At 36.3% G+C, this 60,948-nt stretch overlaps 1 protein-coding gene and 1 long non-coding RNA gene across 2 annotated transcripts; one reads left to right on the top strand and one right to left on the bottom strand.

Annotated features, from left to right (window-relative positions):
* Positions 1-3,752: 3,752 nt before the first annotated feature.
* LOC149828023 (uncharacterized) lies at positions 3,753-4,935 on the top strand. The gene is made up of 3 exons (XR_016434595.1): positions 3,753-4,069; positions 4,306-4,392; positions 4,548-4,935. It is a non-coding gene; the product is annotated as an uncharacterized LOC149828023 (long non-coding RNA).
* A 2,901-nt stretch (positions 4,936-7,836) lies between these two features.
* LOC149828022 (zinc finger (C2H2 type, AN1-like) family protein) lies at positions 7,837-35,627 on the bottom strand. Its single transcript, XM_090019811.1, has 2 exons — positions 35,318-35,627; positions 7,837-8,843 (listed from the first exon to the last, which is right to left on the bottom strand). Exons 1-2 carry the CDS (start codon positions 35,414-35,416, stop codon positions 8,040-8,042), a joined length of 903 nt encoding a protein of 300 aa, XP_089875937.1. The 5' UTR covers positions 35,417-35,627; the 3' UTR covers positions 7,837-8,039.
* Positions 35,628-60,948: the final 25,321 nt, after the last annotated feature.

Here is a 60,948-nt window from a genome sequence, read left to right as displayed (position 1 = left end):
TCTTGAAAACATGGCGTGTTTCTCTTGAGTCAATCCACCATTCTTGTAGGTCGTCATCTATGATTAGTAACTTAGATACAGTACGAACTATTTCACACTTATTTGTTGCTTGTTTTCCCAGATTTTTCTTATTGAATCTATTTGGACAGTCCCTCGTGAAGTGTCTAAGTTTTTCATAAGAGAAGTAAGAACATTTAGCAATTGCTCAAGGATTTTTGTTCTGCACAGGTCAACCCTTAAAGTTCTTAAAGTTCTTCAATGTTGGGCCCTTGGGCTTAAGTCCATGTGAAGGTTCAGGGAAGGATTGTTCTGTGTTCATAAATTCTCCTCATCCTTTTTCATATACTCTTGTTCAAGAGTCAATTGCAAGGGGAACTCAATTAGGGTAAGGCTTTTCTAGTTTAGCCTCATGGCTATCAATATTTTATTTCATGATGGAGGGAGACTATTCAGTATGGTAGAGATTTGCATCCATTCTGGATTTTTTTTCTAGTTATGGCTAAGTCCTTAGCTATCACCAACATACAATTCATATGGTCGACTACATTGTCAAACACTTTCATTTTACATGAATTATATTGTTCTAGGAGAAATTAAATGTGAGTTTCTAAAGTTATGTCCTACTTCTACTTAATTACCTCCATCATTTTCTTGTTGGTGTCAAAGTCTTCGAATACCCGAATAACGTCATATTGCATGAATGTGAGGAGAGTGGTTCGAGCAAGTTGATAATCTTTTACAAACTTATTACACGCCTTATGTTCTTCTTCACTAGATGTTTGAACTAGTGAAAGTTAGATTTTGCTTAACACGTGTAATGTCTTATCATGCGTCAATAGATATTTAATTTTCTTCCTCCACATTCTAGAATTAGTTCTATTTAGTTTTCCAATTTTGAAAAGTTCTGCCATGATGATACAATTTGCCATATGCCTAAACAATTGAGATGTACTAAGATTAAAATTAAACATATTTTCAACTAGCAATTCTATGATATCAGTTCACAAGTATCCAACAATGTTTTTTAGTTTAGGCATGCAATAAAATTTGCAATGTAGTTAAGTAAATAACATAAACTCAATCAATTAAGACTTTAGAGGGTATTCTGAAGGCTAGAGACCCCTTTCTGCAATTTTCATAAAGCAAAAATATAGTTCTGCAAAATGAAAATTAAGCATAAACATAGAACCCAATTTATGCAATTTTTTGAGTTAAAAGAAAAGATTAAACCACCTTTCTATAATTTCAGAAAATACAAACCTTTTTTGGAAATCCGTTAGACAGTAACACTGGTTTTGAAATTTTCAGAATCAGAACCTCTGGCAAGAAATACTAAGAGACTGAACCTTGATTCTGAAAAGTAGGGAGGTCTCTAGAAGGAAAAAATAGAGATATTAAAATATACTTGAAAAGAAAAAATGGAAGGGGAGGGAGGGTGTTGTGTGTTCTCCCCCAAAGACAAATTCGCGTGTTCCAGTGTGTACGGAGGAATATCTTGGGACCCACGATAATTTATATGCCAATGTTACCCATGATGATTTTATGAAAAAATAACATATAAAAAAGGTAGATATGTGTTTGATGAAAATGTCCTCCCATAAAATAGATATCCGTTTGACAGAAATGTGCTCTCGTAAATAGCTTTGCACATTCTCGCGACTCTTATCATTGTCTGAGTTGGAGCCCATCGGCTCCTTCAAGGGAACAATGCTTGAGCTAAAGTTTGTGAAGCATATTCTCAAGAGTGCACCATTGCTAGAGTCTCTAAGAATCAGCCTCAGTCCGAGGAAAATGGTGCAGTGGACTGCCATTACTAATGAACTTGTTTGCTTGGAGAGGATGTATCCTCAGTTGCACATAGAATCGCTTTGCAGCAAGAAATAAACTCGACGATGAACGATATGAATATTTTGGTAATCTCTTCTGTAAAAATGAGAGTGTTTAAAAGATATGCGTTTGACGAAAATGTCCTCCCATAAATAACTTTCCGCGTTCCCGCAAGTTCACATTCCTGCGAGCCTACGTTCTGGACCACCCTTTGACAACGCACTCTCTGATATGATTTTTAATGTAAATCGCTACTCTCTAATCTGATTTCTACTATAAATCGCTACTCTTTGATCTGATTTCAACCGTAAATCGCTACTCTCTGATCTGATATCTGTTGTAAATCGTTACTCTCTGATCTGATTTCTACTGTAAATCGCTACTCTCTGATCTGATTTTTACTGTAAATGGCTACTCTCTGATATGATTTCTACTATAAATCACTACTCTTTGATCTGATTTCTACTGTAAATCGCTACTCTCTGATCTGATTTCTACTGTAAATCGTTACTCGCTGATCTGATTTTTACTATAAATCGCTACTCTTTGATTTGATTTCTACTGTAAATCGCTACTATTTGATTTGATTTCTACTGTAAATCGCTACTCTCTGATCTGATTTCTACTATAAATCGCTACTCTTTGATTTGATTTCTACTGTAAATCGCTACTATTTGATTTGATTTCTACTGTAAATCGCTACTCTTTGATTTGATTTCTACTGTAAATCGCTACTATTTGATTTGATTTCTACTGTAAATCGCTACTCTTTGATCTGATTTCAACCGTAAATCGCTACTCTCTGATCTGATATCTGTTGTAAATCGTTACTCTCTGATCTGATTTCTACTGTAAATCGCTACTCTCTGATCTGATTTTTACTGTAAATGGCTACTCTCTGATATGATTTCTACTATAAATCGCTACTCTCTGATCTGATATCTGTTGTAAATCGTTACTCTCTGATCTGATTTCTACTGTAAATCGCTACTCTCTGATCTGATTTTTACTGTAAATGGCTACTCTCTGATATGATTTCTACTATAAATCACTACTCTTTGATCTGATTTCTACTGTAAATCGCTACTCTCTGATCTGATTTCTACTATAAATTGCTACTCTCTTATCTGATTTTTACTGTAAATTGTTACTCTCTGATCTGATTTCTACTATAAATTGTTACTCTCTGATGTGATTTCTACTATAAATCGTTATTCTTTAATCTAATTTATACTATAAATCGCTTTTCTCTGATTTGATTTCTACTGTAAATCGCTACTCTCTGATCTAATTTCTACTGTTAATCACTACTCTTTGATCTGATCTCTGTTGTAAATCGCTGCTATTTGTCTACTCAGTTTGACGTTGTCACAATTATCTTTTTTGTAAATCGTTATTCTTTGTCTACTCAGTTTGATGCTTGCACTTTGGTATCATGATTAACAATAGACAGAATGTCGATTCTTTTGATAGTTCAACTATTTCTCACGATCAGACGATGATAAATGATGCTCCGACGGTAATAGACGACGATAATGAATACTTCGACGGTAGCAGACGATGACAAATGGTGCTCCGATGATAGCAGATGATGATAAAAAGTGCATCGTCAAAGAGAGCTCCTATTATAAAAGATGATGCATTGTTAAAGGATGATCCAGAATGTTTAAAGCGAAATATTACAAGGAGCTCCTGTTACAGTAAAGGAGTTTACTGGCCAAAACAGGACGTTTGAACTTTAAAGAGTTAAGATTAAAAATATTCTTGAAGAATATTTTTGTCCTTTAAAATTATCGTTTCATTACTAAAATGGCAAAAAAAGATATTTAAGTCTTTGCAACAGCACTGGACTCGCGAGCCCCAACTTGATTACCTGACGCTCATTCTAACCCCCGAAGAAGCACCCGCGTGTATGGGCATATAACCTGCTTCGCTATTCTCGACCCTTCTTCTCAAAACGTAAACCCCTTTCTACCGTCCATCTCTCTTCTCTCTGGTCCATCGCCCCTCTCCGGCGATCCGGCTTCACCGTCGGAATTTCCTTCCGGCCAGAAGCTCTATTACGGAGATTCCTTTTATGACGGCGGCATTTTTTCGGGCTATTTGTGGTTTTCACCTTCCAAGGAAAACACTAAAGCTCACCCTCCGGATTTTTGGCCAGACGACGAGTGCGGTCGTTGGGGTATGATCACCCTCGACACGCCAACGATAACGGCGTGTCCACCGGCGACGTTTAACGCCTGTACCCTCGTCTGCCTTGTTTTCCTCTTTTCTATTTTTTTTGTTAACCTCTGAGATGATAGGTTTTTCACACCGAATCCAGTGGTGTTGGTGTTCCCTTGCTTGATGTTATGCATGTCATAACCCTTCTCCGGTGTTCGACGATCTCTGGCGATTCAAGGAACGATTCTCCTGTTTTTAATCTCACCCCTTTTTCTGATTTCTCTTTGTTTGTTTGTTTGTTTTTTTGTTTCACAGAAATTGGACACGACCGATTTGCCTGACATGGCTACAACGGTTTTCAGTGACAAATTCAAGTGAATGCCGGTCATCAGAAAAACCCAGGTACGTAGAGTTTTTTTGTACCCCAAAAAATAAATCGGGATTCCACAAACAAGAATCCCTAGTTCACAGTTTGCCAAAACAGAAATATATTGTCACTGACCTGTTTTAGCTAAATCCCCTTTTTTCTATTTTGTTTTTGGATTTTGATTTTCCAGTGATGAACAAGACTCCAACTGGGAGCTCACAGTCACTGACAGGAATGGATCTACTGTGCTCTGATACCAGTGTAAGTTCAAAAACGATGCAGAGACGCAAACCCCAGGTTTTGGGCGTACGCAGTAACGCTGTAAATCGCCACGGACAATAGGCTTTAAATCACCTCTCAACCTTTCAGATTTTTGTAAGTTTAGATTTCTTTCCTGTACATCTCTATATCTAAATCCGACCTCAAAAGGCCACCTTATCCACACTGAAAGGGGGCTGGATTAGGGTCATGTCCAATGGAGAAATGTCCTTTTACCCCAAGGATTGCATCCCTTGAACAAAACATGTAAATGCGTCTTTCATGTATTTTGATTATCTTAATTTATATTTAATTAACCGTTATGTTGGTTACTGTTACATACCTGCTGGCCAATAACATGAGAGCACACAACCGTTGGAATCCCATTCCAACGGTTGTCTTATAGCCATATTTCCTTACAAAAAGAGCATTCATTTTTCAAAACCACCCAAAGAACTCCCTGATCCACCTGATGTTGCGTTGCAACCATGTTAAGTGAGCAAATGCTCTACTCGGTAGTGGTGGCCGTGATGCTTCTTTCGCCTTGGTATCAAGGGAATGGAGATTTCTTAAAAATCAATACCAATTTTTTTTTTTAAATCAAGATATTTTCAAAATACCACCTTTTTTAGAATGCTGCTATTACTGCAAGTATTGTTTCTTGACCAAACATGGAACATGATAACACACTCAAATTTCTATTTCTACTACCATTAGTACCGTAGAAATATTACAGATCATACATTTCGTCATGCTTCACGTGATACCATCCCAACCCATGCATTGAACGTCTTCAAATGAGTACTTATACTGACCCCATATTGGCAGACCTTCGGTGTTGGTAAAACTCTTGAGGTCCCCTGCCCATCACGAGGGTGGCAAGGGACACCCTCATGGGTTATGGCTTTGTTTTCATTGTTTAGATGTCATTCACTGAAATTATTTTCATTCAAGAAAAGTATACAACCACCATGCAGCAAATCATCGCCTACCCGAAGAAGACATGGTAGTGTGATCATTCTTCTTTGAGTAATTTAGAAGAAGCCCCCTAATTTATCAGATACTTTCAAAAAGCCGCCTAGTCTTTCAATGAATGCATACCTTTGTTTGGTCCAGACAAGTGACCAAATGTCTCAGTTGATTTCTAAAGAAGAATCAAAATGTTATTTTGCACCTTATACAGGTATCTGACAAGCATTCTGTAAACATAGAATGGAATAACCAGATTTTGGACAGCTTTCTACAGATGCGAAGCAGGTTATATGCCCGCCCCCCCCCCCCCCGGCCGTTAGCTACATCTCGTGTTCGGGGGTCTCAATGAGTGTCATGTATGTAAGCATGTGCGGCTCGTATTCTCATGTTTGTCAGCATCAGTTAGCGTCGGAGTCCGGTGCGGTTGCAAAGACTTAAGTACTTCAAAGATGATTATTTAAGACTCAGTCATTGCACTGCAGGATTATCTGAGAAAGGAATCCCTTCCTGAAGAAGGCCATGAACATCAACCCTCTCTTTCTCTCCTTTCTCTTTTTGCCTATGTGTACATCCAGCAGACGATCCTACACTGCTCCATCAAGCACTGACTGACTTGCGCACTGACTGTAGCATGGTTCAACTTGATGAGTTGTGGAGCTTGATTTAGAGTTTTTGCCCTTACAGGAGGAGGGGGGGTCCGGGGGCTCTCCCGACGCGGGTTAGGGGGGCGCCCCTCAGAACGAATTATTTGTTTGGGCTTTGTATAAATTCTTTCTTTTCCTCTTATAACTGTCGAAAAAGATCAATAAAGTGTTTTGTTTGATCATGATGTTCATATGTTTCCTTCGGTTGTTTCTTACTCGAGGTTTTTGTAACACTTTTTTCTGCGATTTTTTTTTTGCTACGCGATTCTCGTAAATCGCTACTCGATTTAGCGATTTGCCATTTTTTTCGCTACGCGATTTTTGTAAATCGCTATTCGATATAGCGATTTACGAAAATTGCATAGCGATTTGCCATTTATTTATTTATTTTCGCTATGCGATTTTCATAAATCGCTACTCAATTTTGCGATTTGCCATTTTTTTTGCGCTACGCGATGTTCATAAATCGCGATGCCGAACACCGCCCCCTTGAGCACGATCTTCGTCATGATCAAGTTGTAGTTGTCAACCGTCTCGATGGCAGTCTTGAGGTCCGTGATGGGGAAGCTGGAGAGGAACGTGTCATTTTCGACGCCCGTGTTAAGCAACGTCAGGGTGGCCTAGAAGGCATAGTCCTGATCGAAAGTATTGCTGACGTAAGGGGTAGACGGATTATACTTTGAAAGACTCCGTTGTAGGTGTACCAAAAGAAGATTTTGTTGTAGCTGTCCCTCGAAGGCGGAGAAGGGGCCGCCGCAGTCGGTTGCCCGCTGGACGAAAGCAACATTTTGGCCACTGCTAGCATAAAAAGGATGATGATTACCATCGGATTGTCGGCTCTTTGCCTCTCTTAATTTCTTCTTCTCGAGAGAGAGAGGGTTTTATAGTGTTTTACGGAGAAGGAAGAAGAAGAAGATGACAAAAAGTTCAAACAGAAAAGAAAGAGAGAGCGCTTCAGGTTCGTTTCGCTGTTTAGACTTTGAAGAGTCAACATCATTCTTGACTTTCTGGATGGAAGACATTTTTATCTTTTTTTTGAATCATTGTTTCCCTTTTTTTGAATGGACATTTTTGTTATTTTCTTGAATCGTTGTTTCATAACAAGAATAGCAAGAAAGGATACTTAAGTCTTTGCAACCGCACCGGACTCCGATGCTAAGTGATGCCGATACACACGGGAATACGAGCCTCATGTGCTTACATACGTAGCACTCATTCGGACCCTCCTGAACACGCATTGTGACATTCAGTGCGTCTACGGGAGAGAACACACACCACCCTCTCTTACATATGACTGATAAGTTAGGCAGCTTTTTGTACATTTCTTCTTTTTTCTTTAACTGTGACACCAACAAGGACTGATTACTGCATGCTGCTGCATATGGCAATGCACCAAACGCAGAATCAGATCAGGCTGTGCAGATGCTGGAGAAAGTTTTCTACAGAGCCAGCCATTTATGGACATTGCATATCCAATGGAAATTTGAGGTCTCAAAGATCAGTATGGATGTTATAGATCCACTGTGTAGACAGGGACTTCCTACAGAGGCATAGATGCCTCTGAAATAGTTAAGTGATATCAGAAAAAAAATTCAAACACCCATATTTTTCTTTCCCTTTTTCATAGATAAAAACATTGATAATGCAAGTATGATACTGTCTCATGGTAATGATTTTCTTCCTATTCAAAGCTCAAGAAAAAAATGAGGATGAACCACTGGGGAAGGCCAAAAAGAATGAGTAGCAGCCTTTAATTAGAGAAAATGAATAAAACATGCCTTGTGGATGTGGATGTTCAAATAAAGAAGCTAACTAGTTGAACTTCCTCTGTGGTCCTTCTCCACATGCTGGACCAAAGAAACTGGATCCTGAAATTCCTTGTTGCACTTGGGACACACGTCCAAGATCTCTCCAACCGCAACTCGCCCGCCACCATGTTCATGAACCTTTTCTACATGCTGTATCAACTCTGTTACGGTTGAGAATCTTGCCCGGCACTGAAGGCACTCCTCCATTAATGCATGGTTGCCACTCCCACTACTGCTGCTGCTGCTTTGCCCTCTTGCTTCCCAGGAAGCAAGAGCACCACTTCTTGCCTTCTGCAAAACTTGGCCAGTTGCACTGCTCAATTTTGAAATACCTGCTTCCGCTGAGGCACGCATGCTCGAAGCAGCACTTAAGAAGCCTGTTGCCCATGCAGATTGTGATTCTGCTTTCCCTGTTGCCCGTGTAGATTGTGGGTCTGCTTTCTGACTCTTCATCAAAAACCCCACAAATGAAGCTTGTTTCTTGGGGCCTGGACACTTATGGTCAGGCCCAAACCGGTGCTTCAGGCAGTGCTCGCGGTCGCAGTCCCTGCATCTGATCCTATTTGAAAATGTTAGTATTTCTTTGCAGTTTGGGACTGGACAACGAGGCTTCTTTGTGGCTTTCTGATAATTTGAAGGGTCACAGTCGGTGTTGACATGTGAGTCCCATGTAACATTAGGGTCTTCGCCTGGAACCAGGCGAACCCCCTTAGCACAAAGTGGGCACACCAGGACAGTCACATCCTGAAGATTCGCTTTGGGGCAGTTGTGCTTGCTGTAACTCCTGTGCTCCAAACAGAGTACCTGTCCAAAATGTCAGCATCGGTGGCTCCAATCATCATGGTGTCTTCCAAAAATAAATATCAGAAATTCAGGGGAATTTGCAGGACAATTTCATCACGGATGACAAATCTTGACAAAAAGAGAATAGCTTCCCCAATCAAATATAAAGGCTTTTAAAAAATAACTGATATCTGCATACAACAGAAACAGTCAAAGAACGTAACATATGATGATGAAATTTGAAGCTATGGATCACCAGTCATACCAACGCATGATGGCAAGTGACAAACTTTCTACTCAACCATGGAAAATATTAGTAACATTGTTCAAAATAAAAGGTTCATCTGTCATATGCACAAGAATTTCAAACAGGCAGTCCTAGAAGTGCATGTCTCTTTACCACAACTTTGATACTATGATGTTTTCACAACTAAGAACCATGGTTAACGATATTTTAAAGGTTCCATCACCACAAGTATATGAGGTTTCTGAGCTTTATATCCATATATAACCCAAAGTTTTCCTCCGTATGAAAGTTTGATAACTAAAGGATCAAGGGCATGCTTGCAACAAAAGGTATCCAACTCATCAGCCCTTTTCTATTTTCATAACGCTATATTGAAGACAAGATTTAAATAAATAAATATCATTTACCCCCTTACTCAACTACATCTTTTCTTTAGAAACGCTTGGTTCTGAAAGACGGGAGCAAGTTTTGTGGTGATTTTAGATTCAGAAGTGTAAGCACAATGACTGATTTGTTAAGATGTATGCATTGCATAGTTGGCAAACCTGTGACTCGGGATCGGATCACCCGACCCCTGACTCGCAGGTCAACTAGGTAACTCAGACGGGTTAGGACCTATTTTTTTGTGTTATTTTAAATAATATTTTAAATATTGAATATAACACTATTTTTTCTACATTGTGAATGCAAACAATCAAACTCCAAGCAGCAAATTCATTAAATCAAACAAAAACTACAAAATATCGGAATAAAAAATAAATAAGCTTCACAACTGCACACAGCCACATACATAAGAATAATAATGAAAATTGTGAAATGATTATTAATAATTAAGCTACACGTAGAAATAAAGCGAGTAAAAAATGAACAAGTAAACTAGTAATCATCACCTTTCTAAGTTCTAATAATTTCTAACAGCATTATGCATTAAAAATTGAAAAGCATAAAATGCAATTAATGCATAGTGCATAATGCATAATTATTAAGCATGAGCTGCAACTTGCATAGTGCATACTCAATAATTATAGAGAAAAGAAAGGCAAAAAAACCCTAAATGTGGGGTTTATTACTTTATTTGTTGTCCACAATCCCACACTGCACACTCAAACATGGTGAAAAACACCCAAAGTGTGCATCGTGCACACTGCGATATAGGGAAACCCCCAACAGTATGAATCATGCATTGCCTCTCAAAGGCTCGCCTGGCAGAGAGAGAGAGAGGACCTGGCTGTCAACGGTGCTAGTGGTTTTCAGTGGTCTTCGACAGAGAGAGGGTCGCCGAAAAATGGAGGAAAGGGAAAGAAGGTTCGTCTCCGAAAAATGGGGGAGGGGAAGATTCGACTCAATCGGCCCCTTTTTATATATTAAAATTGGCCAGTCTCGAAACGAACCGGTATGAATACCAGTTCAACCCGGTGAATCGGGTTAGAGACGGTTGGTCATGTATCAGTCCTGAATCGTCTGATTCAGGACTGACTTAGTGAGTTGTAGAGTCGGGCGATTCCTAGCCGATTCACGCCTGAACCTGGCTAAAAAAGGTTTGGGTTGGATTGGTGGCCGCGATCCGATCCAACTAGGACAATTCCTGAGTCGGATCGTCGGGTTCGCCAACTATGATGCATTGCATAGGTTGTACATACCTAGGTGTACTAAAGTGTACTTATAGATAGGTACTTCTTTTGTATTTCGTCTATTTTATTTATCTTTGTATTCCAGGTAAACCAAAGGTATATTTTTTTGTGTACTTATTCTTTAATTTAGGTATATTCTGTGTACCTTTTTAGGATTTAGGTTAAGTATATTTGATGAATACTTTGGTTAGATTGGGTTTTTTTATTTTTTTGGTCATTATTGAAATTTATTTTTGTATTTTTTTTATTTTCTATTTTTGGTCATTTTTTGATGACCAACTAGCTGTTTGGATTTGTCCTAGTTAGGTTTTGCTTTAATGGCTGAGCTTGAATAGTCAAACTAGCCGATGGAACTAACTCTAATGGTTATTTTGACTAGACAAACTTGCTGTTAGGTGTCTTCCTCTGTATATTGCTCATTCTTTTTGTTGTATAGTTGAGAGAGGATGGACGTAAATAGGGATGTGTGTGTGTGTGAGCGATTGAAGTGAGGATGCCTTGTAAATTATATGAATATTGTGATTAATAAAAAGTATTTATTTTTTTATTTCTTGTTCTTGGCTATGTAGTGTTTGTTGTCTTTAGCCAAATGTATTGTGATAATGCATTCGGATTCCATTTGTTTCAAGTGAGATCAGTATCTTTTTTATTTTCCGTGTCACATCATGACATGGTATTAGAGCCAAAGGATGATCTCTTTGTTGTTCGGATTTTGGTGGATTTGGGACCCTTTGTTTGAGTGGGTGCTTTGTGAGAAGGCATTAATTGAAGAGTGGCTTGAATTAAAAAAGAATCTTGATCCAGTATGTATCTTGAAGCTTTATATATGTTTTCTTTACACCGATGGGGAATCTTTGAAATGTAGCAAGAGGTTAATAATCATCCAAGATTACCTCAAAGAGCTGAAAAGAATTACTGATCTGGTTACTGAAATTTACAAACTCATGTCTAATGAGCAGATATCCTACAAACCTTGATTCAAAAGTAAGAAAATTCCACCTTTAAAGAACTCATCCCTTTTTCCCAACATCATGAAGAAAAACACAAGGCAATTTCCCCTTCCAATTTAGCAACTAAATGGCTACATCACTATTTTGTGATAACACAGGGGAACCCCATCACTCATAGTGATGATGGGGATGAAAGCACCTCCAGTTTAGCAAGTTCCACACTACATCAATCCCGATGCAAATGAGCCGTTTTGACGTCACCATACAGTTGCACTCAAATGGGTTGCTGTATCCTCAGCACAGCCTTGTGCATGATGCATACAAGCACTTTCATACACCAATTTCCATCAAAGGTCTTCAATGGCACCGCTTATTTCAAATATTAATGGACATAACCGCTTATTTCAAATCTTAATGGACATAATATATTCCACTTTCAAAGCACTTCACTGCATCTATCATCTACATGGAGCCAAACATCTCCAAAACAAATTTGACTAAAAGGCAATACTGTGTCAATTTGTTGCTTACAGTTATATGTGCAACATCAATGCTCTATCATCATCAGTCATCGCTACTCGCACCAGTATTCAGTACTATCAGCCCATTCTTACACTTATAAATAGTTATTTCCCTGTATAGAACCTATTTATATCCAATCTAACACTTATCGTATTCCCTGACCCACTGATTAGCCATAGGCCTGGTTCTGACTTTATGGTTCTTGTACTAGGTCAATGTCTAGGTCAAATATGACTGGGCTTAAGCAGAACCAGGTCCCGATCCTGATCAAGGTGGTTAAAACCAGACAAAGGTTAATCAGGAAAGAATTTATTTTGTGAAATTTATGTGCAAGTTTGTCGGATACTATTCATATTTCAAGTCAGAATTGGATCTGGTTTATAAACACCCAAGCAAGGACAGAGTCTAGTTGCAGCTTAAGATATATATATATATATATATATATTATTTTTAGTTCAAAATGGACTAGATATCTAACTAGTCAACCAAAGGTTGACAAGTCTTGGAGCCATTGGAGCTAGTCCAATGGCTACAGATAGAGCTGTTGGACTAGCTCCATCGACTATATTGAGTCCTCTCATCCCTTATATATAAACAGGGGTCATTCTCCTCTTCAAATGTAATGCTTCTAATGTAACGCTTCTTGCATTTTGGTGATGAATACAATATTATTTTTAAAGTATTTTTGGTGAATACCCCTTGTGGAGAAAGGGAATGTGGTCTTGGAGCCGTTGGAGCTAGTCCTCTCTTCCCTCTCATACCTTGTATATAAATAGGGGTCATTCCCCTCTTCTTATGTAATGCTTCTTGCATTTTGGTGATGAATAAAATATTTATTTTTTAAGTATTATTGTGAATACCCCTTGTGTGGGTTTTGATAATGCGCCCTCTTGTGGAGACTTGTGCTTGTTCTCTTAGATCCTTAGAGGACATATTGTGTGATTAAAAACTTTTGTTTCTTTACATGGTATCAGGGCTTGGTAGCTCGTGGGTCTTTGAAGAGTTGCAGCCTTGATTTTCATGCCATTGAAGCAAGAAAAAAACTCTTTTCCTTTTTCGGAGATTCAAGTATTCTTAAGCTTGCGTAGTTGAAGAAAGAAGTGGTTTGTTAGCTTGAGTGATCAGTGACTCTACTCAAAAGTTGTGGAACCATGATTATGCTCTTGTTCTTTCTTCATTTCTCATCTTTTTCCCTTGTCTCTTATCTTTTTTCTCTCTCTCACCCTTTTAAGAATTGATGACAATGAGAAAGTCATCATCATGCCCATACAACTCAATGATATTAATTTTGTAATGTGGTCTTCAATAATGAAGCACCACATATGGAGAAATGGATTGTGAGGATTAGTTAATAGTTTTAATCGGAAGCCTAAACCAGTCCTTACAAAGGTAGAAACTAGAAAATGAAAAAAAAGTGACTTTTACGGATGGATGGTAAGAAGGCTAAGGCACTAGCTACCTATTAGAAAAAATAAAAAGAGTGAAGAATGTGGCACACCAAGATTATGTCTTGGCTAATCAATAGCGTAGATATTAAAAAGTGCTCTAGTCTTGCAAAATTTGAATATGCCAACAAAGCTTGGGAATATCTTAAGAATATGTATTCTCTTAAAGATATTGCACGTGTATGCAATTTACAAAACAAAGTTCAGACAATGACTCAAAAGGACAAAAGTATTAGGGAACACTATAATGAATTGTCTAAACTTTGGGAAGAATTATCCATTCTTGAGACCAAGTGGAGAACTTCGGCAAAAACAAATTAATGTAGAGCATTTCTATCAATTTATAAAGACGGGAGTTTCAGAGTATCAAATCGGTTATTCTCTATATAAGAAAATTTTTCTCTATTGTTGACACTATTGAAGAGTTGAGTATGAAAGAAAATATGATAAGAGTGCATTATTTGAAAAATGAGTTTTAGCCATTGTATGCGCCCTTACAAGTTACCTTGTTGGAAGCAAGAAAATGAGTATGATAACAAACTTTATAGAAACAAGGTAATGAATATGACAAGAAAAATATTATAACAATGTCCTAGATTTAAAAAGAGGGAAGAATAAAAGGTGCTTGTTGGTTTGTCTCAAGAATCAAATGAAACCAACAAATCTCATGGTACACCCGTATCTATCTCACAACTTATAGAAATTCTCCAACCTCTGCTTAAAGGAGTATTTTCTTTAAATGAAGCATCAACTGGAGCCACAATCTCTTCTTTTTTCAATCCCAGTAAAACTCCATGGCTTCTTGACTCTGGTGCTTCTTTTCATATGACCCCCAATCACAACATTTTATCTGAATGTTATATTAATTCAAGTGTATCAAATATTTTCATCTCTTGAAATAAAAGGAATTGTAAATTTCGAAAATACTTTATAAAATTTTAAAAAGTTTATTATTTTAAAAGTAAGGTATATCCCTAAATTAAATTTAAATCTTTTGTCAGTTTCTCAAATATCTTATAATGGATGTAATGTTTTATCCTCTTCTTATGGTTGTTGGGTAAAGGACCACCAGTCAAGGAAGCTGATTGGGAAAGGCCATAGAGAAGAAGGCCTCTACTACATGAAATTTTTAGAAATACCTAAGGATACCTTTTGTTGCAATGTTAAAAAAATTGACTTGGATTTATGACACAAATGACTTGGCCATCCTAATATATCAAAATTATAATACTTTTCAAATCTCAAAAAAATGTGTAACTTTGAAAATTTTAAGTGTAAAGATTGTATCCTTGGTAAAATGAAGATAATATCATTTTATGAAAGAACTTTTATTTTTTCCAAACCACTTGAGTTAATACATTTGTATGTTTGGGGGCCAACACTAGTTATATCAAAAGGTGGATATGCATACTATGTGATTTTTGTTGAAGACTTCTCTAGACATACTTTGATTTACTTACTCAAGCACAAGTTTGAAATGTTTTTACATTTTCAAATATTTCACAACTTAGTTAAAAATAAGTTTAAAAATGACATTTCTATTTTTTTGCACAGATCCAGGAGGAGAATTTTTATCAAAAGAATTTAAAGATTATCTAAATCTACATGGCATCACAAATAAAAAATCTTGTCTTCACACACCACAGCAAAATGGTTTGGCCCAACAAAAACACACACATTATAGAAACAACTAGAACTTTACTAATAGCAAATCAAGTACCAAAGGATTTTTGGGTTGAAGCAGCTCTAACTGCTACATACCTTATTAATAGAATGCCATCTGCTTCTCTAAAAAACATAATACCAGTTGAAAAACTTTTTAAATTAGCTTCTGATTACTCTAGATTGATTGTTTTTGGATGCAAATGTTTTGTTTTTACTAAAAAAAATGCTAAACTCTCCCCTCGGGCTATTCCCTGTGCCTTTTTAGGTTATGCAAATAACCAAAAAGACTATCGGTGCTTTGATCTAAAAAGTAAAAAGTTGTATATTTCAAGAAATGTCTTCTTTAAAAAAGGAACATTTCTTTGACTTTCAAAAGGATGAAGAAGTAGCTGAATATTCATTTTTATTTGATTTGATTCCAAATTATGAAAATCATGATCATAAATGTGATCTTGATAATGGTATTGATATAATGGATGAGTGTAACCTTGATAATGGTCTTATAAGTAACGAAGAGCATTCTCATAGGAACCAAAACTATTTATAGTATTTTAGGCGTAAGGATTTCAATCACCCATGTGCACTAGAAAAATATGCTAAACAATCTAAAGTTCGAAGCAAGTCATTAGGATTTCTAAGTCACCTAGGAAGTTCATATCCTATGACTCCTTTTCCCCAAAATACAAAGCATTCATTGCAGTAATTCACTTCTACGTAGAACCTTCAACCTATGCTCAAGCTAAAGAACATTCTGAGTGGGTCGAAGTCATGAGGATAGAGTTAGGAGCCTTAGAAAAGGCTAGTACTTAGTGTGAGAAGATGCAACCTACAATCAGAATCCTCAAATGATTCTCACAAAAGATCTCTCACAAGAACCATAAAGATTCATAAGCAAAGCTCATTCACAAGAACCAATAAGGTTCACACAAAAGAAACCACCCAAGAGAGAATGCAAATCAAAATGAAAAATATAATTTCATTCAAGTGGGATATAACCGACAACAAAAAAAAAATGCTTTACAATGGGGTGAGACCCCATATTTATAGAGCTAATAAAGAAGAGGGAGAGGGAGTCGTTGGGCTCCCAACGGCTCTATTTAGAGCCGTTGGGGGTCCAATGACTCTCTTAGTTTTTGACTTAGTCAAAAGGCATAAAGCCTATTATATGTCCAAAAATGAAAAAAATGAAAAACTAACTAACACAATCCTACCTAAACTATAAAACTAAACTAAAAAGATAAGATTACATATGATAGTGGTATATTACATATGAGATTACAATTGTAACACTCTCCCTTAAACTTACGGTTGAACAACTGAAAGTTTGTCTAAGAGAAAATGAAACCAGGGAGCAGCGAGAGGTTTAGTAAAGAAATTTGTCAACTGATATTCTGATAAGACATATGGAAGATCAATGGTGCCGTGTAGGAATTTCTCTCGTACGTAGTGACAATCCATCTCGATATACTTATTCCTTTCATGGAATGTCTGATTGCTAGCAATGTAAATAGAACTTTTATTGTCGCAGCATAGTTGTGATGCTCCCGTGCTCATAACACTCATATCTTGAAGTAATCACTTTAACCAGACTACTTTCATGGTGGTTGTAGTCATGGCTCTGTACTCGACTTCAGTTGATGAAATAGAGACTTTTTATTGATTCTTGCACCTCCAAGAAATCAATGATTATCCTAAAAACACACAAAGTCCAGTAGTTGAGTGTCGATCATTGGGATTACTTCTTCAATCTACATCAGTATAAGCAGTTAATTCTAATGAAGAAGAAGCAGACAAGAAAAGTCCTCAAAAGATAAAAGTTTTAAGATATCTAATAATGCGTAACATAGCTCCCATATGAACAGTGGTAGGAGCATGCTGGAATTGACTTGCTGTGTAGACAGCATGTGAAATGTCAGGTCCTGTGATGGAGAGGTAAGATAACGCCCCAACAAGTTGTCTGTAAGGTGTTGGGTTCTCAAGCGGTTCTCAATCTTCATTTTAATATTCACAACTCAGGAGTGTCAACATGTTTTTCATCTGTGATTTCTGACCTGTCAACAATATCAAGAGCAAATTTGGATTGAGTTAGTAAATAACCTCCAAGAGAATAAGTCACTTCGATACCAAGAATTTTTTTTAAGAATCCTAAATCACTCATTTCAAAGTTGTCTTTGAGAAATTTTTTAATATTGTCAACTCTCTGTTTATCACTTCCAGTGATGATCATGTCATCCACATAGAGAAGAATAATAATAATACCTACATTAGATTTTTTAATAAACAAAGTTGTGTCAGTAAGACAAAATTGAAAACCAAAATCAAGCATAACTTGACTGAATTTATCATACCAAGTCTTTGGGGTTTGCTTAAGACCATACAAAGCTTTATGTAAACGAAGGGTTTTTCCTTGAGAAATTTTAATACCAGGTGGTGGTTCCATATACACTTCTTCAACTAAGCTCTTATTGAGAAATGCATTCTTGACATCTATCTGAAAAATATGCCATTTTTTTATCGAAGCAAGAGCTATTAAGGTTCTTATGATGGTCATTCTAGCGACTGGTGCAAAAGTCTCTTCATAGTCTCTTCCATATTCTTGGGAATAACCTTTTGCAACTAGTCGGGCTTTAAACCTTTCAAGAGTGACATCACTCTTGGTTTTAACTTTGTATACCCATCGACATCCTATGGGCTTTTTGTTTGGTGGAATATCTTGAACAATCCACGTATTTGCCTTTTCTAAGGCATTTAACTCTGCTGCCATGGCTTCGACCCATTCTGATTGTTCTTTTGTTGTATCATAATTAGAAGGTTCTATGTAGGAATGTAATAAGGCAATATATGCTTGATGTTTTGGTAAAAAGGACTCATAGGATACAAATTTTTTGGGTACTTTTGACACCCTAGAAGATTTTCTTGTTTCTATTTGATCCTGTGCTTTAGAATATTTTTCTAGAGCACAAGGTTGCTCTAGATTACCTCGTCTGAAGTATTGAATACAGTATGGGTTATTATGAGAAGGTTTGGTGCTTATAATATCATTTTGATCTTCTTGATCAACTTCACCTTCATTAATCTTTGGAACTAAGTCCAATAAGAAAGAGCATTCATCTACTTCTCTAGAATTCTTAATTTCAAAAGAACTCATGTTTTCTAAGAATAATACATTTCGTGATAGATATAACTTTCTAGTTTTGAGATCAAGGCATCTATAACCTTTTTTATGGTTTGCATAACCAAGAAACGCACATGGAATAGCACGAGGGAAAAGTTTATCATTTTTGTTAGAAAAAAAAAAACATTTGCAACCAAATACCCTTAATCTTGAATAATCTGGAATTTGTTTAAAAAGTTTTTTCACAGGTGATATATTGTTTAACAAAGATGATGTCATTCTATTAATGAGATATACTCTAGTTAGAGTAGCTTTGGTTCAAAAAAAAATTTGGTACTTGATGAGTAATAAGTAGAGTCATTGTTGTTTCTATAATATGCCTATGTTTTTTTTCTGCTAAACCATTTTGCTGTGGAGTATATGGGCATGATCTTTGATGTGTAATGTAATGTAAATTTAAATAATCATTAAATTCTTTTGATATATACTCTCCCCCTGAATCAGTGCGAAAAATTAAAATATCATTTTTAAATTGGTTCTTGACCAGGTTATGAAATATTTGAAAATGAAAAAATACTTCGAATTTATGTTTGAGAAAATAAATTCAAGTATGCCTTGTAAAGTCATCTACAAAAATGCCAGTACAAAAAACCTTCTTCTGATATGACAGGTGCAGGACCCCATACATCCGAATGTACTAACTCAAGAGGTCGAGAAGAGACAAAAAAATTTTCTTGAAAGGGTAATCTCTTCATTTTTTCAAGAATACATTTTTCACATTTGAATGTCTCAGAATTACAAAAAAATCATATTTGGAAAAAAATGAATCTTCGATACGCTAGGATGACCAAGTCTCCTGTGCCATAGATCCAAGTCCATTTTTTGAACATTACAACATAAAGTATTCTTGAGAATTTTCAAAAAATCCATGTAGTATAGGCCTCCTTCTCTATGGCCTTCCCCAATCAGCTTCCGTGACTGGTAATCCTGTACTCGGCAACACGAGAGGAGAAGGAAATGTTATATCCATGGTCAGATAATTGAGAAACAGGCAAGAGATTGAGGTTTAATTTGGGAATATACCTAATTTGTGGGGATATAAAATCTTTTTGAGTTTTGAGAAATATTTTCAAAATTTTTCTATCCTTTTGATTTCTAATGATGTTCCATCAACAGTAAAAACATTTGACCCATTTGAGTTATGACATTCGGATAACATATTAATATTTGGGATCATATGAAAAGAAGCACCTGAGTCAAGAAGCCATAGAGATTTACCTGGATCGAAAGTGCTAACTAAAGAGATTGTTGTTAAGATATACATATACGTATATGTATATGTTGTAAACCGAAATACCCATCAAGGGTATTTTGATCCTTTTACTGTAATAGGCGTCAGCCCATTAGGGGCTGACAACCTGGGTTTTCTTTTTTGTTTTTTTTTGTTTTTTTCACTTTTTATTTTTTGAGTTTTACTGGGATCAGCTCCAAAGTAGTTGTTGGATATGACCGTTGGGAGCAGCCCAACAGTCACTTTGGGTTGCTCCCTTTGTGACCCTTGTATTATAAATAGGCCACATGGCTTGTATTTCTTAACTCTTTCTCTTGAGTGTTAATATGCAATAACAATTTATTAGACCCTTGTGTGGGTGATGTGTTGATTCAATCCAGCATTCTACTTGATTGAAAGCGTGTTCTTGCATGTGTATTGGATTCAATCCACTTCATTACATGGTATCAAAGCTTTGGTGTTCCAAAGGGTGCTTGTTAGAAGAAAGATCGTGATCAAGAGGAGGATCATGGACTTGGCAAAATGAAGTCTTTACCTTTTGGAACAAGACACCTTATAAATAAGAATCCATTTGAATTAGTGCATTTGGATGTATGGGGACCCGCACCAGTCGTATTCAAAGGAGGTGTTTCCTATTATGTTGTATTTGTAGATGATTATAGTAGACACTCTTGGATATTCTTTTTAAAACACAAATCAGAAGTATTTGATTGTTTTAAAAAATTTAACAGTTATATAAAGAATCAATTTAAAACTAATATTCAAATCTTTAGAACTGATTCCGGGAGAGAATTTGTGTCAAAAGAATTTTAAAATTATCTTGGCTTAAATGGGATTATACATAAAAAATCGTGTCCATATACACCCCTCAACAAAATGGACTTGGCGAAAGGAAGCATAGACATATTATTGAGACTACTAGAACACTTCTAGTATCTAGAAATGTTCCAAAAGATTTTTGGGCCAAAGCCGTACTTATGATGGTCTATTTAATAAATAGAATGCCTTTAAAAAATATTGAAAATATCTCTCCTATTGAAAAACTTTGTAAAATGTCTCCTGATTACAAAAGGTTAAGGGTCTTCGGGTGCAAATGTTTTGTTCTTACCAACAAGAATGATAAACTCTCCCCTAAAGCCATTCCTTGTGTGTTTCTGGGCTATGCCGAAAACCAAAAAGGATATAGGTGTTATGACATTGAAAGAAACAAATTGTATGTTTCTCGAAATGTTAAGTTTTTTAAAAATAAAAAAGGTTTTAGCAAAGAAAATATCCAAGAGAGTTGTGATTATTCGTTCCTCTTTGACCTAGTCAATGATAAGTGTGAAAATATTCATGAGAACTAAGACATGCACAAGACAAATGAGAATGTGAATAGGAATCTTGACAATGTAGACCTATCTCACAATAATTTACAAACCTATGCTCGACGTACCGAAGATCACCCACCATGTGCTTTAGAAAGATACTCTCAAAATAAAAAAGAACACTCTTCTAGCCTTAGAAAATCCATAAGAATTTCAAGAGCTCCTAGTAGATTTGTATCATATGATTCCTTTGAACCAAGGTATAGATCTTGCCTAATGACAATTCACTCGTATTCTGAACCTCAATCATATCATGAGGCTAAACATCGTCAAGAATGGGTTAAGGTGATGAACGATGAGTTAGAAGCATTAGAAAGAGCAAAAACTTCAGAGATCCAAACATTACCTAAAGAAAGAAAAACTATAGGATGCAGATGGGTATACAAGGTAAAAACCAAGTACGATGGGATATTAGAAAGATATAAAGCTAGGTTAGTGGCCAAAGGATATAGTCAAGAATATAGGATCGACTATGATGAGACGTTTGCCCCAGTCGCTTGCATAACTACTGCTAGAACTCTCATTACTATAGCATCGATTAGGAAATGACCTATATTTCAAATGGACGTTAAAAATGCATTTTTAAATGGCAGTCTAGATGAAAAAGTGTACATGGATCCTCCACCTTGCTTGACTTTAGCACATGGGAAAACTCTCTGATTACGTAAGGCCTTTTATGGCTTAAAACAAGCTTCAAAAGCTTGGTATAATAGGTTCAGTGATATGATGACACAATTTCATTTTAAATATTGTTTTACTGATACTGCATTGTTTATTAAGTCTTCTGATGCAAGAATGGTGATTCTACTACTGTACGTAGATGATATGATAATTACAGGAGATGATAAGCAGGGAGTTAACCATATCAAAGATGTGCTTAAAGTCAACTTTGACATGACAGATCTTGGTTTTTTATGATACTTTCTTATAATAGAAGTTGCTTACTCACATCGTGGTTATTTTTTGTCATATACTAAATACGCATCGAAGATCATTGAAGGATCAGAACTCTCGGATGAAAAATTGGTTGATACTTCAGAAGTCATAAATGTCAAGATGAAGATAGATGATGAAGAGCCTTTGCAAGATCCAACGCCCTACAGACAGATGATTGGGGCTTTGTCTTATCTTTCTATTACCCGCCTTGATATATCTCATGCTATTCATTCTGCTAGTCAATTTCAACATGCTCTCAGTACAGTGCATATGAGTGTTGTAATGAGAATTGTTAGATATATTAAAAAATATATTAATCTTGATTTGTTTTTATCATCCTCCTTCTCACTAGAAGTCATTGCATATTCTGATTCTGACTGGGGAGGGGATGTTAATGATAGACACCCAACCAATGGTTTATGCATATTTATAGGTGACTCTAATTTCATGGCGATGCAAAAAGCAACAGAATGTGTCACTCTCCTCCACTGAAGCTGAGTATCGAGCCATGTCGACCACTACATCTGAGTTAGTATGGCTGAGACAACTTCTCAAAGACTTGGGGGTTCATATTACAGAACCTTCAAAATTGTGTATGACAATAAGAGTGTTGTATACATTGCAAGCAATCATACATTTTATGAGAGGACGAAACACATTGAGATGGATTGTCACTATGTTTGTGAAGAATTCTTGTGGAAGACTATCACACTGCCTTATATTCCATCAGAGTATCAACTCGCGGATTTCTTCACCAAAGCGTTACCGCCACCCAAATTTCATTTCTTATTTGGCAGACTCTTGATAGTTGTACCATGAGTTTGAAGGGAGGTGTTAAGATATACATATACATATATGTACTCAACTGTAAACCAAAATACCCATCAAGGGTATTTCGATCCTTTTACTGTAATAGGCGTCAGCCCATTAGGGGCTGACAACTTGAGTTTTCTTTTTTGTTTTGTTTTTTTATTTTTCACTTTTTATTTTTTGAGTTTTATTGGGAGAAGCTCCAAAGTAGTTGTTGGAGCTGCTCCCAACGATCATAAATATGACCGTTGGGAGCATTATAAATAGGCTATATGGCCTCTTGTATTTCTTAACTCTTTCTCTTGAGTGTTAATATGCAATAACAATTTATTAGACTCTTGTGTGAGTGATGTGTTGATTCAATCAAGCATTCTACTTGATTGAAGGTGTGTTCTTGCGTGTGTATTGGATTCAATTAACTTCATTACAACTGCGGCTCCAATAGATGAAGATGCTCCCTTGAGTAGAGGTTGAAGCGCTTCCACCAATTGTATTAAGGACATACTTCCAATGGAAGATTCATTTGACTCTTATGGAGGTCTGACTGAGGCAACCTTTTTCTCATAAGGTCTCTTCAATTTTGGATAGTAAGTTTTCACATGTCCTGGTTCCCGACAATAATAACAAATGATTTTTCTTTTCTCAAAATCATTCCCTTGTCTTTCATCATTTCCCCTTCCATAGTTAGGGGGTTTGTAAGTTCTAACATAATTTTTTGGTTTTGATACGACTAAAACAAAGTCATCATCACACTTGGTGATTCTACCTTTGAGTTTATTTTCTTTTATACTTAGTTCTTCTATTGTGTCTTCTATTGAAGGCACCTTTCCACGATAGAGAAGAATAGACTTGGTAGATTCAAACTCCGATCTTAATCCACTAATAAATTGAAAGAAATGTTCCGCATTTATTTGGTTTTGGCAGAGTTCTATATCTTGTGGACAATGCCACTTTGGTTCAAGAAGAGCTAACTCTTCTTATAATTTCGACAAGCCATTATAGTATTCTCTAATACTTTTGTCTCCCTGAACCATATTTCTAACTTTGATTTGTAGATTGCACACATGTGCAATATCTTTAAGAGAATACATTCTCTTAAGGTAATCACGTGCATCATTTGCATGCTCAAACTTTCCAAGGCTTGAGCATTTCTTTATGTCAACGCTTGTTATGAGCCAATACATGATCTTGGCATGTCCTATTCTCCATTCCTTCCACTTTTTTCGTAAGTGAAGATGACTTTAATTCTTTCTACCTTCGTGAGAGGTATTTCTTTGTCTTGTTCATCTTTTGTAAGGATTAGGGTAGGTTCCAAATCGGTTCCATCTACTAATCCCCATAATCCTTTTCTCCATATAAGATGCTTCATGATTGAAGCCCATGTGACATAGTTGGAATCGTTGAGTTTGATGGGCTTAATAGTGACATTATCATTGTCATCCATTTTACAATTTTGGGAAGGAAAAGATAAAGAGGAGAAGAAAGAGGACAAATGCAAAAAAAAGGAGATAAAGAAGAGGATACTCTACCACAAACGGTGAGTACAAGTATTCCTCCAAGCTTTCACACGATCACAACTTCAAAGGAACTTTATTTCCTTTTAAAATCTCGAATGGCACGCTTTTCGATGCACCAAAAGAACTTAGCTTGATCACTTCAACCAACCTCGCTCTGATACCATGTGAGAAGATGCAACCCACAATCTGAATCCTCAAATGATTCTCACAAAAGATCTCCCACAAGAACCATAAAGGTTCATAAGCAAAGCTCACTCACAAGAACCAATAAGGTTCACACAAAAGAAACCACCCAAGTGAGAATGCAAATCAAAATGAAAAATATAATTTAATTCAAGTGGGATATAACCCACAACAAAAAGAATGCTTTACAATGGGGTGAGACCCCATATTTATAGAACTAATAAAGAAGAGGGAGAAGGAGTCGTTGGGCTCCCAACGGCTCTATTTAGAGTCGTTGGGAGTCCAACGACTCTCTTAGTGCTTTATGCTTTTTGACTTAGTCAAAAGGCATAAAGCCTATTACATGTCCAAAAATGAAAATAATGAAAAACTAACTAATCCAATCCTACCTAAACTATGAAACTAAACTAAAAAAATAAGATTACATAAGATAGTGGCATATTACATATGAGATTAACTATGAGATTACAATTTTAACACTTAGATCATTCAAGATGTCCCACAAGGGAAGAAACCTATAGGTTGCAGGTGGGTATATAAGATCAAAATCAAGAGTGATAGAACTCTTAAAAGATATAAATTCAGATTGGTTGTTAGAAGCTATTCCCAAGAATATGGCATAGACTACGAAGAAACTTTTGCACCAGTTGCTAGAATGATCACTGTTAGTTTTAGCTTCAGTTAGAAAATGACCTATATTTCAAATGGATGTCAAAAATATATTTCGTAATGAAAACTTAATTGAAGAAGTTTATATGGAGGCACCTCCTGGTATAAATGTTCCTAAGAGTAGAGCTTTTCATCTAAAAAAACTCTTTATGGCTTTAAACAAGCATCAAAAGCCTGATATGATAGGTTTAGTAGTGTTATGATTGATATTGGATTTAGATCTTGTTTGACTGACACAGCCTTATTTGTCAAGATTTTTTACGCAGGTATTATTATCTTACTTCTCTATGTGGACAACGTGATCATCACCGAAAGAGACAAACTGAGAGTTTAAAATATTAAAAAAAAATTCAAAAAACATTTTGAAATGACTGATTTAGGTTTTTTTAAATATATTTTAAGAATTAAAGTTGCTTACTCTCCTAGAGGGTCGCCGACCCCAATTGTTTTGGGATGAAGGCGTAGTTGTTGTTGTTTGTTGTACTCTCCTAGAGTGTATTTATTATCTCAGTCTAAATTTGCTTTTGATATTGTTTTCAAGTCTGGAATCAGTGATGATAAGAAAGTTGATACTCCTAAGATTAACAACACCAAAATGCGAATTGATGATGGAGAATCTCTTGAAGATCCTAATCCTTACAGATAACTCATTGGAGTACTCTTTTATCTTTCAATTACTAGGCCAGATATATCACATATTACACACAGGTAGTCAATTTCAGCACACACCCACTTTTGTTCACAAGAGAGCAGTCCTGATTATTATTAGATATATTAAAAATTCACTTTCTCGAAGACTTTTTTGTTTGCTTCATCTTCATTAGATTTAATTGCTTACATTGATGTTGACTGGGGAGGTGATCCCAATAATAAGAACTCATCCACGGGTTTTTATGTGTTTTTAGGTGAATCTCTGATTTTGTAGCAATGCAAGAAGCAACAAAAGGTTTTGCTTTCATCAACTGAAGTTGAGTATCGAGCAATGACAACTACAACGATGGAGGCGGTCCGGCTCAAAAGGTTGTTAGCTGACAAGGGAGTTCAAGTAATTGGCACCTCACACATGTGCTATTACAACAAGAGTGCGATCTATATTGCCAACAATCACACCTTTTATGAAGGAACTAAACATATTAAAATGGACTGTCACCATGTTCAAGATGAATATCTTCATGGGACTATAGATCTGCCTTATATAACATCGGAATATTAGGTAGCAGATTTCTTCACCAAATCTCTTGAAGTTCCGAGATATCACTTTCTTTTAGACAAACTTTCCGTTATTATACTGTAAGTTTGAGGGAAATGTTAAATTGTACACACACACACATTATATATATATATATATATATATATATATATATATATATATTATTCTTTTACTTTTTTTGTATCTATTTCAAAATGACTAGATATCTAACTAGTCAACCAAAGGTTGACTAGTCTTGGAGCCATTGGAGCTAGTCCAACGACTATAAATAGAGCTGATGGACTAGCTCCAACGACTCTATTGAGTCCTCTCTTCCCTCTCATCCCTTGTATATAAATAGGGGTCATTCCCCTCTTCAAATGTAATGCTTCTTGCATTTTGGTGATGAATAAAATATTATTTTTTAAGTATTGTTGGTGAATACCCATTGTGTAGGTTTTGGTAGTGTGCCCTCTTATAGACATTTGTTGTTCTGGTTCTCTTGGATCCTTGGAGGACATATTGTGTATGATTAAAGACTTGTTTCTTTAGAATAAATTCATATATATGTATATTTATGTACATATATGTATACTATATTATATATATAATAAAAAATACATATATACAGTTTTATGTATATATATGTACAATTTATATTGTACAATTTGGTTGGGGAAGATTTGACCATTGATGGCCATGCTCAAGCACATAAAACCATGATTTCTGGGTATACACTGACCAAGCTATGCCTACCAGCGGCACAAATCTCACCATTTTCCTTCCACATATACAACTATTTTAACATTGAAGCTTTCATCACCTTGTTAGCAAGCAAACTAATCCAGCCTCCTACAACTCAAGCGCATTTATCAACAGGTAAATGCCATGACAATGAAACCCACATACTCAATGAATGAAATACTTGGGAAAACCCATTGAGGAAAATGAACTTGTTTGTAAATGGGAACATTGCATTAAATATCTAACTGATGACAGCATCTTAAAATTCAAAGACTATCTTGAAGTGGACAATATTGTCAGATTATGGACTTTTTTGTACATGCACAAGGCACAGATTCACTGCCCCAGGTCATCCACTTTGCCAATTTTACATAGGGAGTGCAACAAAAATATGCAGGAAGCATGATCTCAGTCTTGAGCCTGAAGATAACAAAACTTCCAACTGATAATGTCAATCGATGCCATTCATGTTCTTGTTTCTCTTACCCAACCCAATGGTTGATTGCTTACACAGAGCTAAAGATTGCCTCCTTCCATGAAATTTTCTACAAAGAAGGCTGGATATCTACTAAATCCTACTGATGGTCATCCACATACAAAATAATGTTGGAAAAGGGATTTCTATGCCCTAAAACAGAGGGCTGCATCTCTGTGAAAAATATTGCAAGATTTATAAAAATCTCGCGATAATATTGTGAGAAATTGCCTGAAAGTTTAAAACAGCAATTTCTCGCGAGATTTTCAAACTGTGACATATATCATGATATTTACATTTTTAGCAGATATTTATTGTGAAAACCCCCAAGATTTTTTAAAAATGTGTTTTATTTATATTTTCTTATAAAAAAATATTTTATTTTAATTTTTTTTTATTGACGAGATTTTGCAGAAAAAAAACACAAGATTTATGAAAATTTTCAAAACCTCCCGAGTTTTTTGACTGCCGATTTTTTGCTGTTTTAAACTTTTGTCACTATGGGCTGCATTTCACCCTTGACACAAAGGTATAGGCTTGCTTGTTCATTCAATGCAGTAAGAAGTCAATTACCATCATGATACATCATATAGACAGAACGATTTAGAACAGTAACTCCCCAACAGATATTCAACACCATAAGTTTGCAGCATCCACGATGTTGGAAACAAGGTTGTCATACTAGAAAATGGAAGCAGGAAACGATACGGGAAGTGGAAGCAAGAAGTGAGAAGCGATGCATTTGAAAATGTATAGAAAGCGGGAAGCGAGGAATAAAAAAAATAATATAAGAACTGAATGAGAATAAAAATGGAATGCAAATAAAAACTAAAATAAAAGTGACTATTCTTAAATTTCATGATTTTTTAATATAAAAATTATATTTTGAACAAAATCTAAAAATGATGACTGCCAATTTAAAGAAAGCACATGGAAGTGAGTGAGAAGCGTGACAGGAAACACAAAAAACAAGAAAAGCAGAGTGAAAGAACATATAATAAGAATAGATGAAGCACATAGAAAGCATAAGAGAAGCGTGGGAGAATCAAGATTCCCATCAAGTTTCGGAAGAGAAGAGTATCGCGCTTCCGAAGCGAGTTTCCAGGAAGCGGGCTTTCCACCTATCTAAAAAGCTTTCGGTAACTCTCGTTCAAACAAGGTAAACATTCCTACCAAACTGATGTCTTTTCTCAGGCTGCAACTTGATTGACAATGTGACAAACCTATCAAATGACATCAGCACTCCTCAGAGTTACCTGCAAACACCCCATGGCCAACATTTTGCCTTGTTATAGAACAGCTTCTCATTGTCAGTCTCCTAATTGCTGCACATTCCAATGCAGCTATCGCCATCTTTTAGTTGTTGCTTATTCTGATGAGTATTGTATCAGTGGACAAGCCACAGATGATCAAGTTAAGATCATGGTACATTTGTTGCAGAAGTCAGCTGGGGTGATGAACCAAATGAATACCTTACAAGGTGATGGACCCACATCTCCTTGGACATCTCAAAATACAGATTCCTTCCCAGTCAGCACCCCTCGACCAAGCTTTGCCAACCAGCAAAAAGACACGGATAGGCATTTTTTATGCCATTATCTAAAACATAATCATAGTTAGATGGGGATCCAAGCAAGGATGGCAACCATCTACAAGGGGCTACATCACCCCTATCTGAACTTTACACACATTACCATTAGGAGACTTCGGCAAGGAACAATTGGAAATTGGTAGCTTGACTCCATGCCTAAACCAGGCCATCTTCTATGAATTTTCAAGTTTTCAAAGTTGGCAGACCTTGAGCCATAATCTAGGGCTTCTAGGTAGACCACATTCTCAGACAAACGAAAAGCTTTTGACAAGTTAAACATTTGAAGACCATCCAAACAAGTGCATTATAACATTTAAAGTTCATCCAAACATGTCCATCTCATATAAATGTGTTATCTTGCTTTGATAACAGAACATGATGAACAAATCAGCTATTGACAACCAACTTGCATGCAGAAACTCAAGCAGTTGCCATTTATCCGTGGAGAAGGCTAGAGTGTATGGAACCATCTATGTCACATGGGTGCGGGTGCGGGTGCGGGTGCGGGGATTCGGCACTTCCAAAAAAACCGGGTGCGGGGGTGCGGCAGGGGCAAAAATGTAATATATATATATAGTGTATATGTATGAATGTATGGTAGTTGTTAAGGTCCATGACATTTATGCCCAACTTACTTTTTACCATTTTTTTATCTTATATGGTTGTCCCCAAAGATGAAAGTGATGAGTTGTGGAGCCTGATTCATTGTTTTTGCCCTTGCAGGAAGGGGGGTCCGGGGGCTCCCCCCGGCGCGGGTCCCGCTGGCGGGGGGTTATAGGGGGGCAGTGCCCCCCCCCCCCAAAGATTTTTTTTTAAAATTCCACAGTCCATTTCATAGGGCAAAAAAAAATTAAAAACAAAAAAAACAAAAAAACAAAAAAAAATGGACAAAAATGACCCTGGGTGCGGTCAACGCACCCAGGGTCGGGTTGACCGCACCCGGTGCCGCACCCGCACACACGTCGACGCGGGTGCGGCACCCTGCTAGCCGAATCCCTGTGACATAGGGAACCATACAAAGCACAACAAAAGGGTGGAAACATGCTATTCCTTATGAACACAAATTAATCAATAAAAGACATCTCATGAATTATCTACATACAAAAAACTATATCTAACTTGAACAATACATTCAGCCCTAGAAGAAAGAACTATGAAAGATAATAGTAATTATCTTAAAGGGAATGCATGAATATTTGCACCTCATACTCCATCTTTTGCTTCTTTGGCTGCATCAGTACATATTAAAAAGACCATGCAACCCTTTCTTTTAATCTATTATTAAAACTAGATTATGTCATCCTTAATACATGCGTTCAGAAAAAATGAGAAGATAACAAGTTACAAACTAGGCCATTATATGGGATGACATGACCCATGGTTCAACTGGTCAAATGACAGGCCCTCATTCCAAGATTGGCATAAAATCCTAAAGGCTGCTGGGAATGAAACAGTACATGAAGGCACATGATCTGAACAGTCAATTCAATGACTCTCCCAAGTCAACCTTAATCAATACATACATACATATATGTGTGTGCGTGTGTTATTGCCTATGGTATGTACGATCTAGTTGAGAAATCATAGGTGCAAGTTATACCCCACCCAATCTGAACTCTCAGATGTGTTCAACATGGTTGGTTTGCAAGATATCGCACTTTTGTTCATATTTTTTCTATGTACAAATATGAATATTTTGAGACATGAAATTTTGATACATGGCAGGCCATTGGTTTTGAAGCCCTAGCCGCTCACATGATGCAATCATATGATCCAAAACCTAATTTTCTACTAAACAAATTATGTACATCACACCTGAAAGTTTAGATCCACATAATAACTCAAGGTTGTAAGTATCGTATTGTTACCCGTATCGGTCAGGCCCAAAGTAACACCATATCGTATTGTATCATACCATAAACGTATCATAAATTTTTAGTAAAAAAATTCAAAAATCCCAAAAAATCAAGAAAAATTAGAAAAAAATTAACAAAAATTAGAAAAAAACCATAGCATATGAAACAATGACGAATTGCACAAAATACAACCATAAAATCACATTTATGTCTCTATAAGATACATAAGACATCATCAAACGTCAACTAATATAGAATCATAGATAATATTGCATGCACATCTCACAAGAACAATGCCACAAGACTCATACTTTCATATTATATAAACAAAACCAAAATAACCAAGTTTATGAAATGTGATTCAAAAAGAAAAAAAGATATGCATCGTACCATATCGTACGATACAGGGGGTGTAATCGTATCGTACCATATCATATGATACAGGGGGTGTATCTTGCGATACACCTGATACAGGTACGATACACACCCATATCGAGATATGGGCATGTATGGTATCGTTTTCCCTCAAAGTAACGATACGTATTGTACCGTGTCGTACGATACTTACAACACTAGAATAACTTGAAAGTGTAGCATTTTCTACTATGTTGCAAGTACAAACAACTGTAAATATATACACATATCAAACCTTTGAGATAGTGTGCAGTTCACCAGTTTTTGGCATCATAAATGCCAGATGCTAAAGTATATAAAATCAGCCCTTATATATATATTTTAATTATTTTATTTTATTTATATAGATAACATGATCTAGCCGAGTAAAAAAAGTACGAGTCTAGGACAACAAGGTCGAATCAAGAGATATGTGTCTGTGTAGCATGATCAGCTGAAAGTCTAGGACAGCTAAGTCGAATCATGAGCTACATCACAAGGATACAGCTACAAATATGCAAATACGGCCTTTTATATGAAATTTTCAATATGACTAGTATACAAGGGGACATGATATGGAGGCCAAAATTGAGTATCTGTCTGACATAAATCATGTCATTGGGTTTCCAAACCTTGCATAGCACAAACATATATCTATTACATAGTCCACCACATGTGGAAAAGTAAGAAAATTGGTGGAATGAAGCCTGGGTTCTCACTTCAATATGCTCACCAAATATGATAAGAGAGGACATGCAAAGATGGCAATGATTTTGCTCTTCCAAAAATAGAAAAAGGAAAGAAGACAAGGATATAGTTGAGGGCCTTTGGACAAAAAAGTAAGCCTTCTCCATCCCAAAGAGAACAATGCAGGCCACTTGACATCAAGGTTGTATGTATTATACTGTATCGTATGATATGATACATATGTCACATGGGTGCGGGTGTGGGTGTGGGTGTGGGTGTGGGTGTGGGTGCGGGTACGGGTGCGGGTGCGGGTGCGGGTGCGGGTGCGGCACTTTCAAAAAACTTGGGTGTGGGGGTGCGGCAAAAATATAAAAAATTATATATATATATAGAGAGAGAGAGAGAGAGACCAAAAGTTGGACATAAATGACCCTGGGTGCGTTGACTGCACCCAGGGTCAGGTTGACCGCATCGGGTGCGGGTGCGGCACCTAGTTGGAGAGTCCCTGTGACATATTGAGGAATGTTTGGTATCTATGATATGACTTATGAAATTTATGGAATGAAGATGGAAAATCAACATTTCACAACTTGAGTGATAGAAGAATCTAATGCCTACACAATGGAAATGTCTGTGCATAAGTAGACTGAGGATCAATCTTATGATATTTTCTCTGTTGTGTGGATACATTAATATGACGCAGAATATGGTTATTTCATGGGCTTATCCCATTAAGAATCTCATAATGGTATGGATGCGGATATAGCATGAGTAAGCAGGAATCTTATGGTGTAGCTTGTTTGCCTGAAACTGTTACATGATTGTGATGAGATTGAATTGGCAAGAATGTGCATTCTCCATGTTTCTAGTCTGAATTCTTTTCAACCCTCTTCACGAATGCTAATACAAAACACAAAAACTTTTTATTGCACTTCTTGTTAGTTGTAGCAAATGATATCGATAAGTAGTATTTCCCTTTGACTCTCAAAAACTTTTTATTGTATTTCTCTCAAAATTTCTTTTTTTATGTCCAAAAATTGGACGAAAATGACCATGGTCGTGTTGACCGCACCAGGTGCCGCACCCGCACGCACACCCACATCGCGTCGACACAGGTGTGGCACCTGCTTTGCCGAATCTGTGTGACTTAGTATGATACATATTGTTATTATACAAAAAATCGATATGATACGCACTTGTATCGCAATACAAGAGTGTATCGTATTTGTATTGTATGTCTCATACAATACAGGCTCATATCGTACGATACATGGTGCATTGTACTGGCGCACTTAAAAATGACCAAATCGCAATATTTAAGTTTTGGGTTTTAAAGACCTCTTGAAGGCTGGCTTCCTCATTTGTGTAGAAGTTATTAGAGAGGTATTCAGGCACCCTAGGACCCGTGAGAGCGATTTGGGGGCCGATCCATGCACAAGGAAGAGGGTTTTTGCAGTTTGTTCAAGTAAGAGTACATTTTCACCATTTTTTCGCTCAAGGAAGTGGGTTAAGGTAAACCCTATTTTTTGCTTCTTGTTCAGTTTTTTTGGGAGAAGATGGCATCAAATGATCCAACATGACAATAGGGCACTCGATGAATGAGGGAAAATCGATTGATTTATTTTGTCTAGTTCAATTTTAATTTTATATTTTTATTTAGTTATAATGTTTTATAGGATTGTATTTGTTATTGTCTTACTGATTTCTCATTTTCTTATTTTTTTCAGACATGTGGTGGACCAGGTTTAGAAGTGATGTTTCAAAGTTGAGAGCTTTTATCATTCGCATTCTTAGTTAAACGTGTAGTGCAAGTAGATGAGAGAACAATTGAAGTGTATTTGAGTAAATACATACAAATCGAAGAAATAGATTGGAGCGAGAACAATTGAAGTGTATTTGAGTAAATACATACAAATCGAAGAAATAGATTGGAGCGAGAACAATTGAAGTGTATTTGAGTAAATACATACAAATCGAAGAAATAGATTGGAGCACAAAAGGCCAGATGACCTTGTCTACGTTCGCTATAACTTACGGCTAAGACAAAGGTATATAAATTTATAAAGTTATTTGTCATTTTCATATGTTTTTTTTAAGTTTTTTATATCATACAAAACCCAATTAATTTTAATTTTTTCATGTCATCTTTTTAGGCAAATAAAAAAGTTATCATCAAGGAGGCAGAAGAGCAATTAGAGCAATTTGATCCCATTAGTTTGGAATTTTTTTATGGATGCATGGATTCAAGAAGAAGCAAAGATTCTGAAAAAAACATTCAATAGATAAACGTGGAAGGAGCTGAGGACGTAGATGATGACAATCCCATGTAAATTGAAGATGATGTGAAGGTCAAGTGAGCCTTCATCTGCCGTAGAAACAGCTTTCTTTTTGTGATTTTTTGCAGGAGCAGGTTCTATGCCTTTCCATATGCAACAAGCATCCCCTCAGTCTCTCTAGATATTTGGGACATTTGTTAGGGTTACTGGTCGAGGTTTTGATTTATGTGATTTCTGGAGGCATATTAAGAGATGCATTAACAAAGTCCACCATAGATTATACAACAACAACAACAACAACTACGCCTTCATCCCAAAACAATTGGGGTCGGGCATATGAACCAAAAAAGAAAATCATTCTGGGTCTTCCACCATAGATTATGCAAGCAAGAATTATCCACGTACTGATAGCTTCATGAAAAAGAATCCCCCCAGCATATCCTTTCCATTTCAATTCAACTATTCTGAATCAGTATATTTAATGCAAGTCACCACGTAATCAAATTTCCTGAATCATCTACTGCGACTAAACAAATCTTACGCCTCCAAATTTCAATTCAAGGATTGACAAAACAAAATTTTGACTAAGAAAAGGTGATGATTCCAACCAGTTCACCTAATTCTCTTCCAAAATAGAGCCATCACTAATCATCTTGAATTTAGTATTTTTTGGATAACATGAACACTACCACAATCATGATAAGTCGATAATTATAATCATTTAAACCATAACTATGATCAGGGGAAAGAAACGAAACCACCAATCGAAAAATTGCAAACAAAAAAATGACCAACGATTAAGATGGACACTTGAAACCCATTTGACCAAATAACTAGGCAAAACAAACTGCATAATCTGTTCTAAAACCCCAACAAGGGGAAAACCGCAGAATGCCAAAAATACAAGAAAATGACAAAAAAAAGGGGGAAATGAACCTGGTTGCATCGATCACATGTGAAAGGCAAGAAATCGATCATCTTGCAGTCATCGACGCTACAGTGCCTCCCGAGATCAGGGAATTCGGGAGTCCCCATTTCGTCCCCGCGGAGAAAAGGCTCAGAGGAACGCAGAATCAATGAATTGGTTGAACTACAGAATTATATGAAGCGATTAGAACGAGAGAGAGAGGAAGAAGATGGGGTGGACTCGAGATCTCCGGGTCGTGTCTGAAAACTCCCGAGCCCTTTTTCTGCACGAAATTTCGGTGGAAAAAGGTGGGCCCGCGTGCTCTCTCTCTCTCTCTCAAGGTGTGAAACGAAACCATACGCTCTTACCCTTTTAAAATTTATTGAGCAGCTCTATTTTAAAGAATGAAAAGCTTGCCTTCACAATGTGAAACTAATGATCAATATCATGATGTTGAAAATGCGTTTTTCTTTTTTTTTTTCTGAAAAGAGCATTTTTCATGTTATGAGCATTGCTTTTATAACAGTTATTATATTTTTATTGCAAAACCTACATATATGTTGAGTATTTTTTTGGTAAAGAAAAACTTAAATAAAAGGTGCTAAATATAAGGGTATGTTTTATTCACTTTGTTTTTTTTCATGAAGGATGGGCAAACTGCCCTCGGGATCAGATACCTACCTAGTAGCGCTTGCTAAGCCTGCCATATTTACGATCGTTGTACCGACGGTGTAAACCCATGTCACACCTCTTGCTCTCGGAGAGTCACCAAGCTTTGACTGAATGCTCACCGGAATGAAACCCTGACCACCCACCTAGTAGCCAAGGCCCCTTCCACTAGGCCAAACCCCTTGGGGGCTGTTTTATTCACTTTGTTTATCACCCTTTGCTGTTTTATTCATTTTGTTCATCAGCCTTTATTCGTGTTGTTTGCTTTTGCATTATGCATTTTTTACGGTGTAATTGAAAAGGCAGATCTCAAACTTGGATTTAAGATTCAAGTAGAGGTGCACATATATCTTGCCCGACCTCCCTTCCTCCATCACCCCCACCCTTCTATTGGAATAAAAGCTACATGCACTTGGATTAACTCATATCCTTAGGTTGTTTATATACCTCAAATCTTAGTATAAGTATGCATCCAAATGCAATATACACGTTTGAGATATGTGGCATTCAAGTATACTCTTAAAACATTCACCTCACTTCATGCTTTGCCCATCATTTCTCGAACCCACTTCTTACTCTAGCACCTAGTCTAATGTTTCTAGTAGTTTGAAATTAGAGCAGACCCAATTGACCATCTACCGGCATGGATAGGAAAGACATACCCATATCCAACTAGTAATCTTGCTTTTCGTTTCATTGTATTGAAACTTGGGCTTGGATCTTGATGTTTTGAAGGATTCATGTCCACTGATCACGGCATTTTATGTGCAAGGAAAACCACAAGGACTATTCAAGTATGAGAAAATACATGAGATTTTTGTCTGCAATGCTAAAGTTGCTGCCATCAATCTTTGTATGTCCCTACGGCTCCCTAGATTTGTGGCTATGGCTTGGCTATCCCCCAACTACATACTTGGGCCTCTCCATCAACAATGGTAGTATCAGAACTCCACTTTGGTAGCGGTTGTGGACTGAATTAGCGACAAAATAACAGTGGAAGGCTTGATACTCTTGCCTGTTGGCTGCATCTGAAAACAAAAAGAATTTGACAGAAAATAAACAAATTCACACAAAATATTACTTGGATCGCCGTTGGGACCACCTACATCCACGGTTCAAGCTGTCTACTCAACTCCATGACTTGAGTAGGTTCCATTAACAATGTTCTTTATATAGTTTTCCTTTTTACAATCAAGTATTTCAACCCTATCCAAACTCTTTCTTTCTTTGTCATTATCCTTCATGTGTCTTTCATTATCGTGACCCTTCAATTGCATACTATCGTGATCTTCCTTCATTTGCCTTAGCCTTGCATTATCGAGACTCTTCATTCGATTATCATCCTTATCATTATCGTGCCTCATCACCTTATCATTATCGTGATCCTTCATTCGGTTATGCCTCATCACCTTATCATTATCTTGAACCTTCGTTCAGTTATCGTGATCCTTATCATTGTCAACACCCCTCAAACTCGAGTTGGGGTGAATCCACAGCCCGAGTTTGCTTTGTAGCCGAACAAAGTCAATCCGAGGAAGCACCTTGGTTAAGATATCATCTACCTGTTGGGAGGAAGGGACAAACTTGGTAATGAGACTGCCATGAGCCACCTTTTTTCTGAACAAAGTAGAAGTCAATCTCAACATGCTTCATGCGAGAATGAAATGTTGGTTTGATAGTCACTTGAAGAGCTCAAAGATTATCACAAAATAGAATAGGTGGTTTAGATAAATGTATCCCAATATCCCAAAGAATAAACGACAATCATGTAAGTTTTGTTGTTGTTGACGCCATTGCTTTTTATTCGGCTTCAGTACTCAAACGAGCCAGTGTATGTTGTTTCTTAGCACTCCATGATATGCAATTGGTGCCTAGGAATGTGCAAAAATCTGTGGTAAATTTTTTGGTAAGAGAACATTCTACCCAGTTTGCATAAGAAAAAATATATAATTGAATTGGAGTCTTAGCCAATAACCGGGTTCCATACTCGATAGTCCCATGAACATATCATAAAATTCTTTTCACCATTTGAAAGTGAAACTCAATGGAACTTTGCATGAATTGACTAGCATAATTTACACTGTATGAGATGTCTGTTCTAGTGAATGCCAAATACAGTAATCCTCCGACCAGACTTCTATAAAGAGTACAACCATAGAATAATCTTTCACTTTCTTTGGTGGGGAAGTGAGTTAGATGCTATAAGAGTGGAGACCAGTTTGACACCTAGCATTTGAGCTTGATCCAATAGGGCTTAAGCATATTGTTTTTTATTCAAAAATAAGCCTTGAGCAAAACAATGAACCTCTATTCCAAGAAAGCAGTGGAGATAGCCCAAATCTTTCATTGCAAACTCATTACTAACTTTGATAACAAAATCATTTATCATAGTGAGATTATTTTTTGTGAGAATTATGTCATCTACGTAAAGCAGAAGAAGCATTATCCCATGATTACTTTGATAAATAAATAGAGATGAATCAACAACACTAGAATAAAATCTCATAGGGAATAAAAATGTACCAAACCTGTCATACCATGCTTGTGGAGCTTGTTGCAAGCCATATAAGGCTTTATTCAATTTGCACACAAAGTCGGGTTTATTTTTATCTTTGTACCCGTGTGGTTGATCAATATAGACTTCTGGACTCAGAAAACCATGTAAAAAAGTATTCATTATATTTAATTGCCTAATATCCCAATTGTAAGCAAGAGCAACTATTAGAACAATTCTAATCGATGGAGGTTTTATAATAGGAGAGAAGGTTTATGCAAAATAAACTCTAGGTATTTGATTGAATCCTTTAGCTACCAAGCGAGCTTTGGCGTTCTATGCTCCCATCACTTTTAATTTTTGTCTTAAAAACTCATTTGCTCCTGATGACATTTATATTGGGCGTTCGAGGAACCAAAACCCATGTATCATTTTGTTCTAATGTTAACAATTCTTCTTCTATTGCTTGACACCAGCCAGAACTCTTCAATGACTCATTAACTGTTTTTGGTTTCAGGGGCACAGTTAGAGCTAAAAAATATTTTGGATTTGGTTTGACTATTCCTTCTTTCGACCATGTGACCATATGATGAATGTTCTGAGCATCTATCCCAACAACATCTGAGTTTTCATATTGAATAACACTTTCTTCATTTTGAACATCAGGTTCAAGAGAAATTGAATTTCCATGATTTTCTTGGTCATCAAGGCTTTGATGATAATTTTGGCTCTAATTAGGAAAACTGGAAGCACTGTCTTAAAAGGCACTAGTTTTGCAGAAATCATTAACGCAACTTCTCTGTGTAACATTATCAGCTTGATAACAATGATTCAAATAAATTAAACTCACTAATTTGTCATTGTCAGCTATAGAGGCAAACAGTTTACCAAGAGCTCTATATGGAAAAATATGCTCATCAAACACATGTCTAGATATAAAAAACATGGTCGGTAGAAGGATAAAATCATGTATACCCCTTATGAAATTCACTATATCCCATAAATACATGTGGAAAGGATCGTGGCTCAAACTTATTTTTGTTGTAGTCTCTAATATATGGAAAACATCTGCAGCCAAAAGATCTAAGGCAAGAATGGTCTGATTATTTCTTTGATAGCAACTCAAATAGAGACTTCATGTAAAAATTTGGAGAAGGAAGTCTATTAATCAGCCACACAACCGTGGAGAAAGCTTTCACTCAAAAACATATTGGAATATTACTATGAAAAAGCATAGTTAATCTTAGTTTAGTAATAGAGCGATGTTTACACTCTGCCATTCTATTTTGCGCAGGTATTTTTGGGCAGGCTTTAACATATTTAATACCTTTTTCTTTTAAAAAAATTTCCAATGTGTGGCTATTGAATTCTCCTCCATCGATTTGAAAAACTTTGATTTTTTTATCAAACTGAGTAATCACCAAAATGTAAAATTCAATAAATTTTTCTGTGAACTCATATTTGGCCTTTAATGGATAATAGTACGTGAATCTTGAATATTCATTAACAAATATAGCATAAAACTTGAATTGTTGAAAGGAAGATATGGGTGTCGACCCCCATAAATCACAATGAATCTTATAAAATGATTTTGAACAATGTTTATCAATATAAAGATATGGTAGCCTACTTATTTTGCATATTTGATAACTCTGGCATATTGAAGAAGATTTATTTTGTGCGGTTACCTCAATAGAATTATTTTTAACTAGAAAATCAACTAGCTGCATATTGTGATGGCCCAGTCTTGCATGCCAGACATCCTTGCTAACATATTTGAATCATGTAGAATAGTAGACTTGCTTATTCTCCGGCATGACTCCATACAGGCCATCGATTCTATTGCCCATCACCACCACCTTGTTGTTGGCTTGATCCTTCACCCAAAAACTGTTAGACGAGAATTCAAAGGAATAGGGCATCTTAGACGTTAACTGACTAATGAAAATCAAGTTTTTCTTAATCTTAGGAACAACAAGAACATTCTCTAGTATAAATTTTTTGCTTCCAACTTTTAAATTTGTTGTCCTAATGTGAGAAATAGCAAGTTTAGATCCATCGCCAATCATGATTTTTTATGGACCATAATACTTATTAAGATTATCAAGTTTACCTACATCTGAAGTCACATGGGCAGTTGTTCCTGTATCTGAAAACCATGCATTATCTCGAGCATCTGAGAGCTTTACAGCTACAAGCGCTTGAGGGATATCTTCTGCTTGAAATGTCTGATTGAAGTGATGCCAATAATTGATAGCGCTATGATTTGGCTTGAAGCAAATTTGATAGATCACACCTTTCTCTTTATTTTTTGCTTGGATTTGATTTTCTGCTTGACCATTGAACTGCTTCTTTATAGATGAATTATTTTCTCGATTTATGGTTTATCCTACTTGAGTGAACTCACGTCCTTTTGAAGAAAATTATTGTTTTTTGTTGGAATATTGATATTTTTGGTTTCTAGTTTTTTGGCTAAAAAACATTGAGTGATTGTTTACTCCTTCATAAAGATGGCATCTGGTTTGATGACTTTGCAACAAACTAATGGCTTGTTCATATGACAAGGTTGGTGGCTTTAGCATGGTTGTAACAAATTATTCATAACCAGCTCCAAGCCCATTCAATAATCAAAACATCTTGGTATCATCATCCATTTGCTTACCTATGGCTGCAAGCTCATCACATATATTCTTGAAGTTTTTTATATAGTCGACTATAGACATCTCATTTTTTTAATATAATTGCAATTTTTGAACTAACAAGAATTCATATTTTTTAGATACATGAGAAAATGAGGTTATCAGGGTATTCCATACTTCTCGAGAAGTTTGAACTCCAACAACAATTCCAAGGACTTCTTTTGCAAGAGTCTCAGTGATCCACCCTCACAGTAAACGATCTGATTTTCTCCATGCCATATACTCTGGATTCACAACAACACCAGTTGGAGTCTGCATATATTGAGCCGACATGGAGTATTCCCCATCAAGAAAGCCTGTCATGTCTTGACTTTTTATAAGACGAAGAAATTGGGTTTGCCACAACAAAAAGTTGTTGTGGTTAAGTTTAATTGTCACAAAATTTGTGACATTAAGGTTAAACAGATAGGAATATTTCATCAATGAATTTGATTCAGTTGAGACAACAACCATGATAAAAAAAATGCAAGCAATATGAACACAAACACCTTCACCAGAAAATTGGCTCTAATACCATGAAAACAAAAAAAACTTGACAGAAAATAAACAAATTCACACAAAATATTACGTGGTTCGGTATTAGGACCACCTACATCCATGGTTCAACCTCCCTACTCAACTCTACGACTTGAGTAGGTTTCATTATCAATGTTCTTTATATCGTTTTCCTTTTTACAATCAAGTATTTCAACCATATCCAAACTCTTTCTATCTTTGTCATTATCCTTCATGTGTCTTGCATTATCGTGACCCTTCATTTGTGCACTATCGTGATCCTCCTTCATTTGTCTTAGCCTTGCATTATCAAGACTCTTCATTCAGTTATCATCCTTATCATTATCGTGCCTCATCACCTTATCATTATCATGATCATTCATTCGCTTATGCCTCATCACCTTATCATTATCGTGAACCTTCGTTCGATTATCATCCTTCATTTGGTTATCGTCATCCTTATCATTATCAGCATCACCATGATTATGTTTGTCCTCTCCAACATCCCTTCCCACATCATGTTTGCATAAAAAACCTCAAGAAAGGTAGGGATTGATATAAACAAACACCTTTATTTTAATGATGAGGAACCCTCGCTGAGAACCATGTAATTTAATGGGCCTGCCCCGAGTGCAAAGTAAACATTGAGCAGGGTTACTGACACCCAAGCCTCACAGAACCTAGCAGTTAAAGGCACTCGTACACCCGCATGGCAAAGGTACTTGACTATTGCCAGTTGGCATCTCATGAGTCAGCTGATTAACAAGGATATCTTGGACATATGCTCATCATGGCTAATGAACTCTGCACTTCGGCAAAATAGTGGTGGCATATATATATATATATATATATATATATATATATATATATATATATATATATATATATATATAGAGAGAGAGAGAGAGAGAGTCACTAGAATATGAGAATTGGAAATATGAGAACTAAAGTGTGAACCGCAATTTTCATGAATTTTTTGTTCTTTTCTCTTAAATCTAATTGTATGGATGTGATCTACATGCTTGGTTTTATAAGAACCCACTCTTGAATCATCTAATTTTGATGCATAAACAAGATTTTTTTAAGGCTTTAAAATCAATGGCTCATAATCTTCATAAATATTCAAGCATTAAAAAATCACATTTTTCATAGAAATTATCTGATCCAATGGTTGATTCTTAGAAAATTCACCATGTCAAGCACATCCACATTGTTGAATTTGCAAAAAAATGTGTTGAAAATGCCCATATTTTTAGTTCTCATATTTTAATGACTCTCTCTCTCGCTATATATATATATATATATATATATATATATATATATATATATATATATATATATATATATATATATATATATATATATATATGCAAGGATGGTTGGTTTAGCTATTTCAAGCTTAACATAGTGTGTCCTTGCATTGTACTGTAACTGGAATATGTCCTTGCATCCTAGAAGGTACTTGTTTTCATCAATGTGGCTAGGCTGGGCTGAGGTGTAGCCTGATTTTCTTTGCCAGATGACGCCTTCCAAACTGATGCTTGTCAAACTTGCTAATTGTGTCCCAAGGGTGGTGTGTTCTCTGTTGCTTCTTTTTTATTTCTCGCCTACAAAACCAGGTATGTGTCCCTTCTCTAAGAATCACATATAGGGACCTGGCTCAGGGCCTAGGTCCAAATGCTTCACATGGCTGGTATTGATGGCAGATGTCCAAGCCCACCTGGTTTATCTGTGTGAATGTATTGAGGATAGGAATGCAAATGGGCCGGATCCAGTTGGAGGTTTTGCAATTTTTTACTGTTATGGATCCGATTTTGATTCAAATCCCCATGTACTTAGTTGTTCTAGATCTGAACCATTTAAATCCCTAATTGAGGAATCCATCGGTCATCTACTCTTTCTCTGTCACTTCTCAAAGTCTTTACTGTCTGTCCTAACATCTTCCTCACCTTTATGTTTGGGTGTGTAAAACTTGTAAATTTTTAAAAGAAAATAAATAAAGTAATTGCTTTAGTTCGAGTTAAAATTTGTGCTTTATATGTTATTGTCAATTTTGCGTGTTTATATGCTTAATTTTATCTTTCTAACAAAGAAGGGTAAAATGGTCATTTCAATCATTGTTGTAAATAAAATATCATTAAAACATTCAATTTAATCATTTTTAATGAGTTACAAACCCAGTTAAGCATTTTTGGAGGTGTTTCGAACGTAACGGGACATATTTTAATGATTCTTGGAATGATTTAGTAAAACAGGCATTTTAGTCATAAAATTTATTTTAGAAATGTTTTAATGGAATAAAGTATTATCTTTAAAATAAATTTTTTTTTTGTCTAAAATGGGGTTATTAGCCACTAAATAATGTCATCCTAGTGATTAGTTAGTTTTATTTTAACCATTGCATTATAAAAAAAAATAGTTTTAACTTTCAAACGGTTTTTTCTTTTAGTTCCTGGGGTCAGACCCGATTACACCCCCGTAAAACCCTTAGCACCTTCTTATTCTCCCTTCCATTTCACTTTTCGCAGTCGCCCCCAAATATTTTTCTTCTCCTTTTATCTTCCTTGTTCGCAGATCTGTCGGAGCCACGCCCCCGCCGAACCCCGTCGGCCAAGTCTTTTCTTCCCCTCTTTCCTCTTTTCCCCTTTCTTCTTTGCCTCCCTCTTCTCTTTTTCCTTCTCCGTTCGCAGGCCACCGAAGCAGGGCACAGTCGCCGACCTCCTGTTTCGTCTTTTCTTTCCCTCTTTTCCCTTTTCTTCTCCCTGTTTTCGTGTTGCCATCAGAGAGCCAACGAAGCCACCGTCCTCCTCCTGTACGCCGAGGTTCCTTCTCCCCCTTCCTTCTTCTCCTCCCCTCTCTTTGTTGGGGCTGGTCCCGTGTTTCCCCTTCGTTCAAACGTCGACCGGAGTTCGCCACCACTACGACCATCGCCTGTCATCCACCTCACGTTGGGAGCCACGAGGTCACTAGCCACCACCCGTTGTTGTCGGCCACTGCGTTGTCCACCTCTGCACGACGTTGTAGCCGCCAGACCTCGCCCTTCCTGTGCAGCAGGCGAATATCCTCCATTGTGGCTCCTCCACCCCTGTCATCGGAAGCCTGGTAAGCCACTATACCTCATTTGTTTTGTTTTGTTTTCTTCTTTTTTCTTCTCATGTACATCACATAGGTCATCTATTATCGGTTTTCTCTTGATAGCATGACTGAATCACTTTTTCTATAACTGCTTTTTTCCTTTCTTGGTCAAAGATACCCATCCATATTCTTTGTAGTTAGGCGTGTTTGCCTCGACTGAGTGACCCTAATTAGGACATTTTTGAAATTTTGCATAAACCTCTGCTTAGAAAATGAGCCCCAACCTATCAAGATCATTTTCTTTTTAGGCTAAATTGCATATAAGTATTAAAATTGATTTCCTATTTGTTGTTTCTCTTTTTTTTATGCTAGCCGAGTCTTGTTGTCTTCACGACATAGCCTATGCACTTGATTCCTAACATTGGGAATCATGCAGGGCTGTCGTTGCACGATAGCAATAATACCTTGCATTTTAATGACAATTTTGTGTTGATTTTCTTGTTGCGGTTTGTATTCTCAAAGGAATATGAAATCCCCTTCGAAAATTGAGCACCTTGGTTTTCATGCCATCGAGGAGCGATGTTTTGGGTTGTGTGCAGCCGTGGGATTTACTCCACATGGCTGTCCAGTTTTCTGTGGGCTTGTGAATGCACTACATTTTTATTTTTCAAAAGCGTGTTATTGAATGTCGTGTGGATTTTTATCGCTCGTGAGAGAAAGCATATTTAGAATTTATCATTTGTGTGTGCAGCGGTAGCGTTCTCTCTTTGTGAGAGGAATGAGTAGATCATGTTGTGCGACGGTTGCGCTGGACTTTCAGGACCCCGGATTTCATTTTACCTTTCATCGCATTGAAAATGTAGGATTCCTAAACTAAAATTTTAGAATGTTATTCATATTGTATGATAGAAATCTAAAAGTTAGCTTGCATGTACACTGGATGCGTAGCACGGTCACATTGCTAGAAATAATTTAGAATTGTATTGCATTGTATATATAATTGTGTGTTGCAGGTGCGTAGCTGAGCTAATTGTGCGATACATGCAATACTCTCCTACTCACACACTCACTTAGTTGTGGATATCTAGGACTGTTCACAATTGTAATTTGGAGACCATGCTGGACATGGTTGTAGTTAGCAAGATATTGGAGTGTGATTGCTACAGGTAAATGTTTGACATTGTTGTGAAACGAATGGTTGAATATATTATCGTATATGAATTGACTACATCAAATGCTTGCATAGCATTATTGTTTTTTAGCTTGCCATACATGTGAATTTTATATCATGAAAATATGCTTAAAATGAATGTATGATGATGACATTTTTTTTGTATATCCTGTTAATGTGTGCAAGTATGATGTGATGTATTTTGCGCATGAACGAGTGAAATTATCTATGTATACATAATAGCTCATGTGAGTGCATCTTTTGTTAAGCATGTTGAGATTAAATCATGCATGAAATCATGTTAGAATTGAATCATGCATGAGAGCATGTAAATTTGAATTATGCAAGTGACATAGATTTTGATATCATGCATGAGAGCATGTAAATTTGAATTATACAAGTGACATAGATTTTGATATCATGCATGAGAGCATGTAAGTTTAAGTTATGCAAGTGGCATAGACTTTTAAATTCATGTATGAGGGCATGAGAGGGTTATTTTGTGAGAATATAATACTTGGCTCTGACATATGACTTAATAATAAAGATAACCCAAGACCATGGGTCAATTTGAGGCACTAGCAAGGTCAGGCTCTCTGATTTCGATCTCGTGTCCTTCCAAGAGAGGGAAGGGCAGTACAAGCCTCGTGGGATATATTTTTTGAGGGTTGAAGACGCCTCTTGTCCCGTCTTGCGGAGGTTAGAGGACAGGTCTACCAATGAGTCCTAGGTGGTAGAACCGCAACTCTCAGAGTTAGGGATGCATGCATGATTTTTTGCTGACGATTTTGGTTTGGCGTAAGCCAAGACCTGAGACCATGGGTCCGTTCTCTCAACCGTTGTACTGTAGGGTTGAATTGCTCGAGAAAGAACCAGTTAAGCGATAGGAGGGTGATAAAAAATATATAGAATAATGAATACTCCTATGGTTGTTTCTCGATGTTTATACCAGTTTTTATACTAAATAGGTTTGAATAACAAGAGAAACAATTAATTAGATTTTTAGGATAATTGCTTCCATATGCATAATCATATATTGTGAACATGTAGAGACTTTTAAGTTTGCATGATTATTGCATATGAATTTTGTTACATGTGAATGAAAAAGACATGTTTATGCTTGGTCACATGATTTGACCTATTGTTATAAGTCAAGGGCTTGGTTAATGCACGTGAGGTGCTTGTGTGTGTGAGGCATATGGGAAGGGTCAAGATAGGACCTGTTCCATTATTTTATTTAAATGCAAAGTGCATAAATGTTATGATAAATGACATGTGAATTTATAATTAAAATAATGCATGCCTTAGTTATAAATTGGACATGAGCATGTTTCTTTTGAGCATAGAGAAAGTGAATATTAGTATTGCATGATAGATTTCACTTTTACTCCACTTTAGAGTATGCTATAAACTATTAGTTTCATTCATTTATGTAAATGATTACGTATATGAATATGAAATTGAATTGCATGAATTAAAATGAGAATGATTTTGAGTTTCCATGCATACAAGTGATGTAATTATGAATGTCATGCAATGAATAATAGTTTATGTGATTGAATATCATGTTCTTCTTATGATGTGGATTTTATTGACTCTCATTTCTAAAATGATGAGAATTACACTTGATTGCATCATTTCAACTTGAATTGCATTCTTCAAGTTTAGTTTTGGTTTCTTACGAGCATGCGGTTGATGCCCTACAATATTTACAGATAACCTCATGGAGGATTGAAGCAAAGCGTGGGCTGTTGCGTGGCTGAAGGCTTCACTCTTACCTAGCACGATTCCTATAGGGATCAAGCAAAATTTTTGAGATAGTTAGAAACTTGTATAAATTTTACTTTTTGTTTGAATCCTTATATTTAAAGAAGTATAATAGTTTGGAATGAAAGCATTTTTAAATTCTGTCATTTCATTTCTATTATGTTCTTGCATATGGTCTAGAACTTTAATTCTTTACGTAACTCCTCAATTATCTTAAATCTTGATACGTTTTGTCTTCCGCATTTCCTTTTTCACATGTGAGAAGCCTTTAGAGTAATAGGCCCAATGAAGTTGTGTTTATAGATGATTTCATACTGGACCTGATACTGGAAAGCTAATATACACTCATGCTTGCGCTCAGGTGGGTCGTCTAGTATTTTGAACAGTTGGAATATGGTCAGAGATGAACTTGTTGGTATATTACTTTTGGGAACTATGTGAATTCTTTATATAAATAAAAAGTTTTAAATTTTTATCAAATTTTGGGTTTGGGAAAGTTTTAAAAAAAGGTTGAATTTTTTAAGGACGTTAGAGGGTGGGATCCCGCCTTCATGATCTCCTCATCAGTGCAACTTCCACTTCTTCTTTTTTGAAAGTCAAGTGGGGGTTAGGCAGACCCCTACTAGTTATACAACTATACCATTGGGTTTTAAACCTGCAACGTCCCAACACAAGGTGGCGTGCCCTAGCTGCTCCTGCCAAACAAGCGGAGCCCCCGTTGGTGGGAGAAAATGTTGAAACTTTGTATGGAGATGCTGGCTCCTTACCTGCTGGAAGTTAGTGTGGTGTGAAAAGAATGTGCAGGTCTTCAAAGATTCATTCTCCGACTTCTCTTTGGTAGCCAGACATATCCTCTTGGGTGTCTTCCATATGGAAGGCATCCTAACTTCCCCAAACAGCCTACCTCGGCCCAAATCCTTTCAAGGTCTTAACCTCCAAGTTTAATTCTGTGTTTAATTGTCTTGTGTCCTTCTTCTTAGTTAATTAAATGAGATTTCTTCCTTATTACTCGGGGACAATCACATGTTCATATGTTTGTTTACTCTACCTACCCATGTTGCCTTAGTTAATTAAATGAGATTGCATACATCTTTATGTCCCTACTAGCAGTGGGACGGCTCATTTAGAAGAACTTTCATCACTTGCATTGCATGTGGAGACTTGCTCCATGTAGGTTGCATTCTTAGTGGAGAGGAGAGAGGGTATGCTACAATCACAGGAAGGTTACACTCGCCATAGGCTACTTGTACTTCTTTTTCGATAAGCAAGCTCAGGTTAGGCAGACCCCTTACCCGTGTAATAAAAAAAATGATAATCCAATATGGGGCCTTGTCCATTTAGTGTCATGATTCCTTTACTGAAGTTAATAGAGCCAAGGTTTTAGACTGTCGAGTTCAATGCTTCCACCAAGGTTCTACCTACATCTAGACTTCTGAGTTCAATGCAAAGGTTGCAGCCATTGGGAATAGATTCAAGGATGCTTCCAGCCAGCCCAATCCTTGCTCGATAGTGTGCCAATGTGAGAGGTCCAACAAGCACGACACAGATTGTGTATCCTATCTGCTAGACACTTTTAAAGACTGTAACCATGCATGTTTAGGTTCAACCATCCCTAGCCTACAATCACAGGAATGCTTTAATTGGTAAAAAAAAACAGTGATCTCTTGAATCAAATTCCCCCAAGTACGATTTAAATCTATGACTAGTCAGTTAACAACTGGCGGTTCTACCATTGAGTTATTGAGAAAGAACTCCTCTATCTCATATATGTATTAGGAAGTCGAGTCTCTTGTGTCAAAAGGGGGCTCCACGTGGTTGGTAGGAGCTATCAGTGCAAGTATCCCTATAGTGGGACGTTGTAGGTTCAAAACCTCAGTGGTAGGTTGAATAATAACTGGTAGGGGTTTCTCCCTAACCCCAGCTTGCCTTTCAAAAAAAAAAGTTGAGTCTCTTGTGTCTATATATATATTAACCACTTGTTTAGGGAGATCGTCTACTAGGATATATGTTGGCCCAGCCAATATTTTTAGGCTTCCTAAACCTTTACCATTCTCTTATGGCTGATCTCTCATCGAGCCTACCTATGTTTACAAGTCTTGTGTTGCTGATTTACTAATTGATGCCATATTTTTTCTTTCCTTCAAAAATAAAAAAATGTTTGACCTACTTTGGGAATGGATCCTTTGTTGGTACATATCCAAGTGCAATTATATGGTTGGGTCACAAATGGATTTTGTCCAATGTGTGTGTTTTTTTTTCATATTGGTGGGGTTTTTGTGAGCATGCAGTCAAAACCACTCTAGACCAACATAATGGTTTATCTAAATCTTACAGAAATAGATAGAGACAACCAAAGTCTAATGAGTCTTAAGATGGATACTTTATTGCTTAATAATATGAATGGATCTTAAACTCTTTCTTTCACTTGATGGTTGTAAGACGTCATGCTTGTGTCAGATGTGCTTGGAGGAAGATGAAGATGAACTATCATGATATTTCAATCATAGTGAAATTCATACAGGTAAAGTTTAAGTATTCAGACCTAGATCTTGTGTGCATTCAAATTGATGAAAGCAACATTAGTAGTTGGTTTGATCAGTCACATAAACTCATTTCTTTAGTTTAATTTTAAATTTTTATGTAGTCATTAAATTTGTTTAACTTGCATTCCTGAGAATTAGGGCAAACTGCCAAATTATGTCTACCTTTACCTTACTAATGATGCATAAAATGCATATCATATTATCATAAAATTATGCATTTATGTAAACTTTTATAGCTTAAATATCCTTATTTATGTTATTTTAGGTGTGAAGGAGCTACGGTTCAAATTTCATCAAAATCAAAGTTAAAACGAGAAAATTAGAGCATTTTTAAAAAAAACAAGTCTGTATCGATGCAAACTAGATCCAATCCAAAATTGTGCAAATAGCATTGGGATCTTGTCCACACGTTCTTTTAAACCCAAATCTAAGATCCACATGTAAATACTTTCAGAAAAAAGCCTTTTTTGAAAATGACAGACATTTTTTAGCAAATTTAAAAGGTTTAGGGTACTATTTTGGAAATAATTAAAATAGAGACCTATTTATAATTTTTATAAAGTATTTTTATAAAAGGAGAATGTTCAGTCATTATTCATTGGTTTACACCTAGGGTTTCATGCCCCTTTCATACCTCTCTTTCTCTTTTCTGCCTTCCTACCTCTCTCTCCTTTCTGCTTCCCTTCTCTATGCTATTTTGCTTCTCTTTACCACCATGTTTTTCATTGTTTCTTCTTTCTTTTTCATTGTTACTTTTCGTATTTGTTGCAAGTACACATGGCTGGAGGCTTTTGATTCGGATTTGGTGTGAACCACCATTTACCTTCACGATCGGTCGGCTGAGAACCCTCTTCCTTTGCAACTGATCAATCTCTTTCTTCCAACACCGATCTCCTCGTTCGTTAACTCGGTTTCCAGCTAGCAACAAAAATAGAATCTCAGCAAGAAAATGATGTATATGATGTGAGATCTAAAGTGTAAGTCCATTCTTTCCTCCCTTTTTATTTATTGGTTTTTATTTTTTATTTTTATTTTTAAAAATATAAAGAAAATAAATCTTGGTCATTTTTCTTTTTTGTTTTATTTTGGACTTTTGATATTAGGTGTTATTTAGTGTCTAGAATACGTTTATGTGGTCTGATCATTTTCTTTTTGGTGTTTTGGTCGAGTCTTGTTTCATCCGGATCCAAAAACTTAACCGAAAAGGCTCGTCGAGAAATTTTGGTTTGTAAAAACTGTATGTATGAATTTGTAGCATAGTTTATTAATATTTTTACTTTGGTTTTATTAATTTTAGAGTAGATTTAGATCATGTCTGAGTTTCTTGGCTTTTAGATTTAGGTTTTTATAAAAATAAATTAGGCAAAAATTAGGGTTTTTCGATTTTTAGTGTTTTTCTTCATATTTTTCATATTTTCTTGAAATTGTTAGGCGTAGTTTAGTTTCTTTTTATGATTCATGTGATTTTTTATTAGTTTAGGTTCAGATCTAGGTTATACTTAGTTTATATTAAGTTTTAAATTTTTGGTATGAATTAGATTTAAATTATTTATATTTCTGAAATAGCTGATTTAGGTTTTTTGCAATCTTTTTATTATTTTTAATTTTTATCAATTGGATCTGAATATTTTCTATTTATTTTCAGTATTAGATTAGTTTAGTTAGTGTTTAGTTCATGTTTTTGCTTTTTGTTGATTGTTTAGATTAGTTTTCAGTTAATTATTTGTTAGATTGGAAAAATTGATAAAGAATAATTAGTTATTTTTTTTAATTCAGCTAAATATAATAAATTTAGTTATTTTCAATTCTTGCTGATTAGTAAAGTTAGTTTTAATTCCAAAATTTTAATTTCATTAATTAGATTAAATTAGTTGTTTAAAATTATCAATTATTGTTTTTAGATAGATTTGATTATTAGTCGATTAAATAGTTATAATTAATTTTAATTTTAGTTTTTAATTCATGTCAAATTTTATTTTCATTGTAATTAGATTGGTGTTAGTTTTAGCTTAATGATATTAGTTTAGATTAGTCTAATTCATAATTAGTTTAGTTGCAAATTAATAGTAGCCAAATTATGTCTTCATCTCAATTATCGTTTTCTCTCTTTTATAGAATAAAATAGTTTAGTTGTTATTGTTTTCCTTCAATCATATTAGCTACAAATTAGTTTAGTTTATGTTATTAGTTAGTTCAGTTTTAACTTAACTCACATTAGTTAATTATTAGACAGTTTTAGTTTTTACCTTGTTTAGATTAATTAAATAACATCACCCAGTTCTTGTTTTGTTCTTTTTAATTCATTATAGTTCAGTTAGTCGTTATTTTGTTTTATATTTTGTTATTAGTTAATATATCTGTATAGCACGTCATGTTAATTGCTAGCATGTTAGTTTTAATTCTTAAATTGCTAGTTATTAGTTAGTTGTCTTTATTCAATTAATTAAATAGGTTAGTTTTATTATTATTTCATGTTTGTTAGATTAGCTTAGTTTTAAATACCGTACATCAGTTATTTGTTCTTATTAGTTGTTAAATTTGTTATTTAGTTTTTGTCTTTTAGCTAATTAGTTTTAGTTCTTTAAGAGTCCTTTATAGTTTTTCCTTAATTTTGTAAACCTTTAGGGTAGGTCCCCTTTTTATTTATTGTTCCTCTTAATTATACTATCATTCATTATTTAGTTTGAATATATTTAGGTAATAGTCCCCTTGGCTTTTTATTTTTATATTGTTGTTCCCTGTGCCATCATGAGGAAGGGTGGACTAAGAGGATTATAAAGCTCCCTGAATTTCATCTGAGGGCCCGAGCATAATTAGGATTTTTATTATTTTTGTTCTCTTTTTATTTGTATTACCTTGTAATTAAGAGATAATAGAATTTTTTTCTCAGTTATTAATAAAGTTAAGTTCAGTGAGTTATTTTTGCCTAAGTTTATTTCTCTGTGGAGACAATCCGACTTGCTACTCTACAACGTGTGCAAGAATTGGATTTAAATTATTATTTGGTGTGTAGTTCTTGATTTAAAAATATTGTTTTCAAAATCATCACCACTTACCAAAATTGAGACACTTTATCGATCATGGGCTTTATGTGGTTGTTTTCTTATCTATTAATCATGAAAAGAATATCAATTCTTATAAGCAAAAATGATAAATTAAAAGTTGTTTGGTTGATAAATTGAATTTAAAAGACAGAGTCCCTTCCAAGTTGGTACTTAAGTCTTCAAACATAATCTAAAAACACATGTATCATTTTAAGAAGTAAAAACATATTGTTGTTGGCATATGAGATGATAAATGATTTAAAATTTTTAAAAAATTATGGTGAATTTAAAGGACTGAAAGCTCAAATTAAGCATAAAAAGTAAATGTAAAGCCAAAACTCACAAATTTCATAAGCATCCCAAACAGAAGTTCAAAAGAAAGGTAGTTTTATAGGTAATACTGATTTAGCATATGACTCTTCTCTCTTTGGTTTATTAATGTGTTTAGGACTCTTTGTTAGGTTCTATAAATAGGTTTATCAGTGAAATAAGATTCAGTGAAGTTTATTGAGATAAATTCTATTATTCACTTTATGGTTTACGTTTGGACTAAGGGATTGAGTTTCTCCCTCCATACGCCCTTCCATCTCATGCAAGCTGATGGGATTGAGTGTCTCCCTCATGTCTTGTAGATGTTCTACCGTAGAACAGAACGGTCCCAGTCGTTCCTTTTTTGGAACCACACCAGGTCAGTCGCCCTCTCTACTTTCCCTTGCCCTCTTTTAATTTAGACAACTCAGCTCAATTGCTAAAACCATCCCCTCAAGAGGGTAAGTTCAGCCAACCCCAGAGTCCTATTGTAGAGTTTGCCCCTCCTTAGGGCAGGGTTCTAACATTTGGTATAAGACCGAAGCTTTTTTTGCAGACCAAGATTGGCAAGATTTGCATTTTTGGTGCTTCACCAAATTCTTTTTTGCACCAGCAAGCGCCCATGCCCTTCATATTTCTAACTAGGGGTGATCCAGCTCCATTTTTGAAATTCTTGTTGACTCTCTAGTATCAATCTTGAATCCGCATGATGACGCAAGCTCAAGAACATATTGAGGAGCTCTATGCAGAGATCCAGAGCTGAGAAAGATATGTCAATGACAGATTCAATGCGATGCAAGATGAGATCAAGGCCCTAAATGGAAAGTTGGATCAACGACTTTAGCAAGTCCTCCAGATTTTGGATAGTATCCAAAACTGTGAGGTGCAAGAAAGTGGCTCCAGCCATCCCAAAGGTTCAGGTGGTCATGGCTCAGATAATGGATCCACATAGGGATCCGTTATCATATGCCAACCTTCATTAGAATTCCTTAAGTTTGTCGGCGATGATCCTACCAGTTTTGTTTTTTGTGCCAAGCAATACTTTCATATTACTAGAACGCCCGAGGAAGACTGAGTCACTTTTGGCTCTATCCATCTGAAAGATGAGGCCATACGTTGGTATCATTGGCTCGAGACCCAAATGGGTACCCTTCCCTGCGAACCCTTTTCTCAGGCCCTGGTAATACGTTTTAGGCCCTCTGCATGCGCCAACCACTATGTGACATTGTCCAAGATCCCTCAGCAGCGTAACATCATGGAATATCAGGACAAGTTTGAGCAACTGAGTAACTTGGTGACAGGATGGTCACATGAGTCACTTATGGGAACGTTCCATATCAGGCTCAAGAAGGACCTGTAGATTGAGGTCCAAGCGGTGAGGCCTACGTCCTTGACCTAGGCATTCAAGATGGGCTGCATAGTCGAGGCAAAATTGTCTCAGTGAAGCTCTCGCTGGACCAAGGACAAGGGAACGTCAAACCAGAGGTATGCACCCAAGAGCATGAGGCTGTGTAGCCGATCAGGTTCGCCCCCTGCACATGAGATCGAGTCAAATCGATCAGTGGGTTGCCTTAAAGAATCGAATTCCCTAGGTTTCAGGCTAGGAGAGTGACCCACCATCCAAGTCTAAGAGGCTTACGTGTGAGCAGATAGAAGAGTGACACTGGAATGGCCTCTGCTTCAATTGCGATGAGGTATGGGTAAAGGGGCATTGGTGCAGAACCCTTAACATGTACCTGTGTGATAGTGAAACTGAAGATGGTGAGGACAGCAAGGTCAAGCTGGTGGGCGTGCCAGAAGAGATCCCAGAGATTTCATACGATGCTTTAGCCAAAGTGGAGGTACCACAAACGATGAGGGTATCTGGGAGGATCAACAAAATGAGCATCTCGATCTTCATAGACACAGGGTTCACACACAACTTCTTGTGTGTGCAAACCACCAAGAGGGCCAAGTGCAGAACGATGCCCCAGCATCCCTTAGAGGTGGTAGTAGGAAACGACAGCAAGCTATGGTATACCACTCTTTGTCCTGCAATCTGCCTAAAGATTCAGGAGATGGTTTTTTCTACAGATGTATATCCTACCTATAAAGGGTGCATACATTGTGCTTGGCATGCAGTCATTAGGTTCCGTTTGCTGAAACTTTAAAGATATGACAATGTAGATTGAGTTTGATCCCTTAGAGGTGGTCAGTGGAGATCTGTGCACTGCCCCAAGCGCCTTCCGCTATGACTGAGCCGAAACAACTCGCCAAGGTCGTAAGAAAGGGAGTATGCCAGATTTATCTGATGATGGCAGTGGAGGGTACGACCCCTCCACCGAAGTAGATCGGAGCGAATATGGAAGGACTACTCCAGGAGTTCGACATCATCTTTGGAGAGTCGATGGGCCTTCCTCCCCCATGGCCTCACAACCACATCGTGATCATCCTGATAGGATACAAACAGGCTAATTGTCCGACAATACAGATATGGTCATGCTCAAAAGTTGGAGATTGAGTGTTAGGTGAGAGAGATGCTCAAGGATGCGATTATATAGGCCATCAAAAGTTCATATTCTTTTATGGTACTACTATTAAAGAAGAAAGACAAATCTTGAAAGTTTTGCATCAACAACAGGGCCCTTAACCAGATCACAATTAAGGACAAGTATTTGATCTCTATAATCGATGAGATCCTATATGAGTTGCATGGGGCACACTATTTCTCAAAGATGGACTTGCGATTGGGCTATCACCAGATTCATATGGCTCTAGAAGATGCTCAGAAGACAACATTCAGGACTCATGATGGTCACTACGAGTTCCTCGTGATGCCCTTTGGTCTAACCAATGCCTTTGTCCTTGCCACGTTCTAGAGACTAACAAAAGACATCTTTAGGCCATATATGCATAGATTTATATTGATCTTCTTCGATGATATCTTGATATATAGCCCTACCTGGGATGACCACCCACAACACTTGTAGATTGCCTTGAACACCCGCTTTGAGCACTACTTGTATACTCGATGTTTCAAGTGTAGTTTCATACGGGCACATGTCCAGTATTTAGGACATGATATTTTGGGACAAGGACTTGAGATGGATCAGGATAAGATCGAGGCCATGCAGGACTAGTAGGTGCCTTGGACTCCCAAGGCCTTGTGGGGATTCCTTGGTCTCACCGGGTATTACCATAAATTTGTGCAAGGATATGCCCAAATCGCCTAGAGAGACAAGGGTACAAGAAGGGTCTGGCCCCTTGGAAGGGATGAATGACCAGCTTGGAGAGACTTGAATTCTGGTGGATCATAGAGAGGAGAGAGAGAATAAAGAGAGATAAAAGAAGGAGAGAGACATCTAAAGAGATGGACATCTAGAGTCAGGGAGAGAAAGAGAGGGCCTCTATTTATAGATGGAAGACCTGTGATAGGCTCCCTACTTAATCATATAAGATATAAAGAATCACACTGCAAAATAAGAACTAGACTAGAAAGAGGATTCTAGACTTCTACCTCTGTCGTGGCTCCTACTCTAATTAAAAGTCTTAATTAAAACAAACTTGAAAAGACTTGATTAGACTCTCTCTAATCACCTTCCTGAAAGGTGAAAGATTCCTCTACAAGATATGGGGACATCCTGCCCTGGACTTCTTAATTAACGCTTTCCATGTGAGCCTCGTCGGCTGACTCTCTCTACTTCTGGGATGGACAAGTGTCATGCTCTTTTTTCTTCTAGTATGGACATGTGTTCATTGAATTTTCTATATGTGAAGAGAACACCCCAACTGCCACATCATCCTTATGGGTCCTACCTAAGCCTAGATGGCCCTCACTGCCTACAGAGTAAGGCATGTAGATGTTGAAGCTCTGATTTGCACCAACTTTTAAAATTTGGGTCGTAACAATAGGAGGTGGAGATGCTGAGGTGGTGAATAATGTTGATGTTCCTCAACAAAAGAAGTTGACTGCAGTTGTAGAGAGTGCGCAGAGGAGGAGGTTTTGCCTCAATCATTTGCTCGAGAGAAGAGAGGGTCTGCAGACAAAAACAATAATTTAATTGGCATTAAGAAGCCAAAGATCGAACCTTCGATGTGGAGCTATGTTTGATTAAAAATAAGTCATTGGAGGAACAAGTGCATACTCTGTGTCAGATTGTAGGATTTGTAGGCCCAAGAGTCAGATTACAAAGGAGGTGGTTTCACCATAATCATTCGCTAAAAACAATAACCTGACTAGTATTAAGAACTCAAAGAACAAACCCCCTGATGTTGAACATTTCCCTATTTCATCAATTAATGACCATGTACAACGTAGTTCGTCGAACCCTCTAATGTTGAGCTATGCGCTGTGAATGTGTGTAACATGTTCACTTTTTAAGGAATAGAATGAATATATGTATAAGCATGTTCATTTCTTAATGACTAGAATGAATATATACTTATGAGCATGTTTATTTTTTAATGAATGAAATGAATATAATGAATATATATATATGACCACATTTAGTTTGAATGAATTGAATAAAGTTGTATCGCACCCTCTACCCAAAATATAGATTCACACTTTTTTTTTTGCAGACTTCATGAAGTCCACATAAAATATAGGCAAAAAATGACCAATATTTATAAGGATGAGGAAGTTTGCATAAAATATATGCGAGGATTTGGAAATCTACATATATTTTATGTGAACTTTCTCATTCTCGCAAATATTGGTCATTTTTTGCCTATATTTTATGCAGACTTTGTGAGATCTTCCTAATAAAATATATGTGTACTTCTCATCCTTGCATAAAATATATGTGAACTTGTTTGCATTCATTTCATTCTTTCACAAAATGAAGACGCTCATACATTTAATTCTTTCACAAAATGAAGACGCTCATACATTTAATTCTTTCACAAAATGAAGTCGCTTATACATTGCAATCATTCAATTCTTTCACAAAATGAAGTTGCTCATACATTGCATTCATTTTATTCTTTTATAAAATGAAGCAACTCATACATTGCATTCATGCCATTCTTTCACTAAATGAATGAATGGTAATACATTGCATTTATTTCATTATTTTACAAAATGAAGTTGCTTATACATTGCATTCATTCGATTCTTTCAGAAAAATGTTGCTTCTCACTGCCTCTTTGATAGGGAGAAAATAGATTATACCATGTGATCAAGTGCTGATTATAAGATACATTGATTCTATATTGATGAAGAGAAAATATAGTATACAGTCGATTTTACATCATCATCGTCCAACACATCTATCCAGCTATCACAATTCGTTAAAGCCACAATCCCCCATCTATTAACATCGTCACCGTTCACGTTTTCTATGATGAGAACGAGTTTTCAAATGATCAACTGCAATACTCACGAATAACTTGCGGACTTTCATTTTCTATCTCATTCATACAATAAAACGTGCTTATCAAAGAAACTCGATGTCGATGATTTTTCGTCGATAAAGTGTCGCAGATCTTCTCACCGTCGATGTTTAGCCCTAAAAGAATGACCATTATTTTTTTACTGATTGAAGACCATAAAACCTCTAGTGTTTGTGAAACCCTAGCTTTGCTTCTATACTATGCTCATACAAAAATTCACATGTTTTATAAGATCTCATATCTAATTGTGTGAAGAGACACAAATATGTCATGTCCTACAATTTCTTATGTTCGCAACACAAAATAAGAATTTTTCCTCATGAAAATCGCATTTTATAGGTACTAGATATATGTGATTTTACTAAGATATTTGTAAAGTTACGATCACAAGGAGGTTCACAAAACTTGTTTTTGCGTGCTTCATGAAGACCGCAAAAAATATATGTGAACATACATCTAAGTATGGGTTAAAGAAAGGAGAATGGAGGTTCATACGGTTTCTCGTGACTTTGGTATAAAATATGTAATTTTACTAATATATTTGTGATTTTATGATTAAACAGAGAAGACCACATACATTAATTTTTTGTGAGTTTCTTGAGGACTGCAAAAAAAAATGTGTGGGCCTCATTTTAAGTGGAGTTTGTAATACTCGATGAGCAGAGCCATATATCGCATGAACTTTGTGAGTTTCACACATGCTAAAGATAAAAAAGTCCTAACAAAGTTGGCTATTTACGGTTTTGATCATCGGGCAGATTTTACCAAATTATAAAGTTTTTAGAAAAAACACATCATTTTTATCATACATTATAGACATTTTTCGTATGTGAATCTCCTAAGTGATTTTAGCTACATTAAGAGGTTCACAACATATTTATGCATACGTGAGGAAGTATGTACAAATATATTGTGAATCTTCTGGGTGATTTAATCCATATTCAGAGGTTCACAACATATTTGTGTGAATGGCAGGAGGTTTACACAAATATGTTGTGAATCTTGTTGATTTTAACCATATTTGAAAATTTGCAATATATTTGTGTAAACGTCAGGAGGTCCATACAAATATATTTAGAGGTTTGCAACATATTTGTGCAAATGTCCGGAGGTCTAAACAAATATATTCGGAGGTTCACAACATATTTGTGTGAACGTCAGGAGGTCTGTGTAAATATGTTGTGAATCTCTTTGGTAATTTTAACCATATAAGTTTACAACTTATTTGTGTGAACGTCAAGAGGTTCACAACATATTTGTGCAAACGTTAAGAGGTCCACACAAATATGTTGTGAGGTCCATACAAATATGTTGTGAAGGGTAAAATGATCCTAAATAAGCCAGGAATCAGTGATTTTGGACATGCCGAGAATTTTGACATTTGTGGGTTTTTGTGAGAACACGCCCTTGTTAAACTACTTAAACCCTTTTCCCTATTAATAGAAAAAAAATGACTCGACTGATAGCTAGGTAGGGCCTGAGAGTAGGCATGCAAATGGATTGGATTTGGGTCCAATATTGCCAGATTCAAATTTGAAACCCAAACGCAAACAGAAAGTCCAAATCAGAATAAGATCCATTGTGGTAATGTGGTAATAGTGGATCTAGAAAAAATGGAATAAAAACAAGCTGTTTACATGTAAAAAAAAATGCAATTGAGTTGGATTCTGATCCAGATCCGAACCAGGTCTGACTTAAAGTACTCATCAGAATTCAAATGTAATCTCATTTAGCATATACAAATCCGGTCTGAATGTACATTTGGATTTTACTTAGAGGATCCAAATCCATAAATAGCGTGCAAGATTTGGATCAGATATCTGACTATGTCCAATCCGTTTGCACCCGTACTTGAGAGTTTTCCGCTTGACCATGAAAACTGAAAAGAGTTTTTTTTTTCTTTAATTTAATATGTGCCATTAAAATGCTCGTAAATTGGGGCCTCTCTGTAATTGTTTTAATTTCATATGATACTAGGATAAAGCGTTTGGGAACATTGTACATGAATAATACCTTTCAAT

This window comes from Nuphar pumila, chromosome 10 (genome assembly GCF_984573655.1).
Source record: "Nuphar pumila chromosome 10, dmNupPumi1.hap1.1, whole genome shotgun sequence".
Classification (NCBI taxonomy): domain Eukaryota; kingdom Viridiplantae; phylum Streptophyta; class Magnoliopsida; order Nymphaeales; family Nymphaeaceae; genus Nuphar; species Nuphar pumila.
This window is presented reverse-complemented; position numbering and strand designations above follow the sequence as displayed.

Excerpts from the sequence above, each read along its gene's own strand:
- LOC149828022 (XM_090019811.1), bottom strand. The coding sequence starts at position 35,416 with ATGGGGACTCCCGAATTCCCTGATCTCGGGAGGCACTGTAGCGTCGAT. Across the intron at positions 8,844-35,317 it reads CATGTGATCGATGCAACCAG|GTACTCTGTTTGGAGCACAG; the intron begins GTTCATTTCCCC and ends CATTTTGGACAG.